This window comes from Manacus candei, unplaced genomic scaffold (assembly GCF_025592945.1).
Source record: "Manacus candei isolate 608988 ecotype Guabito, Panama unplaced genomic scaffold, ASM2559294v1 h1tg000023l, whole genome shotgun sequence".
Lineage (NCBI taxonomy): Eukaryota > Metazoa > Chordata > Aves > Passeriformes > Pipridae > Manacus > Manacus candei.
The window spans coordinates 659468-720415 of record NW_026138071.1 but is presented as its reverse complement, the minus strand read 5'-3'; the positions used below and the strand labels follow the sequence as shown (position 1 = coordinate 720415).

The following is a 60948-nucleotide window of genomic DNA, read 5'->3' as shown; positions in this document are numbered from 1 at the left end:
CTTAAGAAGTAGAGAACAAATTTACAGTACTAAAACTCCATCTTTCTTTGCAGTTCCATAGACCCTCATCTCGACCTCCTTCTTCCTTGAACTCTGTATCAACAGGACATTTTATTTAGTGAATTAAGCTTGTTTCATCCTGTGCTACAAGTGCTGTGTAATATCAGTAGCCCCTTGTAATGAAATGTATGTCTGGACACATTTGTGCCCTCCCACATGCATAGGAGCTCCATAATTGAGCCTTGGCACCACAGGTCACAGCAATGATCATTTTATTACCTTGATAATGAGATTCTACAAGCTGCTGGCTGTAGTGGGTTTTATTTCTTAGTGGTTAAATTCTAGATAATCACACTACTCTACTACTGCCATTAAAGTAATGGTATTGTTTAGAGGGAGGAGGGAAAAAAAGACTCAGATGAGTTCTGATATAATTATGTAGACCCTTCAGAATATCTTTATATAACTACAGATGCCAGTAATTAAAACTAGCCTTACTGTTACAGCTTTTCAATTGGTTCTTACATATCCAGAGGCACATAATAGGCAGTACAGAAAATAAAAATACAAAGGATTTACATTCCAGCTATATATTCTGTGATAAGATATATATGTGTGTGTACATATATACAGAGAGAGAAAGAGAGAGAGAATAACTTCAAGTACAAAACCAGTTAATTGCTAAATTTTAAGCCAATCTTACTGAATGTCCTATGCACACCAAAAGATGCTTACAGAAAAGATAATTGAAAAATTCCTCACTCTAATTTTCAGCATTCCAGAGTCAGAAGAAATTACTCAAACTGTCGTGTCACATGTTTTAAGGACCAGATGCATACAGAGGCCACCACGTGAAATGCTGTTCTGCACTTACAGGAATTGTTTTCAGTGTTCAAAAGGGATAGTGGCTGACAGGCCAATGTGTTGGCACAAGTGTTACCTGGAGACACTTCACCAGCCTTTTTTTAGATGCTGTGGGGATTTTGAGCTGGCTTGTCTGTCCCTTTGGGCTTGTATCCATCTGAAAAGCACCATGCTGACTCACTGACCACTTCTGCTCAGGAAAACTGTCCCTTTGCCATGGGAAAGGGTATATGGGCATGAAAGTCATGTAAACAAAGCAAGGGTGCAAACCTTATTTCTGCTGGACAGAAAGGTGAGACTTTAACCTTGCAGCGACTCACAATAAAAACACACTTTTTCCCTCGAAGACAAAGCCTTCAAGCCTGTGTGATGTTCTTTTTCTGCCTCCCTGCCTTGTAATTTATTTTTTTTTGCCACCAGGCAGTAGTTTTGCCTGGCCTAAAGGTGTGAAAAGAAGCTAAGATGGGGCAAAAAAAAAAAAAGGCACTGAAATACATTGTAACCAGAAAGTGTAAACTGGTGCTTTTATGTTGTCTTTACTTGATGATAAAATGGGAAAGACAACTAAATACCAAGATTGCAGAATGCAGTTTTCCCTCAAGGATGAGTTAAACTGGAGTGGGTGGAATTACACTCAGGTGAAACTATTGCAGATCCATGTGGAAACTTAACCTGTCACCTAAACACAAATAAATACTGTTGGGCCAGTGATTGCAGACTTGGTGAGTGATTTGGTCAGGTGCCAATCTGGGTTCTGGAAGTGTAAACCTAATAACAGCAGCTTGCTGAAGGGGACAGTGGGAAAGAATGGTACCTTCCCCATGTTACCAAAAACCCAACAAAACAAAGTCACCTGATTATGAAATCTAAGCTTTTCCCTCAAGCCAGCTTCTTTCTATTCAGCAAGTAGCATTTGGAAATTTACTGTAAGTCTTAGGCAAGAACTGAAATCCCTCACTATCATCACTGGCCACATGAACAATACTTGGAGAATGTTACTCACTATAGTTACTTAAGGCTAACCAGGGATTTCTTGAGATTCTCTGTGTAGAAGTCACCCAGGCTACAGAAGCAATGTTGGCTTGTAGAAGGGCTTATGTGCCCCAAAGTTGATAATTCCCCCCCCACCCTTTATATTAACTGGTCTAGTAAAAAGTACTTTCTTGTCCCCCAAACTGTAGCTCATTTGGGGCTGACAGCTGTTGTTTCTCAAAGCAATACTGACACTGAGTGGTGTGTTTTACTTAACTGTAGGAAAACAAAGCTATTCCAGGCATGTCCTTGTGTCTGAACTGACTGAGGTAGTCTTCTTATGTCATCCCAATTGCTTGCTTTAAAATGAGCTTTTGTGAATGGCTGTCCATTGGCTGTTTGATGATTTGGATGGCCAAAACATAAAGAATTATGCTGATAAAGAGCAAGAACTTAGACACAGAAAGCAACAGGTGGAACATGAAATTAGGAGAGAAATCTTCTCTGCCCTGTACCTTGTCCGCAGTGGGTGTGAAGTCTGAAGAGCATTTGATATCTGCTTTGTGACTTAGCAAGTGACTTTTTTTAAGGTGCAAGGCAATGAAGGACTGTGCCCAAAATGTACAACTGCTGTGTTTTCATGTTGTGGTCAAGACTTGCTGATCCCCATGCAAGACTGTTCAGAGATCTTGTTATTGCTAGTAAAACCAGTGGGTTTAGAGCTGCTGGTTTTTTTGCTTAAATTGGAATGTTCGGGTGACAGCAATTTCTAAAAGCTTCACCCTATTATTTGATGTAATGCCAGCTGGAAGGCCTTGGTTTTCTCCATGTAATTTTGTGAAGCAGCAGGTCTTTCCAATAATTATCTTCACTCTATTTCCATCAAATACAGCTTGAAACTGGCTCAGTAAAACAGAGAACGTGGAGCAGTAGCTCTCATCTCAGAGCCAGTAGTGCAGACCAGACATCTGGTGTTAGGGTTATCTCTCTCTTCAAATGTTTTTATACTGCTGGAAGAGGTGCTTTGTTTCTGCAGCTTATAAACATGCACCAGGCACTGCTTCCAGGACCAGAAATTCTGTCCGTATTTGAGAGAACAGGGATACTGGGCTTGCTGTCAGGTTTGGATGCTTTTAGTAATATCTGCACTGACTAGTAACATGGATATTGCTGTTCTTACTTGTCCATAGAGTTCATTGAGGAGAACAAAACCAGAGGGGATTGATTTTTCTAAATCTCACCACCTTGATTGATCCAGACACTCAAGAGGCAGGGTATCTTTGCTGTCATAAACCCAGAAAATCGGTGCAACTTCATATTAAAAAGAAGGCATTGAAATTTATGAGAGCAGCTAGGGAAGCAACTGAGAAGAACTGGTTTGGGGAGATGCCAGACAGCACTTCAAGTGACTGATCTGACTAACAGAGTCCATCAGTTTCCCACATATTTTAGTGCTCCTAGCTCAGCTTTCACAGTCATTTTTAAGGCAATAATTGTTCTAGCAAAATCAGCAATACAATTTAACTGCTACTGTCTGAACTAGTTTCATGGTTATCCATTTTCTAAAGTCACCAAATTTTATTTTTTATCCACAACACAATTATACCAAAACGTACATATATTTAAGAAAAAGAAACACCTTTATAGAAACATTGACAGTGCTTTGAAATCCTCCATCACAGCTGGGGCTGTCAGACATTGCTGGAGGTCTCCCCACTTGAATATTCCCCTGTTGCGCTGGGCAGAACAAATTTGACATATCTCCCCTTCTCCCAGCCCCTCCTGATTCGCAGAAGTCTGTGCCGGATGCAGGGCAGGCTGAAGATGACCTTTGCAATGATCACAGTACATGGGACGAGCAGCGTGAGGGTGTAGGTGGGAGGCAGGTAGAACTTGTACTGGTTCTCATCAAAGGCCCTCGACCATCCGTAGGTGAGCGTGTGCAGAGTGCTGACCACCAAGGCAATAAATCCAAGGCTGGACTAAAAGGAACAGAAACACATGCCAGTTAGCAGAAGACCTTGTGCCTGGCTATTTTCCTGTATTTTTTACATCATTTTGTAAGTGTACATAGCACGGAGAAAGCAATGAATATTCATTCCTGTGTTTCTTGGACAGAATAAAACATGACTGGAAACCCTTCCTGGGTAGAGTGCCAGACTGCATTTTTCTTTTTCTAATCAGAGGTTAAGTGTGATATTAGAAACTCAGCAGGAGTCTCCTGGAAGATGCTGCCAACTCAGCAGAGATGTGGGCTCCTACATCCATGTGAAGCAGCAGCCCCAGCTCCTGCTGAGCAGGTGGGCACAGGCAGCTCCCAAATGCTCGTCCCAAGCTGCAGCTGCCAACTCTGCTGCCTCCCAGTCCATGGCTGGCGAGAGGGATGAAGCATCAGCATCGTGGCTCTGGACCCACAGCTGGCACTGTCAGAAATCTATGAAGCTGTGGCTTCGCATGGAGTGAAGACACTGTCAGGTAACTGGTATCACCTACAGGAAAGAGATTATGGAGACACAAGTGCTCTGTTCTGAGGTGAGCAACAGCCCTGAAGGGTTTCCTTCTCTGTCCTAGAGATCTGTGTTAGTTCATGAGCCAGACCATCAGGCTGTGTGGTAGACTAAGCCTTTGAAATGGAGAGCCAAGAGATCTTTAGCCACTCAGGGAGGCAGCAAGAACCCAGCCCCTGTTCTGCAGACAAGAACTTCCCCCGTTTTCAGCTGAGATCATGCTCCCAAGCACCCATAGAGACAATGTTTCTCCTGGATATTTCCAGCTCCCTCTGAGGGTTGCTCTCAAAGAGGGGTTTTAAACTGTTTTTCCCTCATCTGTGGCTTCCTGCCGGCATCAGAGATGGGGGCTCCCAAGCTTTGCTGCTCATGTTCCTAACTTAGGGAATGAAGCCTTTACAAGCCAAAATATCTGTCTTGGTGCAGCTAATCAGAAATCAGCAAGAAACAGGGTCTTCCTGAAGATATGTCCAGGAAAGAGGGCACAGCAGGGAAATAAGGGACCAGGGCAAGATGGGAGAAAGGATTCATGTTTTCTTTTGAAAAACCAGTCTCATCTGGAAAACTACTCAATTCAAACCTTCCCCTCCTATTTTTGATTGCTGGGAAACTATTAAAAAACCCAGACGACTTTTAAAAATGTACCATGGTGTTACCAAAAAACTAGACCAAGACTCCTCTAAACTTCAGAGCTAATCATTTAAGCAGCTAAGAAGACTGGGCAAGGAAGGGAAGGACAGCTCTAAAATGTGCTACCAGATCTCGGTACTTCATTTTTACAGCATCTGTCAGGCAGTCATGGGAGTGTCACTGAGTCCTGCCAAAGTAAGGGTCATTTCACCTATATGACCCCTGCCAAAGTAAGGAACTCCTTCTGTGTTACAGCTGAGCATTACTCAAGGTCATGCCAGGAGCTGTTCTGTGAACTGAACCTCAGCCCTGCATGCAAACCCACATTTTTCCTTTCTTTCAGGGATAGATGTCATTCTTACCAGAAGCCATGTCCAACTAAAGTGGTAACAAGCAGCAAACCTGAACAAGGGCAAGACTAGTTGCACTTGGAAAATTAAGGAGTTTGCTGCAACATGCCATGGTCGCAGTTGAACCTAACAGCAGGACCTGACCCACAGATCATTCATCATTTATTGATTGAGCTTCTCTCCAACAGGAAAAAAAACTCTGGGTGGCAAAAGGTTGGAAGTATCAGCTTGGGACTCATCTGGCAGAGCAGAGATGTAAAGCAGGGCAGGGGAAAGGGGACAGAGTGAAGTCCAAGGGCAGCAGATGCTTTCTGCTCTGGGCAGAGGAAGTGTTCAGAGTCAGCCTGAGCAGGGCTCTATGCATGGCAGAGGTGCCAGAGCTGGAGATAATTAGTTTGTTCCTCTACAATTTCTCTTTCAACTGTTGATGGTACTGGGGGAGAGCAGGAGTGGAAATTAGTAGGACAATATCCAAGCCCTTAGTAACCCACCTTTGTGTGTGAATGGCAGGGCACATGAAACAAAAAGCTAATTGGCAAAAAGAGAATGGCTAAGCTGCTGGTGGCTGGCAGCTCCTCTGACAACAGCAATGGGCTGATCTGCTTGTAACACAAATGAGAGGCTGATTGGTGAGAGCAGGGGGTGCCTGGGATTTGTGGTGTAGAGCCCCATGGCTGCACCCGCCAGACAAGCTGACAGCTGGGTACAGGTTGGTCTGTAAGTGCACAAAAAACAAAAGTTCTGCTGATTGCAGCTTGGTTCAGTATGTACAGCTCTGCATACATTCTGTATAGTACGATGCAGAGCCTGCTGAGCACCCCATGGGGCTGATTTGCCAGCAGGATTAGCCCAGATACCACACAGAGTTTTGAGTCTCTGCTCTCCTTTATCCTCTCTATGCAGTTTCTGACTATGAAACCTTTCTGTCTTAAACAGGCAGAGGTTTCTTTTGCACTATCGCAACATGGGGAACGTGGGGCCAGTACCCTCATACGGTGTTAAAGCCCTCTGAAAGATGCTGCATGAAGTTGTTATCTTACTAATGCAGCCTTTGTGTATATTTTCTATTTCCTTGGTGTCTGTGACCTCCCTGTAATGCATCAGTGAAGCTGATCCAGTCACATGTGGCTCAATTAGAAATGTCTGGGCAGCACCAAAAGCAAACAGCCCTTTCCTGACCCAGATATGTTCCTGACTTCTGCAGCCATGAAGTCATTAGCTCCATGGAAGTGGCTCTGGCCTCTCGCACTCTGTCGACAGGAAGGTTAGAAAAGGTCTGGTTACAGATTCTTTACATCTCGTGCTACATGAACTATGAAAGAAACCAGGTCAATTCAACCTTCAAATTCCAGGAGGACTTTTCAGGATGGGAAGGTAAAGGCAATCATACACATTTTTACTTCTCAACCAATTAGAGTTGATTTGTAAATCACTGGGGAACATTAAAAATGTCTCCTATAAGTTGAATTACACAAAAATCATTCCTGCTATCCAGTGTCTATATCCTGTTAATCAAAACTGGACACATAGGGGAACTGTGTATCCAATTTAACCACATTTAATTGAAATTGGTGTATGTGCAGGAGCTACTGTGAAAATTAGCTTTTTTTTCTATAGCCTTGGCAACAACACAAACAGGATTTTCATCCCATCAGGCAACAGATGTATATTTTAAGACTGTGGCAGTTTATCCCATGACACTAATACAGATGTAAACACTGGAAAATGTCAGACTTGTGATGCTCTGGATAAGGAGGAGACTAAAGTGGCTTCTGAATTTGTCTCACATGTGGCTTTTGGTACAGCATCTCTCAAACATCATCTATTTAAACTGAGATGGTAACAAATTGATGCATTTTCTGGAAGACATCTGGCTGGGATGTCTGTGCTCTGCATTTCTCTTCTTTCATGCTGTAAAAATGTTAAAAAACCCAAATATTTGAGAAAGCAGCCTCATGCTTCACCCCTTGTATTTACATTGTGCCACTGTGCATTAATTCAGGGAGGCTCACACTGAGCTATGTGAATGTAACCTCTGGAGCCTGGGAGCAGTAGCTGTAGCTGCTCTTTTAATTTCCTCAAGAAAGGCATCACTAACCTATTGAGGAGTAAATAATTTAAAACAACCCTCATTAAAAAAATAAATATGGAAGGTAACATGCCAAGAGACCTGTAACCTGCTCTTTTTACATGGTATTTCCACAGTAGGGCTCAATACCAGCTATGCCTCTCCGGCACGTGATCAGCTCATGTCACACTGTCATGCTTTATTCCATGCAGACAGAAATAGGTGTATCTTTCCACGAACTAAGCCAGTTCCCATGTGGGGCAGCCAAGAGCTATTTTGGAACCGACCATCATGTATTTGTCTGGTCCCAGTGCTGACATACCCTTAGAAAGACACGGGAAGGGCTCCCAAAGGGCAGATGCGACAGTCGTGTTGCAGTGGTGGGACATGGCAGCACTACCTGCAGTGACAACATATATATTACATGACACAATGCCAGCAGTCTCCAGGACAGCTGCCAGGCTGCCTGGGGAGCAAAAGGGAAATGCAAGGGGTTTCAAAGCCTCCTTCCAGGCTGCAAGAAGATACTTCCCTTCATTTAGGATTCCTGGTATGAGATGCCTAAGTCAGGATCAATTTATCCAACGTCCCAGCAGCTGCAGCCCTCCCCTGGGACATGCTGAGAATTAATATGCTTCCATTGTCCGATCTGAAGGAGAGGTTTAAAGCCAGGTCTCTCTTCTCCTCAGGGGATGATCTCTTGGGGTCAAGCTCTCCTGGTGCAGCTCTTCTACTCAGTGTAAATAATTGCTGGCTAGCCCATAGCAAGAGAGGAAAAAAGACAAACTGACTTGGTCGGGGCACTTGTGGGGTAAGCAGGGGAGCAGACTTCAAACTCCTGCTCCAATGAATATTGAATTATTTATGTACCACTGAAGAGCTTCAACAGAGCTTAACAGAGGCTGGATGATAAGATATTCACCTCTGCATCCCTGAACCCTGCCCTCCCCTTTGGAAGGGTTAGGTGTGCGCCAGTGTGGAGCACAGGGAGACTCTGCAGGGGAGGAGCAGGGGTCCTATGGGGGCTCATGCATGTTGGGGTGCCACGTGGGTCACTGCAGTGGGACATGAAGCCTGGTGCATGCTAAAAAGCAGTGGTGTAAGAGGCACAAGTAACAAGGGGGTTTAGGGCTGTGGGATACGACTGTGACACAGTGAGTGGAACCTGGCCTCAAAATCAGCTCTAATGTGCAGAGGATACTTGGAAGGTTCATTCCCTGCTATCCTCATTAGTTAGCCCTAAGCCTGGCTCCAAGCACATTCCTGAAAAGGCAGCAGCTCCCGAGTTTGGGGTCTGTGAAAGTCCCATGGACTAGACTCAGGTCACTAAGGGAATTTGACTCTCAGGAACTTGGGCATTGGTGCAAGCAGGAAAACGGTTCCTAAACCACTGATTGACTCTGGAGAAAGAAAAAATTACCTTCCTAATTCAGTTTTTAGAATCAGACAGGGACTTTTCATTGGCATCATACCCAGTTCTCTGTGCTGCTTGAGCTCTGGCACTTTATAGACCAGTCTAAGCCTTTTCGAACTTATCTGCTGAATACTTGGGTGCATGCAAGCTCTGCCAAACCTGTCTTTCCCTTGCACTGTCCTCTCAGGCACTTTCCTTTTCAGAAGCTCATTCTCCCTGAAATGCAAGGGCAGATCTGTGGCCTGCAGCCAGCTGCCTCCATAGTGGGCTACCTGCCTGCCCTCTGCAGCCTGGTGCAAACTCCCTGCAGCAGCCCTGCTGCCGCTGATCCTCATGTGTCATGCCACTGACACACTGCATTTCCCCTTCCCCCTGAGAGAAGCACCTTCTGCAGACAGGACAAACTCCTGTGTGAGAGCAGCACGGACCCCAGGACACACTATAGCCCTCTACTCTCTGACCCCTCTTGGTGTCACCTCCTGGACAAGGGATCCATGGCTCTGGGGTGCACGGGGAGCTGTGGCATAGCAGGATTTGCTGCTGACACCAGTGCACAGCTTGCAGTGCTGGAGCAGGGATGGGCTGGGACAGCAGGTCAAACCCTGCCCTCTTTGGCCTGTGTGAGGGCCTGACTCTGCAGAATCACTCTCTGGCATTGGCAAATGTCAACTTTACCTGAATGAAACTGAATTCCCTCCAGTTGAGAGAGTTTGCGATGGATGGAAGTGAAGTGATGGCAAGTAACGACAGCAAGCCCAGGGCAATAATTCCAACAGAGATATAAATCTCCATTCTCCAGACTTCCTCCTCTACCCAGATATTCATCTTCTTCTCCACAGCCTGGCATGACAATGAAGGTTTGTTAAAATGGAGCACTTAGGAATAGAGGAACTGAATTTTATTTGTTTTGGTTTTGGAAGCAGCTTTCTTGGGTGAGCATTGGTCCTACTCATACCTCCAGCACTATTTGCCTATTTGGGAGATGTGGAAATGCTCCCTTATCCCACCACCATTTGGCCAAAGCTAGACTTGATTTGAAGCCTGCTGGGAAGAACTGCTGAATGCTCTCAGCTCCCGTCCCCGTAACCACAGCAGCAAGCCCCAAAGTCACATTTGGAAAGATAATTACAATGAGAAGTTAGTTTAAAGACAAGAAAACAAATACAGATGCTTGAATATGCAGTACTCTCCTAATAACCTTTGTTTTAAGTGCATTTAGGGGGGAAATTGTTCATGCTAATGGAAGGGAAGATGGGTTTTATACTGCATGGCAAAGAGGAACATTTAGAACTGTCCTCTTTAGCCCATTAAATGGGTTTAATATACTAAACAAAGATGTTGCTAGAAAACAGGAGGCAGAGGGGAAATGAACACAGGATGCTTGCCTGAGATTAATGTGCAACTGTGGCAATTGAGAAGGACCTGCTCAAGGCTGGAGCTGAGAGGCTGGGGATGGTGTTTGATGGATGCTCTGAAGAGGCACTGCTGCTGAAACCAGCCATCCTGCTCCTCTCTGCCCCCACAGCCCCTTCCCTCCTCTGTGTTGGGATACACATTTGGAATCACTTGTGCAAATACCCCAGTGCAGAAAGCAGACTGGTTGTGAGGTAATTCCTTCATCAGGTTCCTCACTCAGCTGCACAAAGCCTGTGCCATCCCAGGAGGGAGTAGGGTGGAGCAGTGAGAAGTTAGGGGCACAAAAGAGGGAAATTACATTCTCCTGTGGCACTGCTGAGCTACAGAGCTGGCTGAACAGCCTGAAGGCAGCAATCTCACAGTGGACAAACAATGCCGAGAGTCTCAATGAGGCAATAAAGTCCCTTTCCATTTACTCCTTCTCTTAGACTATGACCAGTTCCTCACCACTATTTTGTTAAGCTCCTGGAGGCACACTGTGATAAGGACACACAACCTGCCCTGGGTTATGACTTGGTCACTCCAGCAGCACATACTGTGAACATCAGTATGAACAAACAGGAATATCCCAAAACCTAGAGAGAAAAGCTGAGGGAAACTCTGCTCTCTCCCCCATTTCTCCTCTCCTGGCATTTTTCCTGCCTCTGCCTTAGTCTCAGACATGCCAGGTGCCAGGCAAGGCTGGTTTCAAAGGCTTCTCTGTGCTACTGGGGAGCAATGGCATGGGGCACTTTGATCCTAGGCCTGGCTGTAAGTGCACAGGGAACACCCTCTGAGGTGGTGGGTCCTCAGCATGGATGGGTGGGTGCCCAGTGTGTGGTGTGTGACTGACCTGCGGGGAAAGGACTCCTATACGTAACAGCTTATTCCCACTGTCCCACACCTGCTTTGGAAAGCAAGTGAAAAAAAGCCAAGATATTAAGCCTGCCACCCAACACCTGGATGTAGATTATTCCGGGTGCTGACCTGAGGAGCACCCACGTTACCTGCTTGACGGCCGTCTCGATTAACAGGTACCGGTGGGAGCGGCGCATGGGCAGGCAGAGGCTGTACACGGCATGCAGGGCTGCACAGAAGAAGCTGAGGAGACCGATCTGCTTTCGGTGCTGGAGCCACTGGTCGAGCCAGTCTGGAAAACGCCTGTATTTGGTGCCATAGTAGAGCTGCGAGCAGGCTGCCAGCACCCCAGGCAGGTAGACGAGGGACAGCATGACGTAGGACACGCAAGGCAGCGTCGTGTTAACCACCTCGATGGGGATCTTGTACAGCTTGTTCTTCTGCTCCCTGATAAAAGGGTGGATGACCTGCCGGATCAGGTTGTAAGTGAAAAAGCAAAGAAAAAGCCCCAGAGCCAAAAAGATGGGGATTTTCCAGGCTGGCAAGAGGCGCAGGGGAATGTTCTCGATCTCACAGGCTGACGACATGCAGCCCATGTCCACAGGGGTGAATCCCATGACTTGAGCAATTTCTGCTACAGTGCGCTTAGCTTCTTGGTTATTTGAGCAAATCAGAACCTGCAACAAACAGAAATATACATATAGGGCAAGGAGATCAGGCTTCTGGGATCGAGTGCATCAGGAAGGATACTGTATTACAGGGAGCCATCATTATTCCACTGAGCATCATGATTCCTGGCAAGCTTTTTGACAGGGATTTACCACAACTGCCGAAGACCTCTCTCCTGGACAGGTTTCCTTTCATGTGTACACCGCCAGTTTTTTTACTGGCTCTGTTTAGATAAACAGACAATTAAACAATACTTTTCACTTAGGCAGATGCTTCAAAGACTACAAAGCATGAAGTGAGTGAGGGTACTTCATTTCTGAGCAAAGAAACACAGAAGCTAAGGGGTGGATGCCATGGCCAGCACTCAGACTCCTCCAGGAGCCTAAGGCCATTTGCTGATGCTGCCAGACCTTAGCTGCTGAAGCAGCTGTGATTTAGCCCTTGTTGGAAGAAAACAATACCTGCTTGTTTCCATCTCTGGCACCTGACTGCAGCGTCCATGCAGAAACCACGTTAAACCCCTTGACCACAGTGGAGGCTGGGAACAGGGAAGCCAAGTACTCTGCGTTGGACTCCTTGTGATGGTTGATCTCTGTGTTGTTACTGACGTCCACCAGGATCTTGCCCGCCAGCACATCAGCCAGGTCACAGAGGGTGGAGTAATGTTCCCTGAAAACCGCCACAAAAATGACGTCTGTCTTCTTCACCGCCTCGGCCTGGAAGGTGACCTCTGCTGCGGAAGGGAAGAGGCTGGCTTTCCGCTTCGGGTTGCGGCTGCCGACCACCACCTTGAAGCCGGAGCACACCAGGCGGATGGCCAAGGACCGCGCGAAGTCCCCGCTCCCCAGCACCCCGATGGTGCGGCCGGACGCAGGCGTCACGCCGGGGTCACCCTCCGTGCTCCCATGGCCCAGGAGGGGCTTGGCCATGTCTCCTCTGGACATCCTGGCAGGAAAACCAAGGAGAAATACCAACTCACTGTGGAGCTCTTGCAGAGACCCAGATCACACCTGCGGTCATGGGGAAAAGTGCCACTTAGGCCACTTGAACAGGTGAATGTGGTTTTGGCCCCAGTAGCCCAGGACCCAACTGCCAAACCCGCCAGCAAGGGTGCAGTAATGTACAAGCACCATTGGAGGGGGACACAATACCATGCTAGGTTGGAAGGTGAAGGCTTTTAGGGAGGTTTCCCAGGTCTGTGTGATCCAACACCTGATGGATGCACTCATCCACCCTCTGCTGTTCCTCATGCTGCCATCTCACACTGCAAAGCCAGGGCAATGCTACGAGTGATCGGGATCAGCAGCTCTCAGATCCCCATGTGGGATCTCCTGAAAAGTCCTGGTCCAGGGGTCTAAGAGGATCCCTGAGCCTACATTTGGAAAAGCCGGAGGGGTGGGTGCTTCTGATTTGCAGGAGCAGAATCAATGCAGGGAGTTGAAGTTGAATTGAAAGTGTTCTAAAAGTGGTAAGCGAAGAGAGTTGCAGCCTTTGCCTATTCGAATATTTGGGTCTGGCAAGTGCTGTTTGCTTCAGCTCTTTAATGAGTAATGAGAACTTATTCGTGACATTTAAAAAATATATTAAAACATGATGAGATTTGCTCATGAAAGATCTTGATGAGCTTTACAAACGTTAATGAATTTTGCCCTGTAACAGATTAGATATTGAGGGCATGGAGAGGTTTTAAGCAGATCAATAAATTCACAGGCAGCACAGCAGCTAGACCTGGAGGTCAGAAGAAACTTGGGCAGGGAACTGCCAGACTGCTCTCAGCCTGTTCCTGTGGCTCAAATCTGCCTCTCGACTGAAGGAACAGCAAATTTACCCTTATGGAATGGCAAATTCCTGGAGGTCAGATTTTTAAAGGGCTCAGAAGGTGGCTCAGGGAACTTACAAACCAGGACATCTGGCTTTTGTACTGGGCACACTGCTAGAGATTATAATAAAGACCATGTGTGATATACTGGGGAGGGAGACAACTTGGCTTTGGAGTGCCCTATAGCTGGTCAAGTTCTTTCAAAGTGAAGGTTACCACTCAGTTGGGGTGACCTGGTCCCTGGCACAGAGGTGTTTTTCATAGGCTTTTGGAAATATCCTTTGCCCAAGGCTTTTCTGGAATTGGCGCAGTAGTAGTGCAAAGGGGAAGGGCACTTCTGCATGAATAGTTACCAATGGGAAACAAAGGGTGAGAAGAAATAAATGATTTTCATAATGGGAATAGGTTGTCAAGGGATTTCCCTGAGGATTTGTGCTGTTCAACATGCTCATAAGTGATCTGGGAAAGGGAGTGACTATTGAGAAGATAGAGCTTGTGCGTGATGATCATAGAATCATAGAATGGGTTGGGTTGGAAGAGACCTTAAAGATCATCTTGTTCGAACCCCCTGCTATGGGCAGGGACACCTTCCACTAGACCAGGCTACTCAGAGCCCCATCCAGCCTGGCTGTGAACACCTCCAGGGATGGGGAGTCCACAAGATCTCTGGGCAACATGTGCCAGTGTCTCACCACCCTTATAGTAAAGAATTTCTTCATAATATCTAATCTAAATCATTTAAGACAGTCGGTCTATTGTGAAGAATCTGCAGAAGGATCTCTTCATTCCAAGTGCCTGAGCACCAAAATTCGCTACTGATACATGCCAAGAACTGCCTATGGGCATAATCCCCCATAGCATATATGTACACTTTAATGAGCTGTAATCTTATTAGCAACACTCAGAAAAATGATCAGAGTGTCACATTACTCTGAAAATACCAACTTGGTGGTCCCTGGCAGACACACATCAAACACAGCCGAGTTACTGAGGGAGTTACTCTCACACAGCGACCACAATCTCAGTCCTGATCCTCATCGAAAGCCTGCCAAACACCTTCAGCAGATGGACTTTGAAACTGTAATTCACTGTCCTGGATACAAAACCACCACAGCTTCAGAGACAATACCGTTTCTATGGCAGAGGTCTGTCTGCTCTCCCTGCCTCTCACCAAGCAAAGCTGATTTGGTGATGCTGGCTGTGTCAGTGATTAACCCAGGCTGCTGCCTGTGCACACACCCCTGCCTTAGGTGTATTCCATGTGTATCACAGTCACTAGGAAGTTTCACCAGGAATTAGTGGGAAAGGCATACAAAACAGTGGAGATAACACAACTATACCAGTCTATAAATCCATAGACTGGACAGCACACTGCAGTTCTGCTCATCCCACTGCAAAAAAAAAAAAAAAGGGAATAAACCTAAGGAAGGGTCATAGGGAACGAGTGAGAGAGATGATGACAGCTTTCAGCTTGGAAAAGAAACACATGCATGAGGAGGGAGCAGGGACCATTTGAGACTTCTGGAGATGAGGAGCAACCTCACAAATGGAGCTCAGGTCAACAGGAAGCCCCTTGTGTAAAGTAAAGCAGCTCTATCTGAAAAGATGGTGTGCATGGTTTTTTTTCCCTGGTCCCTTCTTATCAGACGCTTTATCAAACACTCACTGCTTTACCTTCTAGAAACCTTCTTGCTCCACTTAAATTTATTCATGGCCAGAACTATTTGTTCTAGGGCCAGTGCTATTGTTTAGCATAATGAGCTTGCTTTCCTGCACCCCTCCTCCTTTTCCACCACCTGTACTCACAAAATATTATCCCAAAATAAAGAAACACATCTCTGGCTCTCAGCCAAGCGGAGAGAAATCAGTATTCAGGGTGGCGAAGTGATTGTTACCCACAGACTCATTTCATAATTGCTTTAAGGCACCTCAAAAGCTCTCTCTGTGCTCCCACTGGGACGTAAATTTTGCTGCAAGCAAATTTTCTTGTAGTATGTTTTCTCTGTCCTGTATCTGCCACTGAACATGTATAGAGATGTTGGCAATGTTTGGAGATAAACAGCTTTGCTGTCTCCAGTTATTTTGATTAAAAGGGATGACATAATTAAATGGCCTTTGAAGTCAGCAGGGTAGTTAAAAAGACGCAAAATCTTTTCTGTGGATTTTGGTGTGATTATTTCAGTCATGCTCTGGCTTTGGGGCTTTGGAGCAGGACCCATCCCTGCTGCTGGCTGCTGCTTACCCCCGTGGGTTGCATTGCTGTCACTGTCATGCGCTGAAATCCTCCCGAGGAAAGGAAGAGAAAATCCCTCTTTCACCATGAACGCATTTCACTGAGACAAACACTGTGGTTTCTGCCTAACAGATGCCTGGCAATGAACTGTCTGATTAGGCAACAGCTTTTTTTCACTTCTGTATCTCTGCAGAGCATTCAGACCCCCATCTCCTGCCACCGCCCTGAGTCCACACTTCTTTTTCTGCAGCTATGGACAATGGGTTACCTGCTTAAAACTCTCCCTGCCAAAGCTAATTCTCCAGGGCAAGGTCAACCCATCCAAAGCCAGTTCAAGATCAGTTTCTTACCAAGGAAGCTACAAAATGATTTAAAGCGCAGCCCAGTGGAAGTAAACTAACTTCAATCCTAACTGCGCAGCAGTTCCATAACTAAAATATTGAATACAATACAGAGCTGCCCTTGAGCTAGACTGTTAATTGACAGCCTTATTATCACTGTGTGGGGATGGTCTGTCCAGTTGTAGCACACTTGTTCCCATGTGCAGTTCACCAACTGCATTGCAATTACTGCTATTATTTGTAGGAGAAGAGCAATGATGGGCAAGTGAGCAAGACAGGGACCTCCCCTCTGCCAGGCACCCTAAAAAACTGGCCAGAAGGCCACTTCTGCCCCAAAGAATGGGATCAGACAGAGAGAAGCTGAGTGAAACGAAGCAGTCAAATCGCTGTTGCCCAGGCAGAGGGAGGGGGGGGTTCTCACAGAAGAAAAACAGGGATAATTCTACATATTTTGCACCTGAGGCTTGGCAGAGGCTGTTAGCTTAGGCTCGGTGCCAGGCAAACAAGGTTTTTCTGCCTCTCTGCCCACACTGAGAGGCCTCACACAAGTTTTGCAGCAGGACAGACTTTCTGGATGGAGCTGGGCTGCAGGAGCCCACTCAGGTGTCTCTGGGCTCACAGCAGAGTCAATCTGCCAAGCAGATCATCCCCCACAGCTAATGAGGAGCCAGCTCATAGGTTATCCTCTTTCAACAGACGTGGAGGACTAAGATAGTAACAATGATGAGACTCCAGCAAGTTTGTCTGGGATGACCCAGATATCTTCGACCATGTCTTTAACAATGAGACCATCTTTCTGGGCCCCTCTCACGTCCTCTGGTGCAGCAGGATAGCCTAGCTGGTTCCTGTAATTTGCAGTCTGGAAGTGTTTGAGTTGTACACTCTGAAGAAGGATGGATCTCGAACGGCAAAGCACGAGCTTCGCTTCAGTTCTGGACAAAAAAAACTAAGACTCATTTCACTGCCCTGCTATTCAGATTTATCAGATAAAAGACAAGTTAGTTTTACAATAACTCTAATAAAAAGGCAGTGCCTTAAACTTATCACTGAGTCAAATTCTGCTGAAGAACATGGCAGCAATCTCATAAGGAGCTCAAATAATATCCTGTTCTGTGCAAGCAAACTGGTTCCTGTTTGCACAAAAACTCATTTCTGAGCTCAGCCTCACGGATGGAGTCTTAGGATGCACTACCTTGGCTAAAACAACTGCTTTTGTGTCTTCCCCTGAAGTCAGGTTTTGTTTAGACCTTCCACAGCTGAGTCTCCAGAAGCTCTGGATTCAGCCCAGTGCAGGTCATCAGAGAGCCTGCTCTGTGCTTCAGCTTCTGCTTGGGGGTTATTTGACATAAAGCACACAATTATAATCTACATTCCTTAATGAGCACATGGGTTGAAAGACCAGCAAGGCACATGAGGAATCAAATGACGTAGCAGAGCCCTTGGTCAGGTCATTGCAGAGGTCATTGCATGGCTGGCATCCGGCTCCATGGAGCACAGCCCCACAAACACACACACTGGAGGACAGGGGTGATCTCTGCCTCCAGAGGACTTTCAGTCTGCATGGAGGGACCTTTGAACAATGAAGCCAAAGCCCTACAGCCTCTGTTTGCAGAGCATCTCCAGCTGTGTTAACCCTCGAGAACCCCCAGCTGGAGAGGAACGTTCAGGACCTGAAGCCTTCAGTCAGGTCTTGCTGTGAGCAGAAATATTCATTTTTTTTGGCTACAATTCTTTTATTTCCAAGGAAAATCAAATGTTTAACTCTTTTTCCCACACACAGAGCATCCCTCCCAGGAACACAGCAAGTACCATGAACCTGAACCTGTTGGAACTGGAAGAGATTTAAGTAATAAAAGGGTTTATCCAAAGCCGCTTTAATCCTGGCTCTGGTGCACATTTCTGGAGACCTTTCAGTGCTGCCCAGGCTGACTGGAAATGACTTACTCTGCTCTGCAGGTGAGAGAAGGAGTTGGGGAAACTAAGCTTGCTGCCCCTTTTCCTCTTTCTCCTTCCAAAGCAGAGTTTTATCCCCAGTGGCTCAAACCAGGAACTGGCAAAGGGTATAAATCACCCTTCGGTATTGCCTCAGCCAGAAAAGCCATGTTGCAAACCTACCCAGGCTGCCAGCCAGGATATGAGAATGAGGAAATGCTGGGGGCTGGGCTCTCCCTGCTGCTGTCCTTCGGCCTCTTTGCCCACAGGCATATGGGACAGGGAACGGGGAGTTGTTGACCCCATACCCTACTGCTGGGGTGGGGAGGTGGGACAGGGACGTGTCCCAGGGTAGATGGTCCTGCCCCAAGCAGGCATCACGGGGTGCTGAGTCTGTCCCCTGCAATGCGGTGGGGACAGACCTGCCCTGTTCTCCACTCTAATGCACTTTGTATTCTCAGGTCCTCATCCCTTCCCTTGCCCCAGGGCAGGTGTTTACCTGATTATCTCATTTATCAGGTATTTGTCTGTTAAAACCACTTCCATAAGCTCCTGCAGAGACCTGCTTTCTCTCGTCTTTAATCTCTCAATCCAGTTAACCTCATCGCTTCTTCTTTTACCCCCAAAGGACTCGGCAAATGATTTGCCCTGTCATTCTCTGCAGACACATTCTGCATTTCGAGAACAGGTTTCATATCTCCCTTCAGTTTTTCCTGCCCACGTGAAACCCAACTCTCCATCAGAGCTGTTATTTACAGGGTGTCCAACAACTCAGCCTCTGTTCCTTGCTCTCATTTTTCTTGGAGGATGCCCAGAACTGCATTTTCCAATTGAGCCCCTAAAAGGTACCAGCTGGAGCAGAGACGTCGCTTCCCCAACACGCCACTTCTCTTTCTTCATCCCAGAAGAGTGTTTGCTTTTGCACAACTGTGTGACACTGTTGACTCATGGGGCACAGTGTCCATCACCCTGTCCTCTGGCTCCCCACGGCCACTGTCTGGCCGGTCGCTCACCCAGTGTCCAGGCGGTCAGTCAGTCCGACCACACAGGACATAACACTCTCCCTGTTTTTTTAGACCAGCTCTCCAACGATTTTTAATTTTTAGTCTCTCCTCTAAAATGGTTCCAGTCCCTCCAAGCTCAGTGTCACCTACAAATTCAGTATGTGCCTCCCTACTCCATCACCCGCTAATGAAAACATGGGCTGACAGGCACTGACCCTCCCCACTCCGCACACCCTCAGGTTTAAACATTGATAAATATTGAGAATGTTGTTTTTGGAAGCCAGCAGTGAAGCCAAAGGCATGTCCCTGACCACAAGATGTTCTTCACCATGACCAAAAGTCAAGAACATCTTTCAAAACAGAGAAAAGTAGAGGAGAAAGGCCAACCAGAATTTCCTACGGGGCAAAATAGTCTCTTTTTTTCCCACATAAGTTCAGACATTTTGGCTACAGTTTTTGTATAGAACTACACCAGCCTGTGGTCACTTTGTAGGAATAATCTCCCTCCCCAAGGTTAAACACCCAGTGCTGAGCAGAAAAATCACCCGTATATAATATAGAACTGGAAAACAAACTTTTGGTCTGTTTTCATCAAAATTATGTACTTTTAAGCAGTTACCAACAGGTTTTGCCATAGATGCCTGCAAACTCTCCACTTCCAAATTTGTCTCCAAAGGCAAGGGGCCCCCCTTTGCAGTACCACTTCTCTACAGCAAAGTCCTTGTTTGAAGAGCTTCCTTTGCTCTTCTGCAAAAAGATCTTGCTGCCTGTGCCCACTGTGTTGACAGAGTAATGAGAAGCCTGGGAAAGACCTGCCCTGTAATAAAACATGATAAAATGGGAATCTGAAAGTCTAGGAAGCCCAGAGGTTTCACTGTAAGACCATGGAGAGCACAGACCTGAAGCAAGACAGAGCTTGGTAGAGCAGTGCTGCTGACATAGCACACAGGACTGTATCTGGCTGATGTGACTTGGAATGAAAAGGTTATTTCCTCTGCTTATCAGCTCACAGTTCTTCAGCGATATAAAGGGGTGGTTTACAACAACTTCAGGTGCTGTACTTAAGTGTTATGGGGCTTCTCTTGCTTTTTTTGGCGGTCTTCAATCTCTTGCTGCTCTTAACAAGTTAATGATCATCTCAGTGACTCACCTATTTCTGAGCCTTCCCCTCTCTAAAGTGCAAGGAGAACAGGGAAGCAGCCAAAAGCCAGGATGGTGGAAGTTTCTCAGGTAGATCTAGTAACGCCCTGCGGCCAGACATGCTGAGAGGAGGTGCTCCTGCCTGCAATGAGCTGGTGCTTCCGCTCCTCTCCGGGCAGCACGTGCTGCTCTGCTGGGAGCTCCAGGGCTTCAGGGATGGCGAGACCTGACTTCAGCAGTCACTGCAGGGAGCTGGCAGAGGCTCCAGCTCTTTAAAACCTCTTTGTTTCTTTCCAGGAAAGACAGGGAGGAATTGCACTGCGTGTGCATTTAAATATTTGTATTGGCTATTTCCACACCGCAGTGCCTGTTAGAAGGGTCTCCAAGATCAGCACGCCCTCGTCTTTCTGATTTTGCCTCTCCCAGTGACTCAGAAGATGCACAGGACCACATGGGGAGAAGATGGCTTGGGGGGCAGTGTGGGGTGAAGGGAAGACACAGCCTATGGCAGAGGGCCAGCCCAGCTCTTGCTGATCCCTTGGTTTCCCCCTGGGGAGCACAGGCGTGACACACCGTGTTCACAGCACAGGTAGCTCTGAGCCAGCCCTGAATCAGCCCAGTGGTGAAAACATGGAGCTCTGCCCAGGAAGGGCAAAAAAGCTCATGTAGGCCCATGATCTGCCTCTTCCACCTTTCCCAGCAGCTCCTGCAAAGATCCTGGGAGAGACAGGGCAAATGCAATCGGCTGACCAGGTAGTCAGTCTTTGGGGACCCAGATGGGTGGAGTTGGGTGGGAGAGAGATGCTCTTCACTGGAAATCAACTCTCTTCCCTGACATGCCAGGATCCCAGAGCACTCTGCCTTCCCCTTCCTCCCCCACTGTTTGTCTATGCCTGGCCAAAACATGCCTTTGGTCCAGCATCCCACAGAGGAGATCCAGCTTGCTTCAACTTTTCCACTGCACTGGCAGGGGTTTTGCAGTTCAGCCCAGAGAGACAAATATGTGCAGGTGTGCACAACATGTCTCTCCTGAGGACCCCAAAGACTTAGGGAGCCCCACTCATTGTGCTGAATGAGTACAAACACCATGTATTTCACCACTGCTCAGGAGAGCCATACTGTGCCAAGCTGTGCTGGCAGCTGCAGAGGGAGCTGATGCTGTTTGTCTGGCCGAGTCTGTCTGCCTGGGATTTCTCTTTGATGGTCTTGAATGAGTTTTGTAAAGCCAGCTGTGCTGGAGCACTGACTCCTGCACCCATGTTTGACCAGGACAGCCTTGTGGTGAGAAGTTAATTTACTCTAAGCACCTGAAGTGATGCAGGTTGGTATCTAACCCCAACCTAAGAAGAACATGGACCTGCTGGAGCAAGTCCAAAGGAGGCCACAAAGATGATCGGAGGGCTGGAGCCCCTCTCCTAAGAAGACAGGCTCAGAGAGTTGGAGTTGTTCAGCCTGCAGGAGAGAAGGCTCCAGGAAGACCTTAGGGCAACTTCCAGTACCTAAAGGGGTTACAAGAGAGCTGGAGAGGGACTTTTCACAAGGGATTGTAGTGACAGGACAAGGGGGAATGTCCTTAAGCTGAAGGAGGGTATAAGGAAGAAATTCTTCACTGAGGGTGGCGATGGACTGGCCAAGAGAAGCTGTGAATGCTCCATTCCTGGAAGTGTTCAGGACCAGGTTGGACGGGGCTTATAGCAACCTGTTCTAGGGGAAGGTGTCCCTGCCTATGGCAGGGGCATTGGAACAAGATGATCTTTAAGGTCCCTTCCAACCCAAACTATTCTATGACTCTATGATCTATTAGTGCTTGCCCATGATCGGTAGTTGGTATCAGCCTACTTCAGTGGTGGACACGTTACCACAGACCCTGGTTCTTGAAGCCTACAGTCCATGGGGACCTCTTAGGACATTTTTTTCCAAAGACTACCATAGTATAGTTCATATAAACTAAATGGAAACGCATGTGTTGCCACAACCAAGGCTTTAGAGAGACTCACTGAAAATCTGAGAACCTGGAAAAAGGATGGGAGGAATTTCTGTCTCAGTTCCTTAAACCATGGGAAAATTTTCAAAATGTTCAAGTGGTTCAGGCCCCAGAGTATGTAATGGCTTTTGGAAATGTGATGGAAACTCCCACATCATCAACATGCTTTCAAAATGTTTTATCCTTTCAGTTAAGCAACAGTTCACTTAAACTTAGATGAAGATGGGAAGCTGCTTAATCCACTGCAGGTCTGCAGGGAAAACTACCTGTAGTGGGTTTCTGTGGCTAGGTTTTGGTAGTTGGAGGGCTACAGGGCTGGCTTCTGTTAGAAGATGCTAGAAGCTTCCCCTGTCCCGTGAAGCCAATGCCAGCGGGCTCCAGGACGGACTTCCTGCTGCCAGCCAAGGCCGAGCCAATCAGGATTGATAGTAACACCTCTGTTAGAACATATTTAAGAAAAGAAGATTGTGGCACAGAAGGAATTCCAGCCAGGGAAGAGTGGAGTGAGAACATGGGAACAACAAGGTAGACACCAAGGTCAGTGCAGAATGAGGGGCAGGAGGTGCTCCAGGCACCAGAGCTGAGACCCTGCAGCCCATGGTGCAGACCAGGGTGGAGCAGCTGTGCCCCTGCAGCACATGGGGGACCATCGGGGTGCAGAGACCCACCTGCACCCATGGAGGAGCCCATGCTGAGCAGGTGGATGCACGAAGGAGGCTGTGACCCCACGGGAGGCCCAAGACGGAGTGGGGTCCTGCGGGAGACCTGCAGCCCATGGAGAGGGAAGCTCACACTGGAGCAGGTTTTTCCTGGGTAGGACTTGTGGCCCCTGTGGGGGACCCACATCAGTACAGCTCATCCGTGAAGGACTGCACCCCATGGAGGAGTGACCCACGGGACAGCAGTTTGGGAAGAAATGCTGCCCGAAGGATGGACTCACACCGGAGAGGTCCATCAAGGACTGTCTCCCGTGGGAGGGACCCCACGGGAGCAGGGGAAGGACTCCTCTCCCTGAGCAGTGGCTGACAACAACTGACCACGACCTCCATTTCCCATCCCCCTGCACTGCTGGAGGGGAGAAGGGAGAACATGGAAGGAAGGAGGGATGGGGGAAAAGTGTTTTTAAGATTATTTTACTTTTCACTCTTTTGCTCTGATCCTGTTAGTAATAAATTTAAGTACTATCCCCACTTTGAGTCTGTTTTGCTCGTGAAGATAATCAGTAACTCACCTCTCCTAGCTCTTAACTCATGAATCCTTAGCTGGTTTTTTTTCTCTCTCCACTGTCCAGTTGCAGAGGGAGAGTGAGAAAGTGGCTTTAGTGGCTACCTGGCATCTGGCCAGGGTCAATCCATGACACTACCCTATGAGAAGCAGTAAATTAAAATTTGAAAATAGCATTTTCTTCCATTATGGGGTTGACAAAAAGCTAACTCTAATCACTGATGGTAAACTTGGAGATAACAAATTGGTGGGTTTTAATTCTTGGTATGCGACATTTCTTAACACAGCTGCCACTGCCTTTCCCACCTCTCAAGAGAGAGAGCATGGCTGGCCTACTTCTTCCACCATCGGAAAAAATGTGTTTCCCCTGAATCTAAACCTGCTTCTATTTATGGGAGTGATGTTACAAGGTCACAGTCAAAGCATATTTCTTAACAATAAAAAGCAAAACAAAACAAACCCAAAACAAAAATAAAAAGCAAAGCAAACAACAAAAAATTATTATGCTTTCAAAGAGCACGTTTTCCTGGGGTTTGATGTGGTTCTGTTAAACACAGACTTGTTGAGTCATCAACATTTTCTTCTTTACAATCACAGAGGAGATCAAATATGTGCAGTGACTGTGGCATCTTATATCACTGTACTTTTGTTTCATGGCAAATGTGATTTTAAAAGAGGAGAAAACTTAAGCTTGATGCAGTATTTAAATCTTGTTAATCCTGCATCTCCCCAGCCCACAGAGTATTGATGCTGTAGGCGACAGCCTTCCTCTCCTGCTGTCTCTCAGTTTTGGTTTCTGGCCACAGGAGCCAATTTTCTCTGTGTTAGTTTTATTTAGACTATTCTGACAGAAATCATCTGGGGTCTTCAGTACCTGTCTGCCCTCTGCTTTGCTCAGTGTGGTGCAGGCATTAGGAACACAAACCCTTCCCCAGGCTCCCTGATGGGGCTGTGACGGCCCTGTGTACCCCCCAGGCAGGTGTTACACCCTAACCAGGGTCACAATACAGGGAAAGTCCCACCACAGGTTACATCATCTGAGGGATGGTCGTACTACAAAGTCAGCTCTCCAACTCCTTCACAGTTTTCATCCTTTGTTACTCTGACAGGAATCAAATGCTGAAGTCCTCCCCAATAAGTATCAAATCTTTGTAGCTTTCACAAGTCCCTAAATCAGCACAGAAACCACACAGCCCTCCCCACTCGCCCCTGAGGGATCCTGGGCCCTGGCCAAGATTTTCTCCAAGTTTTTTTATATCTCAGTGCTGATTTCTCCCTGGCTGGAAGAAGCCACTCATCTCCTCAAAGCATTTGGAGAGCTGAGAATGAAAAGTGAAACCCAAACACCAAGTGGTCCCAGAGGAACACAAGTGCACCCATCCATCCATCCATCCATCCATCCATCCATCCATCCATCTCCGCTGCACTCACGAGGACCACATCACCTGGAACAGCAAACCCGAGCTGTTTCGGGGGGGGGGGGGGGGGGGTTGCCCGGTGCCAGGGAGTTTGCCGCATCCGCACGGACGTGTCCAGTAGCTACGGGAAAGCTCTTCCCGCGGGCACCCCGCATCGTAACCCGGCGGACCTACCAGGGACGAGCATCCCACCGACCTCTTTTCCCAGTGACCTCCCGGACTGGGACACACCAGCCCCCGCGGAAATCTCCACCCGAGATCTGTCTCCAGCCCCAAACGCAACACTCGCACCGAGCCGGCTGCGTCCGAAACCTCCCCGGGGGCCCGGACCCCGCAGCCCGAGCCCATGGGCGGAGCGGGCCGCGGAGAGGGACCAGCCCCGCTCCGTAGCCCGGCCGTGGGGATCCCGGAACGGGAGCCTAGGAGGCACCGCTCCGCGGCGGGGGAGCCCCTGCGGACCCGAGACGTCTCCCCCGGGCGGGGGCAGCCGAGCCGAGCCGAGCCGAGCCGAGCCGAGCCGAGCCGAGCCGAGCCGAGCCGAGCCACCCCCGCCCGGCGCTGCACCGCACGCCCGGCGCGCCCCGCGGCTGCCGGTTCGAGCCCCGGCCGTGGCTCAGCCCCGCTGGCCGCGGACTGTGCCCGTCCCCGCGCGGTGCCCGTCCCCCGCGGTCCTCACCTCTGCGCGGCGGCGGGAGGGCGAGCGGCGCCGTCCGGGAGCGGGAGCCGGAGCCGTGATGTCAGGCCCGGGCTCCGCCCTCTGCCCGTGTCCCCGCCGCGGCCGCAGCCACTGCCTCGCTCAGCTCCGCTCGGCTCGGCACAGCCCGGCTCAGTGCCCGGCCCAGCCCTGCCCGGCCCAGCGGTGGGAGCACGGGAGCGGTGGGACCCCCAGCCCCGTCCCGCAGCGCCCGCCCGGGTGGCACTGCCGCGCCGAGGTTAAACACGCACGGACAGGAGGGCACCGCTGCCAGGGCAGCGGGGTCGCGGTGTCCATTACAGACAGGAATCGAAGGCAGACCTTAATTTCTCTATTTATAAACGCTATTTCAAAGCCAGCCGGTGTCTTATTTTAATGGAAGGGTGCGGCTTGTTGCGCTTCTGGCCCTGCTATCAGGGGCCGTGCACTTGTTCTGAAAAGCTGTGCCACGAGGTGTGGAGCAGATAATGGTTCTTACCCACACTCGGAGAAAGAGTTGTCCTGCTGCAACCACCCCAACACAGCCACACGGCCCCGCTCCGATAGACCAGCTCCGATAGACGCTCCGGGGCTGCCGAGAGCTGGCAGTGTCTTCTGGCAAAAGCACTGGGACAAACCCACAGGGACTCGAAAACAAATCCCTCGGGAGCTTTGGTTAGCTCTCTCAGTAGAGGAGAGGAGCATGGAGGGGAGGGACCCGAAGGGATGGTTTCATCTCTTTCATGCCCCAAACTGTGGCATATTTGGGGATATGCTGATGTGATCTGTGTTTGTAGCCTGGGCAGAGGATGTTTAGTCCCTGCAGTTAGGAGACTTTTCCTAATCTTTGCTGACTACCATCCCTTCTGTGTCCACCTTGCACATGGGATGTGTGTTCCTAGGATGAAACAAACTCCACTTCTTTCCTCTCTCTTGGGCAGGCCATGATTTTAATGATCTCAGCCCATTGTCACCAGCTGCCCTACACAGACATCCCCCCTCTCCTGCCTCTGTGCTGCCTGCAAACAGGGTCAGCTGCCAGCCAGGGCAGTCCCAGCCTGAAAGGGCACTCACCACCTTCTCAGATCTAAGGAGTGAGAGATATAGAAACCTGCTAATATGGGGAAGCTGCAGCAAAGATATGAGATTGCTAGGGAAAGCTCCCACTGGTGGCTCCCGGTGGCTTGGACCCTGGATAAGAGAGAGCTCCAGAGGCTTGGGATTTTCAAGCTGCAAACTTTGAGATGCTGTGAGTCCCTTGGGTATTGGACAATACTGGAAAGGTGAGAAAACCTATTGGCATGGTTAGGAGAAGGAGGATCATTGGGACAGCTGTACTTCATCATGCCTCTGTGATATCCGTCTGTGACTGAATGCAGCTGAGAGATCCAGATTATTCCTTACCTCCTTCTTGCCCCTGCCTTCTCATGCCTATCTTAATAATAATTTATATGCCACAATCACCTTTCTGTGCAGACTGAAGAAACTGTTGAACTCTCTTGTGCCTTATGTATGTTGTTACCTTCACTCCCACATTATGTAAATGACAAATTTTGCCTTTCAATTTATTTATAGAACCTGTAGTCATTGCCTTGTTTGCCTTGGTCATCACAATTCATTTTACAGTTTCCTTTGATCTCTCTGGTCTCTACAGAGCCATGGCTGCACCAGGTTGGTCTCCCTCTGTACCTTTCCCTTGCATGGGTGAAGGCCACAGGTTTATGATCACTTCCATGGTGGGTAATGACCACTGGAGTTCCTGAAATGCTGAAATATACTTCTTTTTTGTTTGTTTGTGTGTGTTTGGGTTTGGGTTTGGTTTTTTTTTGTTTGATTTGGTTTTTTAAGATTTCTCTTCCTTTTTGTAAATTGGCAAACTTTGCAGATTTTATCCCCATCACTTTCACCAAAACATACTCTGCTTTTCCACCTGTCTGTCACAGAGAAGCTTCTCAGAATAAACACCTGTTTTACACCTGTCTCCTCAAACCCTGTCCACGCCACCCCTTTGCTGGATGGTTTAAACCCTGCAGCTCTATTTTGCCTTCAGCCATTTCAGTAGGTAGCTAAAGCCTCCCCAGCTCCCAGACCTTGACTAACTTTATTTTTTGCTCAAGAAATTCCCTTAGGAACTGTCTTTCTGATGAGATGATCTGATATGGCCTTGCAAGTTGGCTTAATTTCTCTTCTACGCAGAGAGACTCAATGTGCTGGGATTGTGCTGGACTTGGCCAGTGTTTCTGTATCTTTATCTGTTTTTTTTCCCCCCTTTCTCCTTGCTGGTCCTGAGCAAGGGCTTTTCCCTGTGTCATCTGGACCCTTCTTCTCACAGCATTCATCTATCCTGGCCCATCACTCACTGGTCAGAACTGCAACTCTCTGTCAGCACCATCTGTGTCCCTGTGCCCATCTGGCTGTGCCCTGTCGTCCCCTCAGCCACAGTGCCAGCTGCACCCCCTCCTCCCTGTTCTTCCCCCCCCGAAGGCTGGGTAGTTACTTTGGATCTGCTGAGGGCTGGGGCTGGCAGGTTCTGCCAGTGCCTGTATGCCAGCACAGTGTGGCTCTGGTGAGCAGATGAACCTTGACAGCTCCTGGCTGCCAGGCCAGGGAGCCATGAGGAGTCCCCAACTCCCACAGTGTCTTGGGGCTCCTGCTGGGATGCTCAAGCCATCTGAGGTGACAGTGTGAAGCGGTGCACCAGGACAGCTCCTGTCCCATACCTAATCAATAGGGATGGTGGCCCAGGGCATTCCCTGGCTTTGTTGCACCCAGACACAAAGTGAGTGGTCGCCAAACCTCCCTGTGCCCCTCTCCACTTGTTGGCTCCCTTGGGTGCATCATGTGGCACCTCAAGGTCTGGTGTACCCCCGGAGGACACCAGGGATGCAGAAGTGCTGGGCAGCGGTGGCTGCACCTGAGCAGACCCTGTGACAAAAGCAGAGCTTGGGGACATCACCTCACCCTGCTACTTGCAATGTCATGGCAAGGGAATGACTCCTCTTTCCTCTGAAATCCAGACATAGTAAGTGGCAAACTTAGCATTGACAAACCTAGCATTGGCAAACCAACCTATTTGGCAGGGTGGTCAGTAAATATACCTCCGCCTCTGGCCTTCCCAGAGCTGCATTTTGGGCTGGAATCTGCTTTCTTGGGGTCCGGGATACCGTTTGGGTTGGGAAATTGGGTTATAAGCACAGCAGGGTTTGCCGGCACGGTACTCTGGACTGGCATGTGGCCCATCAGTGCCAAAACTGCCGAGCCCAGAAAGGAGCCGAGGGGCTGGAAAGGTGTGTGTACAATACTGGCAGGGTAGAATCAATAATGTGTGGTTAATTATTGCCAGTGAGCAGAGGCCAGAAATTGGTTCAGCGCGGTTGTGAAACAGAGGGCACGTGTAGGGGAATGAGCTGGGGACTGCAAAAATGGGCACGTGGTGCTACCAGAAAACGGCTTCCCGCTGCTAATCAGCTCCCGGCAGGTTATCGCTTTCACAACTGCCCGGCTTTTCAGAGAAAAGTGTAATTTATCGGCCCTTCACGGAGTAGATACGGTAGAGATGCTCGGTGCCGGGGCTTGTCTCCGCCTGTCATGCAGGCGCCATCTAGTAGGAAAAGGAGAGAAAGACCAAAAGCCAAGAAAGGTGAATGTAGAAATGCAGTTTCTTTCTGGGAAAACTGTTTAATCCAGCACAAAGCTGCTCTGGGGCATGGTTCTGGTGCTGAGCCCGTGGTCTGGGTACCCACAGCAGAATTCACTGCATGGGAAATGGTGAGGTATGGAGATGCCGCAAACTGGAGCACAGCTTGTCCAGGATGGATCTGGATTTATTTGATCTAAAAATAGACTTTGACATAAAGAATCATTTCCAGGGAGCTCCTTGATAACGTTGTCAGGGCTGAATTTGGTTTATTAGCTGCAGAGTTTAATTGCAAAACACTGGGTTTAGCTTTGGTGGGTGGTAGATTCTTCTGTTTCCAGCACTAATGTCATCCCATCAGCTGGAGCTTTACTTACAGTTGAAAACCTCTCTCTTGCACCCCTGCATGTACAATTTCACATCATGGAGGTATCTGCTTTGGTCACATCACACGATTTTACCACAAATCCCATACTGCTGTTGTCATCTTTTAACACTGTGATTTCCCAACCCTAGGGCTTTGCCAGGGAAAACCTCCCAAAATCAACCCCTCCCAGGGTAAAACAAAAAGGGCCTATAACACTAATTTCCTTTAAACAGGGGGAAAAAAAAAATCATGATTTTATACCAATCTTGCGATTTTTACGCAGCTTGGCTCTCCCTGTTCCGTGTGGGGAGCTGATAAAGCTGGATGTCTGTTATCTGCTGCCTCTGGCAGGCAGGCTGTCCTCTGCCACAGATACACGGATGCACACCCCCATGCAGCAGGTCCCTGTGATAGGTGTATGCTGTGGCAAGTCCTGCTTGAGGCATGTCACCCTCTGGCCTTTCCCTTTCATCCCCCAGAATACCAAGAACTGGAGGCCAGGGATTCTGCAGTGTGAGCGACATCACCATCACGGTGGTCCAGTGGCTTTACCCTGCCAGGGACTGCACAAGCATCATTGCCCTTTGCCTAGAGCAGAACCTTAATTCATCTCCAATTTCACAGATAAAAGCCTGAATTAATTAAAGAAGAGAATAGAAACCACTTTGATTTCCAGAACACCGGAAACTCCTAATTATCACAGCTCCCAAAAGCACTTCTATAATTAAGGGGCTATTGCTGTTCCCACTGCAGACCCAGTTTTTGCAGGGATTTACAAATGGCACCTAAATTTTTTGCTTTTGGTGAAGTACAGCAACTCGGGGCATGGATTCTGGCTCCAGGTGCATCCCTGTAAATCAGCCAGAACACCACTGGAACAGCATTTAATTCCCCCATGGGTTTCTTATTAGAAATCCGGAGTCCCCAATGGCAGTGTGCTACAGACAGCGTCTGCTCTCCAATTATACTCTGATTATACAAAATAATAAAACTGGAGGACTTTTTTTTCTTGCCTTCTGGTCTTTCCGTCTTTGGAATACACTTGGGGGCTGTTTCTAGGTTTTTTATCATAACCAGCATTTATTAGTATTTAAAAAAGGTGGTGGAAACTGAATTTCTCACCTGATCTCTGGTCCTCTGGTTCCTGTAACCTTTTCAGAAGCGCTGAAAGCATCGTGACAACACTGATGGTGCAACAGCCAGACTTTGCTGCAGCGTGAAAGCAGCAAAACACCCCTAAATGCAATAACTGAGCAAATCCCACACGAGCACTTCCCCTGCAAATACCAGGTCTTGTGGTTACTGGGCAGGGCAGAGTGCTTCCAGTTGCCTTTTGCCTTTTGTGTCAGATAAGTGGCGAGGCAAAGGTGTAGCTGACGATATACATTGCTCAGGTTTATCCTTGGGCTGCTGCAGCTTTCCTGTCTTTATCCTGAAACATGTTTAGATTAGGAAGAAATTCTTCATTGTGAGAGTGGTGAGGCACTGGCACAGGTTGCCCAGAGAAGCTGTGGATACACCATCCCTAGAAGTGTTCAAGGTAAGGTTGGATGGGGCACTGAGCAGCCTGCTCTTGTGGAAGGTTGTCCCTGTCCATGGCAGGAGGGTTGGAACGAGACGATCTTTAAAGTGCCTTCCAACACAAACCATTCTGTGATTCTCTATTCCATGACCCCTTTACTAAGTGTTTTCTGAAGTCTGCCCACTGCCAACAGTTTTCTTGATGGGTGGCAGCTTCAGCACCAAGGCGGTTCTTCTGCTCTCTGGGTCCTTCACAGCTGTACAAAAAACTGTCCCAAAAATTCTCATTCCTTTTGTCAGCTCCTTTCCCTCTCTGTTGAATGGCCCTGGTTTTCCCCAGCTCCCTCCATCCTGACCAGGGGTATTGTCTGGCTCCAACATCAAGCAGAGGCAGGTAACTGGTGGAAAACACATTTCCCCTCCCAGCAGTGCCTTTTAGTAGCCATCACTTGTGTATGGGCAACACAGACATGCTTCAAGATCAGACCAAGCCATGGCTCTGCTCTTCCCCCATTGCTGGAAATTGGTTTTGTTTAGCAAAATGTCACCAGCTTGGAAAAAAAAAAAAAAAAAAGGAATGTGAAAGGAACAAGTGCAAAATTTGCCTGTATTAGACATGCAGGGAAGCATTGGAAGTTAAGAAGATCACAGACAACTGAATTTAATTGAAAAATAAGATTAAACAGAATGAGACTTGAATATGAAAAGCTAATTTGAATTAAAGAAACAAGCTGATTGCCTGAAGAATGCAGAAGGAGGATTAAAATTATTTTATTTTGTATCTGGGTTCCAGCTCTGTTTATATAGGATAACTTATGAAAAAGACCCAACCACCACCCTCAAAGTGGTTTTACACTTGATGAAATTATAACTTTTTTTGAGATGGTCACAGTGCATAGGGAAATGGTTGATCTACTCACTTGATCTCATGGGCTTAGGGGAGATTTGAAGTATGTATGGTAAAATGGGACAGTTTGATCCAAGACTTATGGCTTCCCAGCATCATCTCAGGTACGAGGTAGGTCTCAGGTAGCAAGGTCTGCATTTCCCACCTTATGGAGGGGGAGTAAAACCCAAACCCCAGGGGAAACCAGAGGGGTCAGTGACAGGTGGACATTTTCCTCAGGAAAGGCAGTGGAAGGAACCTTTCCAGGACTGTCAAAACCCGGTGCAAGTGGCTCTGAGCAGAAGCCACAGGGGCAGGCAGCTTGTGTATGGTGGTTGTGGTTGGGCTCAGCTCCTGAAAGCAAAATGAGTAAGAAAATAGTTTTAAGGAAAATAAATAGTTCGTATTCACAGCACAAACAGGAAAATTATACACAGGCAAGTAGCACAAATGGGAAAAATAAGAGCTTAATTTACAGTGTTTTTTAGATTTAGAGGCATCTTTATTCCACGGGAGTTCTCCTGAAAGTGGCAAAATGGTTTAGTGCATCCCTCCACAGCTTTCTTAATTTCCACTTGGCTGCTGCTCCCTCTGCTACAGCACATCCAGCCATCAGCACCCTCCTCCCCACTCAACAGTCCCATAGGCAATGGTGAGGCTGCTACGGCCACATCCCCCTGCTTCCCACAGCCGGGCAGGATCCGTCCTCCGTGGGATGGGCCCGTCTGGGAGCCCATGCAGTGCCACTGGCTGACTGTTGTGCCGGGAGCAGCCGAGCATGCTGGGTGCTGTGGATGAGCCAACAAAGGTCACTTCCAAGTCACCCTGTGGCGTGGCTGGTCGGGGAGGGAGCTGTGGGCACAGGAGCTGGCACGGCTCGGCACAGAGCTCAGTTGTGTGAGCCAAGGGGGCTATCGGAGCCCTCATTCTGTGGATGAGGATGGGGAGGAGGCAGGCCACGGGCTCGACCCTTTCCAGATGATAAATCTGACATTTTGCTGTCACTTGAAAATTTTGAAATATGAATAAATGCAGTGGTGGTGCTCCTTTGTACTGACTGTGGCTGTCAGACTGGGGACTGACTTAAATGTGATTTTAATGTGAATTTAATGGATACACTGGTCATTCGTCCCTGTCTTTGGCTGCCACAGCTGCACTTCTTCACTACACACCTGAGCCAATGACAGGGTATCTGTTGCCTGCCCCTTCTCGCCCATCCTGCCATACACTTCATTCTCAGCCTCCCCTCACCTCCTCCAGTCCCTGACCAACCAGAATCTGCTCCATCCCTCTCCTATCCCAAGAAAACAGAGACAGGGATGTGTTTCCTCCAGCACTCTGTGGAAAAGCATGAGCATGGTAGTGCACCTCCTGCAAGCAGGTCTGCTAGCACATCCCAGAGCAGGACGATAGCCTGCCTCGTGCCCCAGGGATTATCCTCTGCCCCAATATTGTGCGGGGATCTCATTTCTGAGCAAAATCCAGCTGTGGTTTCATTAAAGAGGCTCTTGCTCCTTGTGCTCAATATTTAATTTAGCACAAGTGTGTGTGTTGAGTTCAGGGTGTTGATTAACCATGACTCCAAGATAGAGGGAAATTACTAATATGGGAAAGTGCAGTCAGTATTTCATGGCAAAGAGTAATTGAGCTAACAATTGACATATGGAGTTGTGTGGGCAAACTAATTAAATTTTACATCTTCCCAAGCATTTGTGAGTTTTATAAGCATTTGATTTATATATTAATTAAACCTCAGAGTGAAATAAAGAGGACATAACTATTTAAACTGTAAATGTGTCCATCAAGAGGAAGGGTTTAATGTATTTTCAAACAGATACAAAAGTGTCTCTGTGTGTCCCCAACTCAGCTCAGTGGTGACAGAGCAGGCTGGGACCATGTCCCATCCCAGGAGGCTGGTCATGCACTGGCACAGGGTATTGAGCATCCAGCCTTTGGCATGCTGCTGGACAACCCTTCGTCTCCTGTGGTGTCTTTTCCTCCTCTTCAACATCAGGAACAAGCTCTGTGCTGTCCAGTAGGTTGACATCTCCCTCGTGGGCTGCAGAGCCCAGATTTCCCACTGATCTGGGTGCTTTGCAAGTAGCTAGGGAGAAAGCAGATACATGATTTAAATATTTATCTTACTCATTAGCAAGGCACTAGAAGTGGTTATGGCATGTCCTGGGATGACCTTGTTGAGGTTTTCTGGAGTTGTCTTATTCGCATTATTTCACATCTAAAGGGAACTTGCATTGTGTGTATTTGCAGCTGGACAGAGGGACATCTGGAGAATTTGTGGTGATCAGCATCATTTTCAGCCTGGTTCATGCTCTGATGCAAAGGAGTTCCTGAAATTATGAGATTGCTCCTCAGGATTTGCACCCTGGGATCTTGGGCAAGGAGCCATTTCTGCAGCTGGGAGAAGATGGTATCTGGGTCCAGTGATAGTGAATGTCCTAAAATGTCCAGCCCTTGCCCTGATTTTTTCCTTTAGGCTGTCAGTGCATTCCCCACTGCTGACAGATCTGTCTGCAGCACACATCTCCAGGGCTGTTTTGGTGAGCCTGGAGGTCAATGCTGGGCTGATTTTGGGGCAGTCCTGGGAGGTGCAGGGCTGACTGGAGATTTCTGGCTGTGCTGGGATGATCTGTGAGCCTTTTTTGGAGCAGAAACACTGAGTTTTGTTCCAGGGCTGAGTGCTTGGGCTGCTCCTGCCCGAGACAGTCTGGTTTACTGCTCCAGCGAGTGTTCCTGCTGCTCTCTGGAGCTGCTCCTGCCAAACTGCCAAACTGCCCCTTACTGCTATATATATGTTTTATTCCCAGGGGTTATGATGCCTGTAAACCCCTCTGATTTCAAAATAAATAAAATAGAGAAGTGTTTCTATGCTGCTCTGCAATGATGCTTCCCAGCAGCACAGGCAACAAGGCTGTACCATAGCTCTTGCTTCCATTTCTATATCCTGGCCTTGACATCCTGATGATGCTAAAAAATAAATATACCCATTATATTTCTTATTGTTGATGTGTTATTTTTGCCTCTTTTGAATGGAGAAATAGGAGCTGTTTTTGTCAGCAGTGACATAGGATTCAGAAGATGTTAGGTTTTGATAGGAAAACGGAATTACAGCTAAAACATGGGTATTAGAAGTCCCTTAAATTTAGTAAACTATTCATAACAGGTGCACAGCTGATTTTCATATCTATCAATACTATGAAATAGATGGTAACTATATCCTAGGAATCATCCTGTGTGCCACCTTGCTGTCCCACCTGGCCTCTGGGGACTCCATCAATCTTGTGATGACCAGTGATTCCTGTTCATGGTGTCAGTGACAAATACCTTGACCCACTGAAGAGGAAAAATTACAAAAACTTAGTGTTTGTGTGTAGCATAAGTTAGAAGCTGTGGGGACAGGAGCAACCAGGACTGGGTTGGAATGAAAATGGGAGGAAAAGAGGCTGATTCTGAGTGTCAAGTACTTTTAAGATCTGATGCCCTGCAGAGTGTCTTCCCTAAGAAACCTTTGGGGAAGCAAGATGCATATGGCACATATAGCACACTCTGTCATAGGCACGGGGGGACCGTGGTGCCTCTTGCAATATTGCATGTTGAACCAGTCCCTCAGCTCATTATTTATGCAATATCTCAAACCTTGCAAAAATGGAGTCCACTGCCAAATATTTCCTGTGGGCTCTGCCCTGGCTCTGAAAATGGACTCACTACGTGAGAAGCAAACACCTGCTGAAGACTATGCCCATCCACCTGGCTTTGACTGAAAGGTATTCAGGGTGCAGAGACAACCGTGTGGAAATCAAAGCTACCTGGGAGCTGGGATGAAAATCAATTTTTGCTGCAGGTGCATGCTGGTGTTTGGAGGAGACCAGGAGCTAATCCACCACCAGTGATTGAGTAGCCATAATTAAATCGCTGACAGTATCTGTAGTAGGACTCAAGATATTGATGATCCCCGAAAGACCTTGAGACGAGCATGCCCTTGCTGAGGATAACATCACCCACGGTCAAACAGACCAGCATCACTTTACCACATGGGATCTCAAGAATATTCAGTAACAAATACACCACCACCTTTTCCCTGCCAGTTCAGCCTGACTGTTAGTACACCTGGGAACACCTCACATCTCTGTAACAGCATTACATTTCATTGGCATTTTTGCTCTAATATTGGACTACAGTGTGCCATCAGTTTGTGCATTCCTCATCTACAAAGCAGTGTAGCTAATACAATGTGTGGCACCTCGCTGTTTTGCTAGCAGTGCCAATACATTAAACCTAGGAATGCAACCAGGACAATGAATTTTAATTTCATATGATAACAGGACCTGCAGGTCTCCCTCCCCACAGTATTTAACTGGAGTATTAGAATAGGGTGCTTTAGAAGCGGCCACATGTTGTGTGATGGAGGGACAGAGCTGGCAGATCACCTTGAGACAGATCTGACTTGATGGATGCTGGTATATCAGAAATCACCCTGAGTGGTCAAGTAGTCAGTGGGGGCTTTTGTGTAATGTCACAGGTAGAATCAATAACAAACCTGGGGGATTAAACAATGTAAAATCTAAGCAGCCTCTGTCCTCTGCTGCCACTGATTTTGAACGGACATATGCAAGGTTGCTCTTGGGTGTCCTGCATAAGTGCTGCTTGTCCTGTGGGAGCAGGTACCCAGGTCAGTGCTGCAGTCCTCCTCAAGGCTGGGGCTCTGCAGGAGGTGAGGATGCCCGTCCTGGGATCTCTCTGCTCCTCAGAATCCCTCAGCCCTGGTGGCATTGCCTGACTTTCTCCGCATAGTCCCTCTGCCCCTAGCTGCTTTCAGAGAAATGGGGACTGGAAGAGATCCATTGCTCCAAAATAACATATAAATAGGAAGTGAAAGGTCAAGGCTTCCTTCAGAATAATTTTGCCCACAGCATCAGAAAATGTAAGGGACAAAAGACTTGTGATGATCAGCCACTGATCAGCTCCAGGTAGTGCAGCCCTGGCCTTAGGCAGCCTTCTGGTTTCTGTTTCCTCTCTGGTTTTCACAAACTGGCCTATCAGACCTCACTTACGGAGAAGACCCACGTGCAATTTTAAAGATACTGTTAGCTGCCCCTGTTCCTCCTCCATCCTAATGTGAAATCTGTCGTTGCACTCTATAAACGTGCCTTTCTGCCTGCATCCTGTATGAGCTCCAGATTGCTATTGATAGGCGGGATAGCCACGACAATCTTGAGGAAATTTGTGATCTGGTCCTGGCATATTTGACAGATAACACTCGAAATACAAATGTCAAAACGCATTTAGGTTTTTTCCCTTTTCTAACTCGCTCTGGAGAAAATGCAAACACTTTTTGACAGAATCAGTTCAGGAGCCTCCTCTAAGCCAGGCCTTGAGTGTTAGGAGAATCTGCCTCTTAAAGCCATATAGATCCACTGCTGCTGTATAAAAAATATACTTTACCCTGAGGCAGAATTACTTAAGAAAATCCTGACATGATTAGACACCACGGTCTTCTGAGAAAAGAGTAACTATACTATTAAAGGATAACTGAGATGCTGCATAAACTGACAGTATTTAAATTACTTGATGTCACAGTTCTGAAACGTCGTTTGGCATGGGGGCACAAGAAGGGACATGAATATTATCTGGGTACCACTGTGCAGCTATTCTGTAGCCTAAATGTGCTCTGCTGGAAGCACTTGCAGGTGCTGCAACTGCCCTTGACGGGCTGACATGGGGTATATTTAGGCTCTGGTTTGGTAAAATTTATAAACACAGGCTTGAAAAATTTATAACAATTAATAAATAAATATATAGAAATTTTTGCACGTTCTTTAGCATGCTAGAAGTCCTCTTGCCTTAGAACAGTATAATGATGTCAGTTAAATGATTATCTTGTAATGCCTAAGAGCCTGGCTCCACCATTCTATTCAATGATACAGTTTAAACACAAAGCCAGGGTCTATAGTTACATGCAAATACCATGAAGTTCAAGCTGAAATTACAATAATTTGGAGTCAACATAGTGTGTTAAATGACACTCTATGCATGTAAATAATCATACATCAATAATGTAGAACCCTTCAGACTTCAACCCTTAACCACAGCAGGCAGAAGGGCTAAGCCTGGAGCACATGGATAACCACAGCCCTCGCTGGCTTGTGTAGGTTTTCAGGGGCAGTACGAGTATTGTGTGTTAGCTCAGAGCTTGGATATAACCAGCTTTGATAGCTCTTGGGAATACGTGTGATTAACCAGCCCAGCCACAATATGTCACCAGCACTCCACACAAACAGCTCCAGTACTGCTGGAGAACGGTGCCTCTGCACCGGCAGAGAGGAAAAACATCTCATCCTGTGGCCAGAAGAGGGAAAAAGAGGATCAAAGGACAGGGAAGACAGGAAGATAAGAGAGAAAAAGGAGATTCCTGGAAAAATGGTCGCAGGGAAGGTGAGATTAGAAGCAGGTCAAGTGGAGCTGTATGAGTGTGAGGTGAGGAGCCATCCCGGTCTCCAGGATGCCTTGGAACCCCAACACTGGGCTTTGCAGGCTGTAACTTAAAAGCACTCATTCCTTCAACTTTGCTTTCCATTTCAAAGGATTGTTTCTCCTCCTGATCATATTAAACCTTGCCTGTTCAGAACTGAAACTACTCAGCACAGTGATGAATTCCCGTTCCCAGTGCTAGATTGAGTAGTGGGGGTGGCAGAGCCAAGCACACGTGGCACCTTGTGTTGCAGAGCAAGTGTTGCACCTGAGAACGGGCTGAGGTCCTGCAGGTCCTTTTCTTTGAGGTCCAGGGTACCCCAATGTCTGAATGTGGATTTAGCTCCCCTCCCCTCCTCTCCCTTCCCTTCAGGGAGGTGGCTGAAAGCTGTGCTCAGCACCGAGCAGTGGGTATTTACCAACAGAAATGCTCTGTCAGAAATAAAACGCATGGAAATAAGGGAGTTTCAGCAGCTACATAGGAGTGTAAAGAAAACACATCCCAGTGCAATAAGCGTGGAGCCTTGATAGAGCACGACCTTTGTCAGGGGCTAGTAATCATTCTTGGCAGAGTTTGCTCATGAATATTAGGAACCGTGGGCAGCCCATTAACCTGTGCTGCTCAGGATCCCCATAGCTGAGCATCATGAACACAGAGTGGCTGAAACAGCTGTCATGGCTCGGAGTGTCTCAGCACTGATGGGGGTCAGGGAATTCACTCTAGTTCTCATGGGTTTGGAATGGAAGGGAGGCTATGCAGCCCTTTCCAGCCCTGTAGTGCACCTCCTTCCTTCCCTTCATGGCCCTGGCAAAGGCACTAGGTCCCGTTGCTGCTTGCCCAAGTGGCCAGGGAGTCGGTCAGTCCTTCTGCAGACACCTGGAGCTTTGGGGAGCCCAGCTCTGTGTGTTTGCGTGACCACATTATACATGCTGGTACCATTGGAAACACAGCTAGGGTGATTACTAGGAGTTGCCTGGGATTTAAGCAAGCATAATGTATTCAGAAACAGAAAAGAGGATGTGTCGCTGTGTAGATTTGCTGTCTTGATGCTATTGGGTTAGAAATCTTTAATTCGAAATGTATAGGATAATATAGAGTTCATCTGTAGATGTGCATTAGTGTGTTCAAAATATACCACTTTGTGCCTTTATATGGGGAGCAAAGCTGTGGGCAGAAAGGAGGAAACTATTTCTGTCAGACACTTAAAAGCTCAAATCAGCTTGCCTACTATACAGATTTAGGGATGCTGAGGAAATTGAGTGTGATTTGGTGAGAGGTGTGATGTCAAAGTACAGTACTCAGTACATGTAATAAAAGGGAGTCGCATTGGGCAGTGAGGACCCTTTCAGCCCACCCCAGGAGGGATGAAATTCCCGGGATACCCAACAACAAGACTGGGATCTCTTTGTAGCTGGAGGTGAAGGTTCAGCCAGCCAAATTTATCATGTAACATAGCCTGAGATGTGTAAAAAAGGTGTTATGGCTCTATTTTTATAAGAAACTCTTTTTCTCTAACATGAGCTACTAAATAAAATTGTTTACTGAATGGTGGACACAGTAAATAAAAACATAGGGCTATTCATGTTTTGTGATTCCAGGCACCTGATTTAAAGGCTTGGTGTCTGAGTCTCTATGCAGGTGGTGCAGAGATGTTCCCCAAGGGCACAGCAGTGATGTGGGTGCTCTAAATTATCCTCCTTCTCCCTCTAACTCTGCGGAGACACTGGTTGCATGTGATTCCTGGAAGGAAGACAGTCGCTTCCTTGCTATCCAGGTGGATGCCCTGGTTTCACAGTTTCTGAACTATTTTTAGTTGTGTGCACTCATCCTGATACCCAGCCCTCCAGGCTGCCTGCTGTGTCAAGCTTGGTTGGTGAGCGTGATGGGGTGTCTGACACGAGCTCGGGGGGGTTCCATGCTGCCAGAGTAAGGACATCAGCCTAGGAGCAAAGCCAGCTTCTGGCTGGCTCTGCCAGAGAGGTAAAACCAGAGCTTTATGCAATGGTGTGTGCAGCATGCCTGGGCCAATTAACTCGGAAAAGGATTACTGGTGTGACACTGGGATGCATCTGTGACAAGTTCAACCTCTAATGGCCACTGCGTAAGGCTGATGCTAATATGCAAAGCATCCCAAATTGTCAATGAATTAATAAAAGCAGAAGCAGGAACTCTCTCCTGGTGATTAAAACATTTAGGTCAGAATTGACTGAAGGCCGACAATTCTTATAGGAAACAGGGAAAAGGAGAGGAGGATTTGGGGCCCGGGTCCCTGCAGTGACCCTGCCGCGGGTGCTGGGGTTGTGGGGTGGGAATGGCAGTGGTGCAGGAGGCACAACTTCCCAGGAAGGCTTATGAGACCCCGGAGGATATTGCTGTGCTAAAGCAAAGCATGAGCCGGATTGCACAGATGAAGAAAAGGCAATGACAAATTTGAAGTGCTTTGTTTCTCTTTTTGTATCTGTGTTGAGGACGGGTTGTGCAGCTCAGCTCTCACTGCAGAGCTGTCGCTCAAAGGGAGCCTGGAGCAGCTCCGCGTACGGGCTGTGACGTGCGACCGGCGCTGCTGCCAGCCTTCGGACACGTCACGGTCCCCTGAGCAGCCATACAGGGGTTTTGCTTGCTTAAAACAATGTTTAAGTCCAGAAGTTCTCCAGTGCTGGCTCCACAGTAGGATTCTGTCTTTCTGTGGCACTTTGCAACTACCACTGGTGAATTGTGTTTACCTGTGCCCAGCTCCCTCACACCTGGGGCATCTTTTTGTGTGCCCCCTGCCCCTCAGTCACCTCATTGACAACCGATGTGCCAGGAGGCCAAAATACAGAGGGATTTGGACCGTAAAACTTTTGGAACTTTCCTCCTTGGAGTTCTTCTGTCAGCTGTGTCCCTCCCATGTCTGCCTGACTGTGGGGCTGAGCATGACCTTATGGAACTAAAATGTCCTGGTCACTGCAGCAGCATTTGTTTGTAGTTCTGTTTTTTTAAAAAAATATTTTCTTTCACCTCCTAATTTTTTCATTGTTGCAAGAGGGTGGGTGTATAAGCAATCAAGCACTTAAGTGTTCAGATCTTTATTTTTAAAATACTGTCTTGGAAAAGTCTTGTCTGTCTCTCAAATTTTGGGTGTCTTTTAAGTTTTTCCCATTTCTGTATCATTAGGCTGATTAAAGCTGTTTCTCACTTTGATGCTGAGGGGCCTAAATCAAGATTTGTCAGGTATGTACATCACTCTGCTGGGGGAACTGTAACTGGAGTTGGATCTGTGTTTGCCCTGAGGACAAGGGCAATTTCCCCTGTCACACCTTCACCACTCCAAACCCACAAGCAAGGCACGTGGAAGAACTAAATACTGAGCTTTGCCCCTTCATGTTACAGTACCTACAAGCAAGCAGCCACAGCAGGATCACAGTGCAGTCCGTCAGGCAGGATGTTCACGGAGAGGGAGCCAAATAACCCAACAGCACAAATTGCAGCAGGGCACAAATCAGTGCCTGGAGGTTGGAAGGAGCCAAAGGCACTGGTTACACCCCTCTGTGGACTGCTGTTCCAGCACAGTGATGTGCTGTGCTTTGTTATTCCTCTGGCTGTACTCCTCATTTATGCTCTCCAGTGCTATTACAGCTGCTGGTGAAAGCCCTGCTGCCATGCTTTGGTTTTATGTTGATACTTTTTCCCCTTGAGTTTCTTGGGAAACTCCACCCTGACTCTCAAAACGGATTTGGTGTGTTATTTTTGGGAGACAGTTTCATCAACACCAGCACTGGGAACCTTGGCAGGTGGAGGCAGGACACATGCTGTGGAGGCTGAAGGGGGATAGATAATTCATGCACGGGTGAATAAGTTAATGTGACTATAAAATATATATGTTCACCCAGTATAGACGAATATCCAGTAGAAATGGGAGAAAGGGTCAGGGACTGAGATCCTTGTTCTGCAGAACCTTTATCTCAAGTGCCCTCACAGGAGTTACTTAGTGATGGGATTCGGTGTTGACAGGTTCATGGTCACCGCCTTAATCAAGGCAGGCCCCTGCCTTGGCGTTACATGTCCTGTAAAACACTGTCAGAGTCTAAAATTGTGCATGGTGAATAACAAGGGTGGTACTGAAACCAAGTAATCAAATGAGCCTGGGAGCAGAGCAGCTCGGACAAGATGGACTTGACATGAGGATCTGATCTTACATCTTTGAAACAGCCAAACTTCATTTTTACACAATGTTGTGCACAACCTGTCTGTCAGATCACCAAGAAAAGCCCACTATATCCTTTCAGCAACTTTGTTTTGCATATTTTGTTGTTAATGGGGACAGGAATTGAGGAGGGATTTTGTGGTGGCTCTGCAGGCTCAGCAATGCTGCTTCTGCAGCAACAAGCCCATTCTGTCCCCATGTGGGGCTGTACCACTGCACCAGCTGCAATCCACAGGAAATTAAAACTTCTCAGTAGCATGGATAGGTCACATATTACATTTTCCACCCTCTTCTTTTCCATAGATATGTCTCTTAAGCAGGCAAACACAGAAGTCCTTTTGTAGAAGTCCTGAAAGGGAGTTTTCTGAGATGCAGTGAGAGAGAAGGGAAGGGAGTTTGAAAAAGCCATCCCGCCCTGCCATTTGTTTAAATGTGTTCATAGTGAAATGCCATTGGTGCTGGCAAACTTCAAGGATAGGAATCCTCCAGGCATTTCTCCTAAATGACACCTTCAAAGTCAGATGTACATATGCACCACATCAGACACCTTTTAGAGAGCACATGGAAGATCTTGGTTAAAAGAATCACATTTACTAATATTTTCCCTCTGTTTATTCTGGGTCAATGTGTGTTACAGGAGAGATGACCGTGTTGCACAGGTTGATGAGATAATGGCAAAGGGAGAACAGATGAGTTCAGAGAGATGGGAGATAGGAGATGCTGAAGCAATTTTGTGGAACAAGGTAGGATTTTCAGGGCATCATTCAAAATAAATGTGAAAAGTATAACTGAAATGGTGGAAGCAGAACAAATCTGAATATGCTATTTTTTTTGTGGTAAAGCATTATTTTCAGCTAACACTGATTTGATTTGAAAGGGAGTTTCAGTGGAGTGAAGAATAAATAAAATATGAACATTGTTTTCAGATTTCTCTGTGATATAGAGTGATGTAGAAATTAATCCTTACCCTGTTCTAAGTAATGCAGACTGTAATGTCTAGTTAAGATCTCTAAACATAATAAGATTATGATTTGCATTGGATTATAACTTTATTAAACAGTAGCTCTTTGGATGGAAGTTTTATGCTATGGTTGGTACAAATGTGGTCATTGTACATTTGCAATAGAAATTTTCAGCTAACAGAATGCAGTTATTCTTGGGAATAAGTTTAGAGAAATTCAGGTAATATACCCACATTATAGAAGTTGCTATGGGTGTTTTGCCTAGAAGAAACTCCATTCTTTGGAGTGGAAGCTCCAAGTTTGACAGGAGAGCAGGGATGGTCTCCAGGCGGTATCATCCCTATTTACAACCCCAGACTGGATGAAGTGATAAGCCCAAAAAATTTCAGTTCCCACATGCATCACAGAGAACCAGGGGAGCCCAGCAGCTCCTTTCCTAAGGGATTCTGCCAGAACCCAGCAGAGCCTCTGTGAGCTGTGTGCACCACTCTGGAGGGTGATGGGAGAGACCTTTAGTGACCAGGCTTTCCTGATCCCTGCCCATCCCATTGGGATCCTGGGCACAGCCTGGGGACAGTTTCCTGGTGCCCTCCATGCTCCTGGGGTGTATGCAGGAGGGATGGACCATGCTGGGATGCTGTTGTAGGGAGGTGTGTGGAATGCAGGGATGAAAGTGTTAAATGAGAGTTGTGGGTTAGATTTGGTGTAGGGGACAGACTTCAGTGGTTCTGGACACAGTGGGGAGAGGTGCAGAGCCTGAAGATCTGGGATGAGAATTGGGGTATGAAAGAACCGAGGTGGTGGTGGAGCAGAAGATGGAGGAGGGAGGACACGAGTAAGACAGAAGTGGGGTAAGTGGCATACAATGAAGGGCAACACCAAAGAAAGTAGAAGTGGCCTGGTGCAAGTGGATAAGACTGTCCAAAAACCTCCTCCAAAGCCTGGAGCTAGCCTTAATTTGCCTTGGCTGGAGAGAGCAGGGAAACCCACTGAGAAGGCCTGGGTCCAGTCTTTCTCTAGGGCTGGTTCTCCAGCAGGATGCACTGTGTTTGGCTCACCATCATCCAGAGTGGCAAAATCTGGGCTCTGGTACCTCGACTCCACCTCCTGCTGGCTGCCCCCACCCTGAACCCTGAACTCTCCCTGCCCCATGGAACTATGACCGTTCCTCTTCAGGGAGCTTTAAAAATTCTTTGCTTTTAAAAACCAGAGGAAAAGACACAGTGTTTCACTTCAAATTCATTTCCAGGGGCAAGGTCTCCAAAGGCCAGAGACACTCTGCCCAGTACCATGTGATTTTCTTCTGCATTAGTATAACGTGCTGGGATTTGGGCTGATGTACAAGCTTCTTCGACAAGACTTCAGCCTCCATCGGTGTTGTTTTGCCTGGTTTTAGTAGGATGGGAAGCTGGAGGAAGTGGGGACCCAGCCCCAGTTCCTCTCTGCCAACCATGCAGCAGTGACTTTGGGGAGCAGTTGAAGCAGATGAGGTGGTGGCAGAAACCACCGGAGCAAGATTTGCTGGAGCTCATTTGTTGTAACCTCCAGTTAGTAACCCCAGCTGACCTCAGGGGGGTATTTTAAGGTTGCATTCATTAGTGTCTGTAAGAAATTAAGATGCTTCGGTGCTACAGCTGCGGAAAAGTACAGGATGAGATTTGTGTGGGATTTAGATGCACTGAGTAAGATGTGTAGACTGATGAAGAACAGAAGCCTGTTTTCCAATGGATTTGTGTATTTCTCCCCCTCCATCCACCTCCTCCCTCTGCACTGCAAACACCACCCTGTGTGTGACACTCCTGGTGGTTGACTGAAAAGTGTCCTCCTTGGCTGGCCTGTCCTGCCAGAGATAGTTTAACCCTTGGGGAGACTCTGCTTCCTCTCACCAGGGCACGGATTTATACCTCTCTGATTTTCATTACATTTGTAGGAACATAATTTTTTGAAAGGCATTGTCATAGTTTGGCTGAAGCTGTGAGTGTGGGGCTTAGCCACTGATGGAGAGACAGTGTGATTACTCAAGCATCATCTTTTCTTTAGTAACCTGGATAAATATCCTCCAAGGAGTAAGCACCATCCTGTCCTGGGGGGGCCAGGAGAGCCCGCTGCCATTGGGGAGTGCTGCATCTTACTGCTTGCACACAGGCAAGGATTGGAGAGTGCTACTTTGATGTATATTTAATGTAACACATACAGCAAGGCTAAGCAGGAAAATTGCAAATTTTCTAATGTTCTTCATTACATCTTTTTCTTCACATTTTTTGCTCATTCTTAGAATGATTCTGGGGTTAACTGATGCCACAGTGCTGGTACCCCTTCAACAGACCCATGTAGTTGATTTTGGATTGGGCCCAGTGACTTCAAGTAATTTTACTCCTGATGTAAACAAGAGCAGAATAGAGCTGTGAAAGTTTATAAATAACAAGAGTTAGGTTTTCATTAAATCTATAGGTTTTTTTCTGGCATTCACCTCGCATGAGTTAAGACATTCTCATAAATAAAAAGAAACTTAATAAGCCTCAGAAAGGTTAGACTGTTTCCACTGGATTTTATGCCTGTTGCATAAATCCTACCCAAGTAATTCTATGCTTTGTGTGGACATAATTTTTTTACAGTATAAATTCCATTAACACATTCATGCTATATGTGCCATATATTAAAACAAGCAGCCTTCTGCATTCCCAGTAAATCATTGGCATCAATGCCTGCTTCCCAGTTCCATCAGCATGGATCTGCTGGGGTACATGGTGGTGGGAGGTCCCGTACAGAGCCTCAGGGCTGCATTCAGCTGCAACAGCAGCCCATCTGGATTACATCCCTGGCTGTAGTGACATCCTTCCATGATAAAAAGATGATATCCTTGTTGTGATCCCAAGATGAAGAGACTGGAACCATTGCATTGTCCCTTCCCTCCCCTCCCCTTCCCAAGTCTTCCCTTCCCAAGCCTTCTCTTCCCTTCCCAAACCTTCCCTTCCCTTTCCTCCCTCTCACTGCATCTCAGAAAGCTGCTGTGTGTGAGAAGGCAAGATGGATGGGTAAAATAAATGTTTCCAGTTTAGACTTTTTGGCACTCTAGCCTCTAAACACTTACAAGATGGGCAAATGTGCGTGGTTGAGCAACAGATCATGTCTGTCTACTGCAGGGAAAGGTTTGCATGTCCAACCATTTTTGTGGCACTAAGGCCCAAGATCATCCACATCACGACGGATGCCTCAGCCATTCCCCATTCACAGAGCATTTCCTGTGAAGATGTTAAAGTTTACACTAACAACCTGGTGTGCAAAGAATTGCTTTAGTTTGCAGATATATTTAGTTCTGAATATACTGAGAATTGGTAAAAGAAAATGATCCTCTTTATCCTAATCAAAAGTAATTAAAAGTACACTTAAATAGAGCACAAATCTGTAATTAATTCCAAATGCTTTGCACATATAAACAGCATGAGTTGTTACTAACTCTGGCTCCAGAAGCAACAGCAGAGCCCATGTTTTGCTGTCACAGGTGCTTTGCAAACATACAGTCACAGACTATCTGGCTGGAATACTTTAGTTTGATAATGGTTGTGAAGATTAAAACCCCATAAAATAAGATCAAGTTGCTTGCCACAACCAGTGCCATGATTTCATTATTAAGGCTAGGCTTTGCAAACGAAGATTTGGGAAGGCTCTACCCACATTTGTTACAGGTACGCTGGTGGCTTATGAGGCCAATACGTGACAGACATGTCCGATTGCAAAAGGCACAGCAGAAAGACTCCTTAGATGGTGTATTCTGCAATATACGGTTCTTTCTGCGTTGCCTTTTCTCCTCGAGAGTGATCCTGCGTGTGTTCTCAAAGGAGACAGCTGTGTTATAGATGTTGTGTCTCCAGGCCTCCCGACTGGAGGCCAGAGTAGACCAGTTATGGTGATCAATATGGCCAAGGCTGAGATGTTGTTTCAGGCAGTCCTTGTATCTTTTCTTTGGGGCTCCTCTCTTGCGGCAGCTGGTGGCAAGTTCACCATAAAGCAAGATCTTAGGGAGGCGGTGGTCCTTCATCCTGGAGACGTGCCCTGCCCATCGCAGCTGCGTTCCCAGTAACATGGCTTCAATGCTTGTGACTGCTGCTTGCTCTAGAACAGATGTATTGGTCACAAAATCTGACCAGTGGATGTTTAGGATTGTACGGAGGCAGCGTTGATGGAAGCGTTCTAGGAGACGCAGGTGGTGGTGGTAGATGACCCATGATTCTGAACCATACAGGAGAGTAGACAGCACTATGGCTCTGTAAACACTGATCTTGGTACTTTTCTTCAAGTGTTTATTACGCCATACTCTTTTATGGAGTTTTCCAAAAGCACTATATATATGCTTTGCTAACCTGTTGTCTATCTCTCCGTCAATCTTACCATCCGAGGAGATGAGGCTACCTGGGTAATTAAACTGCTGGACTGATTTGAGCTCTGATTAGCCAATGGTGATGTAGCCATGATTTAGCACTTTTAAAAATTGGTTTACTTTGTGCAGCAGGAACAGTGCAAAATGCCATATTCTCAGTTACTTTGCCTTGCAGTCTTGGAGTTATGCCTTTTACTCATTCATTTCATATAACTATATCCTTGCCATTTTTATTTCCTTTGGACAGAGCTCTTGGCTTTCAGACAATTCCTGCAGACCCTGCAGCAGTTGTGTCACCATAAGATGTGTCACTCAGACTGGGAGCAGTCAGGTTTGAAAACCAAAGAGCTGCCTGACTTGCATCCTAGGTGGAGCAGACAGTGAGTGAGCAGACAGTGAGAGGGATGTAGACAGATGATGTCCTTTGTCTTAAGCAAGGCTTAATGCAGTTAAAACCAAGCCTTAGATATAGCTCTCGATGATGCTGGTAATAACTTCTTGCTTGGGACTTCTTGGAAAGAATGGTCATCTCATTTTATGATAAAACAGGTTTGCAGAATGAATGCTCTCATTTTGCTAGATATGAAGTCTGATAAGGAAGGAGATACCTTTTTCTTTTGGGGAAAAAAATTAATTAGATTGTTAACTTCTTTGTACAGTATCTGTCTTTTGTTGCTGATTTTGCATAGCACTTTGCACAAGAGGTTGATAAGGCGTGACAAGCTTCTTGGCAGTTCCTAAAACATGCAGTACCCATATGATACAGGGATAAGCGATAGTCAGTATATGCTTCTTTTTGGCAAGAATTGGTTGTGTCTCACAAATATAATTTTCTTCTTTATGTGTGTAGCAAAGCAGCAGGTACCATATATCTCGACTTTGAAAAAGCTTTTAACACTGTTACACAGGATATTCTCAGAAGGGAACCAGGGAAGACTGTTCCTAACATTGCAGGAACATCCAAATCATTGTGGGATGGGTACATCTAGGTCTGGTACTATTCAAATCACTAGTAAAGGCACTGATATTGGGATAGGGAACACTTATTAAACTGACAAGCACATGGTAACAGCTGGCAGGCTGAAGGAGAGGCTGAAAAGTCTAAATAATAGTGGTAAATCAAGGATTGCAAGAGAAGGAGACCAGAATGTCATTCAGCAGGGACAACCGGGAAGTGACTCAGCACTTCTTGGTTGGTACATAGAGCAAGGTTAAGTGGTGAGTGGTCCATGGGCCATGGATTCTAGGTCCTGTGGCGTTCCTCGTATTGAGGGGGATTTTATGCGAAAATTAGCAGTTTTAGGTTTTAGTTCGGTTAGCGGTGTTATTCCTAGAACATGACATGTTATGTCCTTATGTGGGAATGTGCCTAGGTCTGTTGATGACAAGTTTTGGGTTGTATGGGAGATAGTATGAAATATTTGGATGGATTTGCAATAATATTATGTCAGATTTTCCTACATGCATGTTATGTCTAATGTGGTGGAGGATGCTATGCAAAGGCTGATTGCTCTTTAGAGAGGGATTTGTGGGTGATGGGATTCACCAGCTGGATAGGAATCAACAGTGATGTGCTGTTAGGAAATAGATGAATAGAGTGGTGTGGCCAAAGACTCCTGTGACCAGTCTTGAGCACTGCACATCAAAAAAGAATGGACCATGCGAGAAAGTCCAGGGGGTAACAGTGGGAATGACCAGAACTCTAGAAAAAAACCCACAACAGTGATGACGAGATGTGGAATGGACTGAGCTTCTGGATTGTGGACTGGCCAGGGGAGCAAGGTGGCAATTGTCAAGTGTGTGAAAGGCTGACACAGAAAGAGAGGGAATCACCTGCTTTCTTTGTCTATGATGGATAAGACAAGGAATTGGAGGCTTAAACTACAGCAGAGAAATTAAGGTCAGATACTAGAAAATGTGGTTTTGGATGGTAGAGATTATGAAGCATTGCAACAGATTTCTTAGGGAGGTTAAAAGGTTTCCATCCCTGGAGAGATTTCCATGCATTAAACATTGATCATACCCAAAGGCAGAGAAAGTGGTGGAGGACTCACCTTCTTGAGATGCCACTGACCTTATGCTACTGTGAATTACAAGAAGCTGGCCTTGCAGTCAAGGCAGTGGCAAAGCAAACAAAGAAAAATATTCAGGTTTAGATACCAAGTGTAGCAGATTTCTTTTGTGAACCTGCCCAGACAGGTGGCAGTGTCTCAGAAGCCACCTGAACCTTGGAGTCTCCTTACAAGGAGGATTGTTACTGTATTCTAGGAATTCTTGGGTTTTTAGAGAAATAGTGTCTATTGTTACTATTTGAGATCACCATTGAAGACCCATTCTCAGAATAGGATTATGGGTGTTGCTTGAAATCAGATCCATAGCAGTAAACTTTTTATTGATGAAAATATATGGCAAGACATCTGTGATTTTGCCTTTTCTGTCTAAAGCGAACTAAAATAGATGGATTTAATATTTACTTCATCTACAGCTTTGTCTACAGAGCACAGTTACAAGAGCCAGCAGGCCTCAGACCTACCACATAGGGTGAACACTTCTGGCTCACAGAAGTCCATTAACTCACACCAGGCTTTTCTTCCACACCACGTAAGGCGTGGAGAATGGCTTGCAACCCTGCTGCCCTTGGAGGGAGGTGACCAGTCGTTCCTTCTGTCACTGCCTCTCCTTCTCCCGTGTCCCTGTGGTCTGCAATTGGCCCCGCTCGCTTAGGAAGAGATGGTTGGAGGTGAGCACTTCAGGAGGGCTCTCCTCCTCCTTCCACCTGTTTTTCATTCCTTGACTCACTGGCTCTAAGCCGTAAGCAGTGACGTGACAGCTGAGTCACGGACGCACCACCTGGATGCTGTCAGCATCAATCTCTCTTATAAGGATCATAGAAGAACAAAATAGAGAAGACTGTTAGGGCTTCTCATTCGTCTTCCTGCCAGCGGGGTACCGAGCCCTGCAGTGCGGTCTCTGGCTTTGCCCAGCCTTGCTCTCAAAATCCCAGGCAATGGGCTTCCACTGCTCTTCCCCAGGAACTGTTCTGTGATTCAATAAATGCCATTTCCAAGGAGAGCGCTGCTTTTCCATGATGATTATTTACCCTAACTTTTACTAATGTGAGCAAATAGCTTCTTACTAATACCTACATGAGAGGGTTTTTTTTTGTCTTGTGAAGAAATTCGGTAAACTTGCAAAACTGGAGATTAAATGTTTTATTTGTGATCTATTTAACAGCTTTAAGAATGTCCCTGCTGCATACATTGTTCTACAGAGCAGATGAAAAAAAACAGAGATGCAGTCCTATGCCCTGAAGAGCTTACACTTTTCATTTAAGCAAGATACAGTGACTGAGAATGACAAGTAACGAGAAGGCAGGACAAGAGTCATAAGAGAAAGGTCAGGATATTTCTAAATAAAACCTATTGTCATGCTTTTAATTTTGGTTTGTCTTGAAGAGTCATCATACATGGCTACATATTTTTGGGACAATTTCACCATGTTTTAATTAAACATTTTTTTTAATCTCACAAACCCAACTTGCCTGCTTTGGTTTGGTGATTACTTAAAGCTTCATTTTACAGAAATCCATGTTTTTCTCTCACAGTTACTCTTTCACTCAGCCTAACGAGGCTCTTGCAAAAACAATTCAGTTAGTCTGGTTATTAATTCCTTGAGTATCCCAGGAGCTTTTCTGGCTGATCCATGCCACTGTGACAGGACTGCTTCTCCTTGACCTCTCTCTCCAGCTCTCTGTCTCTTCTCCGCAACACCCTTAATTGCCCTTCCTCCAGAAGTGGCAGTCAAACCTCTTCATCTGGGGCTCTTTTTCTGAGTGCAAAAAAGCAACTTGTCTCTGCACAGACCTTACAGCTGCCTCTGCTCAGCAGAACAACTCCTCTCCACTGGGCACCAGTAAACTGGAGCAAAGCATCACAGAGCCGAACCTTCTGCCCCACCTCCTCCATATGCCTTCTCCAGCTTTTACACCCAGCTCACTGCGTGTTTCCTACACCCAGTGGAGGTGTAAAAACCAATTCCTGACATGCTTAGCTTTGGGTTTATAATCCTCACATCTTCCTCTTCATGCTACATGATTAGCAGAGGAGCACATCTAATTTTGGGGGACGTAGGGTAAAAGTTTATCATGGTGATGCAATGTTATTCCAACAGATATCCATTCAATGCCATCTGTCCCACCTGGGGATTTGGCTATTATTTCTTACTAATTTTATTCTTGTCTTTGCCTTAAGGGGACAAATTCTTCCTGGTACCTGACTACAGGTTTAGCAAACTCCCAGAGGGAAGCCCAAATGCATTTCAAAAGCATTTTTAATGTGTGTCTTTCATCCTGGCGAAACCAGCTGTCCATGCACATCAATTTCCTGCAGCAATTTTTTCCTTCATGGAATAAAAATATTCAGCCTCATGGCTGGGTGTGGAAATTTTGCTAAATTAAGACAAGGGGTCTGCATAAAGGGACTGACTTTAGTACTCTGACCTCCCAGCCTCCCTCTTACCTCTTCTGAAGGAGGTTATGAAGGCTTGAGAGTTGAGTCCTGCTGGGAATTTCAGGGGGTTTGGAAAGGAGATGGGTGATTTTTAGCTATAGAATCTAGCAGAGGTTTCGTTTTGTACTCACCCACTTTGCTGAGCAACTTGGCCAAGTGCACGCATATTGTACTCAGAAGGCAAGGGGAGGATCTGTTTCCTCTACTAGACCTCCAAATTCAGGTTACCATAAATGTGTTTAATTATTATTTCATTATTTGCATTTTGTATGGAAGGCCCTAGCTCAATTAGAAAAGCAGGTGCTTGTTTGTATAGATAATGCAGAGTTATTCCAGCAGTCACACTGCAAAAGCATTAGTTATCTAAGGAGACAAATCGAACAAGACAATTCTAGGGCCAACCTGTGTCTCCTCAAGCAGTTCTCATACTGAGAAGCAGAAAATTAGGAAAGGAGAGCTGAATTTGCTCTTGCTGTGATCCAAATTCAGCTGGTTAAAGGCAAGCACACTTGGCCTCTTGCCTCATTTTAATTTACTGTTTTTAAGCAAAACATCATTTGAACCTGACAGTTTGATAGGTGATGATGCTCAAATCCTGCCTTTTCTTAAGGACAGGTTTTTTTCTCTTTAAACCTACTTTAGGTCCAACTGAAAATCTGCTCTGGGAGCAGAGAGCTCCCAAACAGCCTGGAGTTCCTGTGATGTTTCCTCCAATCAGCTGCTGCTCCCCTACAGTTCTCAACAGTTTCTTGGGCACATGAGTAGCCACATATGCTCGGACCAGGTATCTTCAACACGAGCTTTAGTTATTGTCTGAGGTTGTTCTGTTCTCACAGAACTTCAGGGTGTGACCCTGCTCTGAGACAAGGCAAGGGCAAAAGTCCCACTGGGGCAAAAGTGGGAAGCAAGGTTCAGTCGCTCTGATTGATTTTTTCCAGAAAACACAGGGTGATTTGTCCTGAGTTTGGTGAACAGTACCTGTTTTGGGGATACGAAGGCATTTGGTTTTCCTCTGCACACCTTTTGGTATTTCTCCAAACAGTGCTCTGAATGCAGCTCTGGGGTTTGTGAACTGCTCTCTTGTAAACACCCAAATGTATTTGTCCAAACACCCCCTCTCAGAGGGAGAGTCAGCAGATTTTGTCTTCCCTGGAAGACAAAGTGGATATGGCAAAGTGCAAATAGCAGCGGTTCACAGTGATCGATACACACAATAAAGCCCATCCAACTGCAGTGTCTGTTTGGATTGCACGCAAGCTTCTCCTTGTGCAGGATCTCTAACAGATACTGTGCCAGTACAAGGGGGCTGATTCTGGCTGTATGAGTGGAATTTTATGTATTGTTACAGCAGCACAAGCACCTGTGGGCTATTGCAACTCTGCCGTGAGACAAGGGCCAGCTTCTGTTCTTGTTCTATGGAATAAAATGCTTTTGCTGCTGTGCAGGATCCCATGTACCCACTCGGTCCATCACATGGGACTAAATTCAGCTTTGTACTGTTAAGACTAGTCCTGTTGGAAATCCCAGCTAAGGTCAAAAAGAAGCGCACAGTATATTTGGGGAATGATGGCAGTTAACACAGGAAGTCTAACCATTTCTAAACTTTTCCCTCCATTAAGCAAAAATAATCAGTATCATTATATTTTATATTTTGTGAAAGGAAATAACATTATACATATTCTAAACATTAACAGATTCAAATTTGCTTTCAGCATGAAACGCGAACATTTTAGTGTAAGGATTACATGTATTATGTTTTACTAGCTGTTGAATACATGGGGTTCCAGATAGTTAATTACAGCAAGGAGAAATATCTCGTGATGTGATAAAGGCAAGGAATGAAGCACTTCAGAGGATCAGAGGGTAATGTTATCCATAACTTACATCAATCATGACAAAGGATAGCAAAACAAAGCTACCACTGGGATGTGTGAGGGTACTCATGCAAGGGTACTCTGCCTTTACTCACAGTAATCTTGATTTCAGCTTCTCAAAAGTATTTTACCGTGGTTCAGGGAGTCCTTAAGCCATAGATCGTTGGAAATTGAGAGAAAATACCAGAGAAGTATCAGTATAGACTTACTTTGATCTTGACATTTTTGCCAAATAAGGTGTCTGAGCTGGTATGTTCTTACATTTTTAAGTTAATGGCTAAATCCAAAAAAAAGAGCCAAAAGAAGGAATTAAAGCAGAATTTAAACACCTAAATCCAGCATTGAAGTAAAACGGTTCCTTCAGCTCCTGTCCAATCCTAGAGGCACTTAACTCCAGAGGTACCTACCTTCAATCTCCAAGAACCTCAAATGCACAACAGTCAGCTTGGACATGTGCATGGAACTTCCGTCTCCTCAGTGGATTTGAGTCCTCCTGAGTCCTGCCAGGGTTATGGATTTGGTTGGGTCAGCTCTTGTTGGATGTGGAACAAACCACCTGCTTCAGTTCACGAACTCAGTTTGTGCTGAGAATGTGCAGCTGAGAGGGGAAAAAAAAAGAGTAAACCTTCTGAGAGAAAAGTAAGCAAGACAGTGCAGAAGAGTCCTTAGTTCCGCAGTTGGGATGGTCCTCCAGGAAGAGGAATTGTGTGTGCCAAAGCCACCCACTCTTTCACACTGCATTTGCACCTCACCTTCCTGACTGGAATTCACAAACAGCTCTTGGAGGAAGACTGAAACTCCAGATCAAGTAGGTGCTCTCACCACTAAACTGAAAATTATACTCACCTTTGGTCTTCCTCTTCTTATAGCTCAATGAATCTTTAATTCTTTTTAAGCAAAGAGGAACAGATTCAGTGTAAGGGCATGCAGTGCTCTCCTCCCTACTCTCCCCATCTCCCCTGAGTATCCTGCACCTCAGAAGGTTTTGGTAGTCCCTCAGGGAACACAGGTAGGTATTTCTCAGGCAGCAAATCAAGCTGAACTCAGATCTCCTCCTTGTTACCCTGCTGAAAACCTCCCTGTGAAATACAGATGGCCAACAACAGCCTGGAGGAGTGTCCTGTGTTTGCCTCGGGATGGACAGACTCTGCTCATGTCCTATAAGGTGGCTCAGACCTGGGGACAGACGTGGTTTGAAAGCTCATCCCTGAGCTCCTTCAGTCATCAGCTTGTTTTCTTTGTGTCTCTTGGGAGGGGGCATAACCAGCCTGTGGAATTATTCTTCCTTCCTCTGCCCCTGTGAATATTTCACTATTTTTACAGCAGAATAAATCCTAGAGAACAAGCTGAAGAAAATCCAACTCACAACATCCTGCACCTAGAAGGCTGAGACAACTCTCCTGGAAGACTGGAAAGATAATTTAAGAAACCTGCTCCAAATCTGGTAAGCAGTAAAACACTGGAACAAGCCTCCAACATGCCAGGTATGTATGGGATATACAGATATACAACTGCCTTGTATGTACTAAGTGTATGCAATAGTCATGAGAGGCCTGATCCAACAGACACTCCAGAATGACTGTGGGAAATGGATCTAATGAACCATGACATCTTTTGAAGGTTACTAGCAACCCAAGGTGGGTAACTCTCCCTTGAATCAGAAATTAAGGAATGGAAATTAATATGTCCCTTGAATTTTGGAGCTGCAATCCAAAGTGTCTGGGTTCTTGGCTGTCTAAATTTGGGAACTGTGTCTGACCTGTCAAGTACTTCCCTGAGGAGTGAGGTTCCTTAGTCTTTACACTACATCTTGGGCAAGTCTTTAATTTCCTACTTTACTATCACCTATCTATACACGATCTCAAGGAGATACCCAGGAACAACCCTTTGTCCTGTCCACCTTTCCAGAATGTAACAGAGCAAAGCAAATATATCCAGAACATGCCGAACCTGGGCAGTAGCTGCAGGTGAACCAAAAACAAACAGACAAACAAACCAACCGTTCTGGCCTCCGTACCCATCCAAGGCTGGGGTGCCTTTCAAGGCCCCAGCCTGGCCGGGACCCCTATCACTCTAAAAGAACCCATTATCCACCTTGACCTTATCCTTACCCCACTGTGTTACCACGTATCTTCAGGCGCACTGCTCACCTGCGACATTTCATACAGGATTGTCCCACTCTCCCTCCCACCAGTCGGAGGACCCCCTTGGCCTGCTCAACACCCTTCAGCTCTTCTTCCTCCCCCTCCCCTTCCCCTCCTTTCTCCCTCCCTCTCCCCCCCCAAACCTGGAATGGCAAACCTCTGTGTGCTCCAAAACTCCCCTCTCCTCTTCCATGGGGGCGCAGTACCTGCCGGCAAGGCTCCCCCTCTCTCTCCTTTCTCCTGCCGCAGCCAGATTATGTGACCAATACATCTGTTCTAGAACAGGCAGCAGTCACAAGCATTGAGGCCATGTTGCTGAGAACACAGCTGTGCTGGGCAGGGCACATCTCCAGGATGAAGGACCACCACCTCCCTAAAATCTTGCTTTATGGTGAACTTGCCACCGGCTGCCGCATGAGAGAAGCCCCAAAGAGAAGGTACAAAGACTCCCTGAAACAACATCTCAGCCTTGGCCATACTGATCACCATAACTGGTCTACTCTGGCCTCCAATCGGGAGGCCTGGAGACACACCATCTATAACGCAGCTGATGCTTTTGAGAAAGCACACAGGATCACCCTTGAGGAGAAAAGACAACGCAGAAAGAATCATGCCTTGCAGAATACACCATCTAAGGAGTCTTTCTGCTGTGCCTTTTGCAACCGGTCATGCCTATCTTGTATCGGCCTTTTTAGCCACCAACGCGCTTGTAACAAACGTGGGTAGAGCCCTTCCCAAATCTTCATTCGCGAAGCCCAGCCATGACTGACTGACTGACTGACAGCACATCTGAAAATTGAGTTTCAAGTTAGATCCACATAAGCTTTTCGGTGCTTAACTATTGCTTTGGCCAACAGCAGCAATCACCAAAGCTCCTGCTCAGCCATCATCTAACGTCAAGGTCCAGACACCCTTTGTGTTTCACCAGGGATGTTCTGTGGGTGCCCTTATCCCTCTCTGGGCGTGTCCAAGGCACTTGAGTCTTGCCAGGCCTGAGCAGCCTGCTGTGAAGTGCCAAACTCTAAGAGGGGCTTTGGTACTTATCATCTCAAACTATGAAAGGTACCTACTTGCAAGGCAGGCAGTACTTCCAACACTGCCTGACTAGCTGATTTGGTAATTCCCTGCTCCTTGTACTGCTGTGGTGTATGCCATTGCATATGGAAACCAAGCTCCTAAAGTATCAAAATTGTAAACTGAGTGTTGCCACGTACCTTTTTGCAACTATATTCCTAATTATTATTGTAGGATCAGAAAGTCGTACCAGCTGCCTCAGCGATCACAGTGCTACTACACCTTGGGGCACAAGATGCATTACATCAGTCAGGCAGTAACTCCAGGTCTCCAGGAATATAGATCCTACTGGAATTATACATTAAAGTCACACTGTGTTTACCTTAAAGCAATCTGAAGAGGGATTAACTCGGTGATCAGTCCATCTCACCACATCACAGAGGAGTGATTAAATTATTCCCAAACAAGACTGCCAGAATTTGACACCTAATCTAACTGCTGATATCTCTGTAATCTTCTCTGCCTACTTGTTCAAGCGCTTAACCCTCCTTGTTAAGAACCGCGCCAATTTTGTCCTGCAGAAAGCTAGAATATATTTCTTCTTCGTCTGTCCTTGCTGATCCGTGGGAATAACAGACCCCCTCACATAAAATGATTTTGGCTTTGCAGAAGGGGCTGGGGAGCCTCTATTTGGAATACAGTTCCCAGTACCGGTCACCCGGTCACCTCATTATACAAGTGAGTTGCTGCAAATAGGGAAGTTGCAACAGAGACCAAATGATACAAGAACTTAATTACTGAGAAAAGGGTTAGAAAAGCTACAGTGTGGCTGCTGCCTTTGGAAAACAGCAGATTAAACAGTCACTTTAGGGGGTTTGCAGAGCTCTGAGGGAATAGCAAGGATTCACGTACACAGGGAGAGCCGAGGTAGTGACAAATACCAGAACAAAAGGGAAATTAACAGAAGCTTAAGTAGGGATGATCAGCAAAGCAGTGTAATTTATTTGGGAATTTATTTGTATTTAGCACAGTTAATATATGGAAAATTATACTAAGGCTGGAACAGAAACAACTATTAGAAATCATTTTACAAGGCTTTAGACAAGTGTAGGGGCTTAAAATAACTCTGTGGGATGCAACTCATAATTCAGAGGAGAGGAAAAGGACTTACATCTTCGTCACCATGTTGTCTCTTAAAACATTTAGCTCCACTGTGCTAAGTAATAGACATGGTTACTTTAATATGACTATCTATACAATTCTCAGGGAAAGGTTTTAATTTACAAGATTAATTTCCCTTCCAGCTTTAAATACATAGATGTGGGGGAAAATAATCAGAGAGACTTGAGGGGCAGGGCTGAATCCTGATCTCAGCAGCAGCAGAGTGAAGCCCGAATAACTCCAGGAAAAATGCTGGACGCATGCAGGGATGTAACTGAGCTGAGATCTGGTCCTGAAGTGTGTGCACTCCACACAGGAAAATCTTGACGTCCCCCCTTTAAATTTCAAGGAAAGCTAACAAAAGAGTCTCAAGTCCTTTTAGAGCATTTCTACAGTTCTTGGAAGAAGCTTGTATGTTCCCATTTGCACACGATGCCTCCAGGCCATCAGTTCCAGCAGACGCTGGATCAGACTGGGTGGCTCGCTCCCTTCGACCTGCAGCTCTGCCTGTTTTAAGACCAAACAGACTGCCTTCAGCTCTGGCGAACCCGCTGGGAAATGACCCTTCTTACACAGCAAGGGAGCGGGGGACACCGGAATGTTGCCCTGAGGCAGTCCGTGTAATCACAGTTAGGCTTTTTTGTTTCCTTCCAGGACGGGTGCTTAACCTGCCGCTCGGAGACGCGTGGGTAAGATCCCAACTTTCTCTCCAGGGGAGATCCCCGCAGGCAGTTAACGATTCCAGGGTTCCCGCTGTGCTACCACCGTTTACTCGGAAAATCAAAGGCAATTAACCACACTTTCCTCTGGGGAAAAAAACTCTTGATTTGGACCCGTCATTACGCAGGGAAACCTACAGAACACTCTGCTGTAATCCAACATGAACTCTGCTAAAGGTATTTCTTTCTAGGGCTCCCCTTCCACTTGGCAAGCCTTGCCTGCCTTCGGGAGACCGGGACGGGTGTAACGGATTTGGTTACACTTGGATGTGTTGAGGAGCAAGATCCACACGCGATGTTGTCCCGCTCTTTTTTTGGGCCGCCGATGCTGGACGGGGGGAGCCCGAGGAAGCCACGGGGAACACTCCAGGGTGACCTGTTGCCTGCGCGGGGGTTTCCCCGACCCCCTCCCGCAGAGAGTGGTGCGGGTCGGCGGCGGCAGGGAGCTCATCCCGGCGGGACAGGGGCTCCGGCCGCCGTCCGGGCAGCCGCGGACAGAGAGGGATGAAGGGATGCAGGGATGCCGGGAGGAAGCAGTTTCTGGCGGCAGGTGAACGGGGCAACGCGATGCATTCCCGACCGTCCCGCTTTCAGCGGGGCGCAGTTTGGGCGGTACCCGCAGTGACTCCGCCGGTGACGGCGGGGCGGGCGCGGTCCCCCCGCCTCTCAGCAGTGCCAGAGGGGGGCCGGAGTGCCCGGGGACGTGCGGGACGCCCCGCCGCCTCTCTCCTCCCCTCCCCTCCGCCCGCCCCGCCCGAGGGGCCGCGCCGCCACCGGCGCTCGGCGCTGCGGGCGGTCGGGCGGCGGCAGACGGGCGCATCATCGCGGACCGCAACGACGGCGGCGCCCCGGAGCCCCCCCGGCGGCTCCGCCCCGGCCCCCCGCAGGTGGGTCCGCCCGCCCCGCCCCGCTTCTCCCGGCTCCGCGCCCCCCACGTCGGGGCGGCGACGGGGGCGGGCGGGCCCGTCCCCCCCGCGGGGCCGAGGGGCAGAGCCGGGCGCCCGCTCGCCGCCCTCCGCGCCCGCCCAGCCCCGCCGGGCGGACGGGGCGCCGCGTCCCTTCGGAGCGGAGCGGGGCGGCTCTCGGCATGGCGGGGCTCCCGGCCGGCCGGCGGGCGGGCTGAGGCGGGGGCCGGGCGGGGAGGCGCCGGCGGCGGGGTCTCACCGCCTCTTCTTGCCGTCCCCCCGCAGGGAGCGACCGGCCCCCCGCGCCACCATTGCCTCGCACGGCAAGGAGGACCTGCTCGCCGCCGCCGCCCGGCTCTGGCAGCGGAGGAGGCGGCTGCTGGCCGCCGCCGGGCTCGCCCTGGCCATGGCCGTCGCGCTGCTGGTCGCCGTACCCCTGCTGCTGCTGCAGGCGCCCGCCGACACCGGCGCCCACTACGAGATGATGGGCACCTGCCGCATGATTTGCGACCCGTACAGCGGCGGGCGGCCGCCCGGCCCCGGCAGCACCGCCGCCGTGGAGGCCCTGCAGGACCTGGGCGCCAACCCCCCGCCGCCCTTCGTCCAGGGACCCAAGGGGGAGCCGGGCCGGCCGGGCAAGCCGGGCCCCCGCGGGCCGCCCGGGGAGCCGGGGCCGCCGGGGCCGCGGGGCCCGCCGGGGGAGC

General features: G+C 47.5%; 2 protein-coding genes across 4 annotated transcripts in view; one reads left to right on the top strand and one right to left on the bottom strand.

Annotated features, from left to right (window-relative positions):
• Window positions 1-431: 431 nt before the first annotated feature.
• STEAP3 (STEAP3 metalloreductase) lies at window positions 432-25684 on the bottom strand. 3 transcript variants are annotated; one of them, XM_051786601.1, is made up of 5 exons: window positions 25499-25684; window positions 12189-12672; window positions 11208-11735; window positions 9481-9645; window positions 432-3818 (listed from the first exon to the last, which is right to left on the bottom strand). In XM_051786601.1, the coding sequence occupies exons 2-5, from the start codon at window positions 12669-12671 to the stop codon at window positions 3528-3530; spliced, it is 1467 nt and encodes a 488-aa protein (XP_051642561.1). In that variant the 5' UTR covers window position 12672; window positions 25499-25684; the 3' UTR covers window positions 432-3527. The 3 variants fall into 3 exon arrangements, with proteins under 3 accessions (XP_051642561.1, XP_051642559.1, XP_051642560.1); XM_051786599.1 differs by lacking the exon at window positions 25499-25684 and adding an exon at window positions 25019-25292; XM_051786600.1 differs by lacking the exon at window positions 25499-25684 and adding an exon at window positions 24850-25131.
• A 34357-nt stretch (window positions 25685-60041) lies between these two features.
• Window positions 60042-60948, top strand: part of C1QL2 (complement C1q like 2) — a 5935-nt gene continuing 5028 nt past the window's right edge. The window contains exons 1-2 of the mRNA XM_051786604.1: window positions 60042-60226; window positions 60530-60948. The exon at window positions 60530-60948 is cut by the window's right edge and continues 341 nt beyond it. Coding sequence (XP_051642564.1) covers window positions 60651-60948 — 298 coding nt within the window. The 5' untranslated portion in view covers window positions 60042-60226; window positions 60530-60650. The remainder of the gene's footprint in view (window positions 60227-60529) is intronic.

What these genes read in the sequence shown, in the direction of transcription:
- STEAP3 (XM_051786599.1), bottom strand. Translation starts at nt 25,170, where the DNA reads ATGGGCTCGGGCTGCGGGGTCCGGGCCCCCGGGGAGGTTTCGGACGCA. An exon ending in CCAGAGATGGAAACAAGCAG is followed by an intron (nt 11,736 to 12,188) that starts GTATTGTTTTCT and finishes TGTTTGTTGCAG; the next exon opens with GTTCTGATTTGCTCAAATAA. An exon ending in TCGAGACGGCCGTCAAGCAG is followed by an intron (nt 9,646 to 11,207) that starts GTAACGTGGGTG and finishes TTGTCATGCCAG; the next exon opens with GCTGTGGAGAAGAAGATGAA.